General features: G+C 36.3%; 1 protein-coding gene across 1 annotated transcript; it reads right to left on the reverse strand.

Moving 5' to 3' along the window:
- Window positions 1-35,169: 35,169 nt before the first annotated feature.
- LOC131620094 (uncharacterized) lies at window positions 35,170-36,307 on the reverse strand. Its single transcript, XM_058891115.1, has 2 exons — window positions 35,906-36,307; window positions 35,170-35,835 (listed from the first exon to the last, which is right to left on the reverse strand). Exons 1-2 carry the CDS (start codon window positions 36,305-36,307, stop codon window positions 35,170-35,172), a joined length of 1,068 nt encoding a protein of 355 aa, XP_058747098.1.
- Between the last annotated feature and the right edge of the window lie 35,782 nt (window positions 36,308-72,089).

The following is a 72,089-nucleotide window of genomic DNA, read 5'->3' on the forward strand; positions in this document are numbered from 1 at the left end:
ACCTATGCACGCGGCGCGATGCGAGAAAACAAGTACGCCTTCGCGGCGCGCACCTATCTTCGCGGCGCGAACTGGCAAAGTCAGAGCTTTCATCGCATTTGACAGCATTACGGGATTTACCCCAAAATCCCCAAAACCAAACCAAGTTATGTTATGAACCTCAAATACCACCATATCAGCCACATACATGTTATAACACAAATATAACACACAAAGAGGATCATTTAATCATCATAACAATCATATAATCATACAATTCATCAAATCATACAACTCCCCTCAAAATCATCCCAAAACCCCAATCCATCATATAACCAATTGACACAAACAATGCATCTAAATCAGTCCTATTATCTATGATACGATAAAAGATATTAACCGGAAGAGTCCCCCCTTACCTTAGCCAAAGATCTTGATTAGCCCTCTTCCTCTTCTGTTCCTCTTTCACATATCAGCTTTCCAATCTCTCATCTCCTCTGCTCTGCTTTTCACGTTCCTTTTTCCTTTTTCCCAATTTCCTTATTTCCTTTATTTTATGAAAACATAAAATAATTAGTAATGGGCTTACTCCCTTAGCACCCCCATACTACTAATCTCACCATTCTAGCCCAATGGCCCTTAATCCATAATTTTCCAATAATTCAACAAAATACCAAATAATTCTAAATAATAATTTAATTTCCGATTAAATTAAAATTAGAAAATATGGGGTGTTACAACTCTCCCCCACTAAAAGAGTTTTCGTCCTCGAAAACATACCTCAAGTAACCAGCTCGTATAAGAGTCCTCCACCTGACTCTCCAGCTCCCAATTAACATTACCATCATTCAATCCTAAAAATCCATCCGACATAACCAACAGGAAACATGTTTCATACATTCAAATCTCAGTTCTTACGTCGCATTTTGCTATCCAAAAATATATCACTCGCTATATCTCCAAAAGGTTAACAACAACAGAACATTGAGGTACAACCTATACAATACGCTCAACAGCCGAGCAATACAATTACACAATCTATAGTATGATCACACTGATCAACACTGCAGTAATGCATACCATCTACCAACATACCAACCGTAGACATACTCTTCCATCTGAGCGATAAAATAATACTTACACTTTTCACCAACCGCTTCCTTCAAGAAACTCAATACTCATATTCCTATATCATCGGATTTCAACTTTCTGACTCCTCTTAAGTCACACCAGTAATTATCCAACACGTTACATTCCGCTTTTTCCGCACTACTCTGACTACTCATCACAATCATCTATACCAAATAGATTTTGAGTTTTACCCGATTCTGACCCTCTTTACTTATTCGTTCAAGAATCATTCTTCATCATTCATGGTACCAATTTACCACTCAGTAATACTTACTCGCACTCAAAAACAACTTCCTGAGTTACTACCTCTATTAAAACACCTTAACCATCAGAACAAGTATACACACAAGTAGTTATAGTCATACTCATCAGCTTCAATATATCGTTGCTTACAAAATAACTCAAACTGAGTTTCGCTCTTTTCTAAGAATCAAATCAACTTCGTCCTTCATAGAGTGTAATTCCTCATTATATCTGGAATCTACAACATCACCTCAATAACAGCGCAAAATTATTACAACATCATATAGCATCAACTCTTCGCTTTAATTTCGCCGAATACATACTCGTTAACTACGTACAACCGTAATGACATATTCATCATCTCGGAAATTATTCAAAAGAGTTATAATTCTTCGTCACGACATCCTTACATCCACTGGATTCTAAATCCAACATATAGATCAATACATATCCTCTATGTAGGCTTCCGACATATTAATTCCTTACTTCCCGCGAGTAGTACTCATAACACTACTCCACATCACACTTTCGCTGCGCGACTCTGATTACCCATCTTAAGTCATCATCCACCATGTTGCACTCTTTCATATTCACTTCTTCATAAGTTCACACAACATAGTGAGTGATTATTCTCACGGCTTAGTATTCATCACATCTTAAACCATTAAGGTAACAAAACAAGCTTATCTCTTCTATATGATTCCATCTACTACCAACAAGAGATTTAGGGTGATCAAGTCCTAAATTTGTCAATATTAGTTGAAAATCATATTTAAGCATAAACCGTCGTTACTACATAATAGTGTCCATTTCCGAGTTTGCACCCAAACTCATTAACATCGTCATAGTTCAATAATCCACTACGGTGTCCTTCTTCTAGAATATTCTTCCGAAGCTCAAAACATCAGTTACACAAATCCAATCACTCAACCTCATTATATTATTCCCGTCGATTCTGAATTCACCGCCTTTACCTTGGTAATTCAAAGTCAACCTATCGATCAACTCAACATCATCTTTCTGACCTTCTCTAATCTCGTTAAGAATACCACTAGTCATCTTCTAGCATACTCAATCTAACACTATTAGGATCACCTTCACATACCAACTCAAGTCTCTAAAGTGTCTAATTAAATCCAACTCATTCATCCTTAGCACCGACATATTTAAAAACTTCCTACGCAACACAATAGCACAACATTCATAACTCGTGGTTTTAATCCAAATTCTATTACATCCTTCACGTCCAATTATCATCCCACTCGGAATCTCAACAAAGTCTCCCTCACGTCAACAATGTTAGAAATTCCCTACAATCCTTCTTTTATACTTATCGTTACCTTGCCATCACAAATACGATTCCAAGGGTTCTAAAGTTTGTCCGATCTTTACTACTAATTTACTCATTCACTAAAATCCATCGGTATTCAAATCGTCTTTGTGACCGAACATCTCATCGACTTATTCATCAACAACATGTTCTACTCCACGTCGTTTCAAACAATCGCGGTAGTAGGCATTCTTATTCAACAAGTTTCACGCTTCTATAACCGACTTCAGAACCTCTTCTCATAGGGTCACTCTACCGTATTTATAACTCTTCCATAAATTAGAACACAATCCCTCCTCCTCGTAGGTTCAAACGGCACATTAATCCGACACTCGGAACCCAAGATATGAATTTTCCAATCATTGTCCGAAAATGCAACACTGACATCATGCAGCGACACTCTATACGATATATCCAAAACTCCTCAATTGGTAAATTCAATTCTTAAAATTACTTCTCAAAAAAACCTTCCAAGTATTCCTTCGATCCATTCAACACTGACACTGACATCCCGTGCAGTACCAATAAACAAGTCTAGTTATAAGAGCAAGAGTAACCGTAACTTCGCCTCCTTCCAACGTCATTCTGTCACAATTAATTATGTTACAGCTGCTGCAACCATTTTTATAACAAAGTTCATCTCGTTAGCTTTCCGACGCTTCAAACGGAACTCAATTCGGATGTCCAGAACTCCAGTTATGAATTTTCGGAGTTCCGCAGCTATTCAGCAATTTTCCTGCGTTTTGCTTACGAAAATCTCTCTCCAAAACTCATTCTCTTCAACTCTATCACATTCCAAACAGCCCCTTATCATATCTCTTTACTTCCAAACATCATTATAACTTGAGCAACACTTCCCATCGCCGAAGCGCAAATTCTGGAACATTACTACATCAATCCTCTTCGCAAACTTGCAGCTGAACCTCTTCTGAGTCGTAAGGCTACTCAACTGACAGCTTCGCAGCACACCAGCACAGCTGACACATTGCAACTTTCCAATTTCCTTCTCTTACAATAACTGTCAATTACCTCTAATCATCTTCCTTCAAGATGTTCCAACTCAATTCCCAGTGAAGTCTTAATTCCAAGTCACCTTCAATTCGGAAAACAACAAACTCCGACAACACTCGCACTGTTGCCAACAACAGCCTACTGAATCAATCTTCTTGCAACTGAAACATAACCGAGAAGCGAAGCTTCTCCCCCACTTGTTTCAATCCAACACCTGCAACAAAACAGCCAAGTACCGACAGTGATTCCCTCACATGTCGTGTACCAAGGGATAAAACGCCGACAGTGTACAACTGTCGCGCCACTCAACTGACTCGACAATTGGCCGGACGGACCGACCTGCTCTGATACCACTATTGTAACACCCTTCTAAACCCCGCGGAAATTAATAAAATAATTCAGAGTAAAACATGAAAACAAGGGTGCCACAATTCAATTTAAAACAAATTATCATAAATCAATTGTCATGCTTCACTTAGGGGAAAATCATCCATTTAACAAAATCATGTTTCTATACAGCGGAATATTAATCAACAGATAAGCATAACATCATCTATGCAATATCTCACAAAATTACTCCAATAACAACAAAATAGAGTATCATCATAAACTCTAAACTAACGTTCCCCAGTGTTTCAATATCAGAGTATGACACCGACGCTATACCAAATAAACTGACTCATGAGCTAATCCTCACCGAGCCAAAAGCCGCTACTTGCCAATCTGAAATCATCAAAGTAAGGGTGAGTCTCATTCACAATTAACAAATGTTATCGAATCATAAACAATAACACATCATAGTCACATTATTCATCCAATTTCGTTATATTCAGATTGTCAGGAAGTACTCATCAACACACAACACAAATAGAATACATTACCAAGAGGCAACACCATAATTCATCCAAACAAATCATAACCATTACACAATCATCACATATTATAACATTGGACAATCTTCCATTCATGTTATAATAACACAAGTAACCTAATGCAAATGCAACTATATGCATGTGGTACCAAAATCTGGGATAACCCAACTCACCGATCCACCATCGTCAAGGATACGGCAACACCCACTCACTAATTCCACACAATGGGAATTAGCTACCACTGATCCACCATCGTCAAGGATCAGCCACATAATGATTATGAATGCATGTATCAACCATAACATGCTTATCACCCACATAAATCAACCAAATGTCATAATCATCAACCACCACAATAACCAATAGCCATACACAGTTATGCTATTTCTCAACCACAATAAAATACATATTTTACATCAACAATATATGTATAACAAACACCAATTACACCCACAACATCATAACAGGTAAATCATTCATTATACAGTGCAACAACTATAACACCCCTCACAATCGTGTACCAAGTACAACAAAGCAACTCATCAACGACAGAGTATTTACCTCATCATTCCTCAAAACACATGATAACCATATTTACCATGAACAACACCCATTTGCACAATTAACAGAAGCAACCACATTATCACAACATACATCATTGCACATATTCAATTAGGTACACAACAACCATTGCACCTCATCAGCTATGCAAAACCAGAATAAACCACATTTGAAGAAAACGATACTTTTTAAAATAAAATCAAGTTGTTATTGTTTTATTCATTTCATATGGTAGAACATTCAATTTAAGGAACAACGTCCAAAACGGCGTCTAAAACGGACTTACGGTTTGAAAGTTACACATATTTAACTTTTTACAAGAAAACAGTTATCGCTACAGCACGCGGCGCAACCAAAGTTCGCGGCGCGACCTGAAGCACGCAAACACGTTCGCGGCGCCAACCTATGCACGCGGCGCGATGCGAGAAAACAAGTACGCCTTCGCGGCGCGCACCTATCTTCGCGGCGCGAACTGGCAAAGTCAGAGCTTTCATCGCATTTGACAGCATTACGGGATTTACCCCAAAATCCCCAAAACCAAACCAAGTTATGTTATGAACCTCAAATACCACCATATCAGCCACATACATGTTATAACACAAATATAACACACAAAGAGGATCATTTAATCATCATAACAATCATATAATCATACAATTCATCAAATCATACAACTCCCCTCAAAATCATCCCAAAACCCCAATCCATCATATAACCAATTGACACAAACAATGCATCTAAATCAGTCCTATTATCTATGATACGATAAAAGATATTAACCGGAAGAGTCCCCCCTTACCTTAGCCAAAGATCTTGATTAGCCCTCTTCCTCTTCTGTTCCTCTTTCACATATCAGCTTTCCAATCTCTCATCTCCTCTGCTCTGCTTTTCACGTTCCTTTTTCCTTTTTCCCAATTTCCTTATTTCCTTTATTTTATGAAAACATAAAATAATTAGTAATGGGCTTACTCCCTTAGCACCCCCATACTACTAATCTCACCATTCTAGCCCAATGGCCCTTAATCCATAATTTTCCAATAATTCAACAAAATACCAAATAATTCTAAATAATAATTTAATTTCCGATTAAATTAAAATTAGAAAATATGGGGTGTTACAACTCTCCCCCACTAAAAGAGTTTTCGTCCTCGAAAACATACCTCAAGTAACCAGCTCGTATAAGAGTCCTCCACCTGACTCTCCAGCTCCCAATTAACATTACCATCATTCAATCCTAAAAATCCATCCGACATAACCAACAGGAAACATGTTTCATACATTCAAATCTCAGTTCTTACGTCGCATTTTGCTATCCAAAAATATATCACTCGCTATATCTCCAAAAGGTTAACAACAACAGAACATTGAGGTACAACCTATACAATACGCTCAACAGCCGAGCAATACAATTACACAATCTATAGTATGATCACACTGATCAACACTGCAGTAATGCATACCATCTACCAACATACCAACCGTAGACATACTCTTCCATCTGAGCGATAAAATAATACTTACACTTTTCACCAACCGCTTCCTTCAAGAAACTCAATACTCATATTCCTATATCATCGGATTTCAACTTTCTGACTCCTCTTAAGTCACACCAGTAATTATCCAACACGTTACATTCCGCTTTTTCCGCACTACTCTGACTACTCATCACAATCATCTATACCAAATAGATTTTGAGTTTTACCCGATTCTGACCCTCTTTACTTATTCGTTCAAGAATCATTCTTCATCATTCATGGTACCAATTTACCACTCAGTAATACTTACTCGCACTCAAAAACAACTTCCTGAGTTACTACCTCTATTAAAACACCTTAACCATCAGAACAAGTATACACACAAGTAGTTATAGTCATACTCATCAGCTTCAATATATCGTTGCTTACAAAATAACTCAAACTGAGTTTCGCTCTTTTCTAAGAATCAAATCAACTTCGTCCTTCATAGAGTGTAATTCCTCATTATATCTGGAATCTACAACATCACCTCAATAACAGCGCAAAATTATTACAACATCATATAGCATCAACTCTTCGCTTTAATTTCGCCGAATACATACTCGTTAACTACGTACAACCGTAATGACATATTCATCATCTCGGAAATTATTCAAAAGAGTTATAATTCTTCGTCACGACATCCTTACATCCACTGGATTCTAAATCCAACATATAGATCAATACATATCCTCTATGTAGGCTTCCGACATATTAATTCCTTACTTCCCGCGAGTAGTACTCATAACACTACTCCACATCACACTTTCGCTGCGCGACTCTGATTACCCATCTTAAGTCATCATCCACCATGTTGCACTCTTTCATATTCACTTCTTCATAAGTTCACACAACATAGTGAGTGATTATTCTCACGGCTTAGTATTCATCACATCTTAAACCATTAAGGTAACAAAACAAGCTTATCTCTTCTATATGATTCCATCTACTACCAACAAGAGATTTAGGGTGATCAAGTCCTAAATTTGTCAATATTAGTTGAAAATCATATTTAAGCATAAACCGTCGTTACTACATAATAGTGTCCATTTCCGAGTTTGCACCCAAACTCATTAACATCGTCATAGTTCAATAATCCACTACGGTGTCCTTCTTCTAGAATATTCTTCCGAAGCTCAAAACATCAGTTACACAAATCCAATCACTCAACCTCATTATATTATTCCCGTCGATTCTGAATTCACCGCCTTTACCTTGGTAATTCAAAGTCAACCTATCGATCAACTCAACATCATCTTTCTGACCTTCTCTAATCTCGTTAAGAATACCACTAGTCATCTTCTAGCATACTCAATCTAACACTATTAGGATCACCTTCACATACCAACTCAAGTCTCTAAAGTGTCTAATTAAATCCAACTCATTCATCCTTAGCACCGACATATTTAAAAACTTCCTACGCAACACAATAGCACAACATTCATAACTCGTGGTTTTAATCCAAATTCTATTACATCCTTCACGTCCAATTATCATCCCACTCGGAATCTCAACAAAGTCTCCCTCACGTCAACAATGTTAGAAATTCCCTACAATCCTTCTTTTATACTTATCGTTACCTTGCCATCACAAATACGATTCCAAGGGTTCTAAAGTTTGTCCGATCTTTACTACTAATTTACTCATTCACTAAAATCCATCGGTATTCAAATCGTCTTTGTGACCGAACATCTCATCGACTTATTCATCAACAACATGTTCTACTCCACGTCGTTTCAAACAATCGCGGTAGTAGGCATTCTTATTCAACAAGTTTCACGCTTCTATAACCGACTTCAGAACCTCTTCTCATAGGGTCACTCTACCGTATTTATAACTCTTCCATAAATTAGAACACAATCCCTCCTCCTCGTAGGTTCAAACGGCACATTAATCCGACACTCGGAACCCAAGATATGAATTTTCCAATCATTGTCCGAAAATGCAACACTGACATCATGCAGCGACACTCTATACGATATATCCAAAACTCCTCAATTGGTAAATTCAATTCTTAAAATTACTTCTCAAAAAAACCTTCCAAGTATTCCTTCGATCCATTCAACACTGACACTGACATCCCGTGCAGTACCAATAAACAAGTCTAGTTATAAGAGCAAGAGTAACCGTAACTTCGCCTCCTTCCAACGTCATTCTGTCACAATTAATTATGTTACAGCTGCTGCAACCATTTTTATAACAAAGTTCATCTCGTTAGCTTTCCGACGCTTCAAACGGAACTCAATTCGGATGTCCAGAACTCCAGTTATGAATTTTCGGAGTTCCGCAGCTATTCAGCAATTTTCCTGCGTTTTGCTTACGAAAATCTCTCTCCAAAACTCATTCTCTTCAACTCTATCACATTCCAAACAGCCCCTTATCATATCTCTTTACTTCCAAACATCATTATAACTTGAGCAACACTTCCCATCGCCGAAGCGCAAATTCTGGAACATTACTACATCAATCCTCTTCGCAAACTTGCAGCTGAACCTCTTCTGAGTCGTAAGGCTACTCAACTGACAGCTTCGCAGCACACCAGCACAGCTGACACATTGCAACTTTCCAATTTCCTTCTCTTACAATAACTGTCAATTACCTCTAATCATCTTCCTTCAAGATGTTCCAACTCAATTCCCAGTGAAGTCTTAATTCCAAGTCACCTTCAATTCGGAAAACAACAAACTCCGACAACACTCGCACTGTTGCCAACAACAGCCTACTGAATCAATCTTCTTGCAACTGAAACATAACCGAGAAGCGAAGCTTCTCCCCCACTTGTTTCAATCCAACACCTGCAACAAAACAGCCAAGTACCGACAGTGATTCCCTCACATGTCGTGTACCAAGGGATAAAACGCCGACAGTGTACAACTGTCGCGCCACTCAACTGACTCGACAATTGGCCGGACGGACCGACCTGCTCTGATACCACTATTGTAACACCCTTCTAAACCCCGCGGAAATTAATAAAATAATTCAGAGTAAAACATGAAAACAAGGGTGCCACAATTCAATTTAAAACAAATTATCATAAATCAATTGTCATGCTTCACTTAGGGGAAAATCATCCATTTAACAAAATCATGTTTCTATACAGCGGAATATTAATCAACAGATAAGCATAACATCATCTATGCAATATCTCACAAAATTACTCCAATAACAACAAAATAGAGTATCATCATAAACTCTAAACTAACGTTCCCCAGTGTTTCAATATCAGAGTATGACACCGACGCTATACCAAATAAACTGACTCATGAGCTAATCCTCACCGAGCCAAAAGCCGCTACTTGCCAATCTGAAATCATCAAAGTAAGGGTGAGTCTCATTCACAATTAACAAATGTTATCGAATCATAAACAATAACACATCATAGTCACATTATTCATCCAATTTCGTTATATTCAGATTGTCAGGAAGTACTCATCAACACACAACACAAATAGAATACATTACCAAGAGGCAACACCATAATTCATCCAAACAAATCATAACCATTACACAATCATCACATATTATAACATTGGACAATCTTCCATTCATGTTATAATAACACAAGTAACCTAATGCAAATGCAACTATATGCATGTGGTACCAAAATCTGGGATAACCCAACTCACCGATCCACCATCGTCAAGGATACGGCAACACCCACTCACTAATTCCACACAATGGGAATTAGCTACCACTGATCCACCATCGTCAAGGATCAGCCACATAATGATTATGAATGCATGTATCAACCATAACATGCTTATCACCCACATAAATCAACCAAATGTCATAATCATCAACCACCACAATAACCAATAGCCATACACAGTTATGCTATTTCTCAACCACAATAAAATACATATTTTACATCAACAATATATGTATAACAAACACCAATTACACCCACAACATCATAACAGGTAAATCATTCATTATACAGTGCAACAACTATAACACCCCTCACAATCGTGTACCAAGTACAACAAAGCAACTCATCAACGACAGAGTATTTACCTCATCATTCCTCAAAACACATGATAACCATATTTACCATGAACAACACCCATTTGCACAATTAACAGAAGCAACCACATTATCACAACATACATCATTGCACATATTCAATTAGGTACACAACAACCATTGCACCTCATCAGCTATGCAAAACCAGAATAAACCACATTTGAAGAAAACGATACTTTTTAAAATAAAATCAAGTTGTTATTGTTTTATTCATTTCATATGGTAGAACATTCAATTTAAGGAACAACGTCCAAAACGGCGTCTAAAACGGACTTACGGTTTGAAAGTTACACATATTTAACTTTTTACAAGAAAACAGTTATCGCTACAGCACGCGGCGCAACCAAAGTTCGCGGCGCGACCTGAAGCACGCAAACACGTTCGCGGCGCCAACCTATGCACGCGGCGCGATGCGAGAAAACAAGTACGCCTTCGCGGCGCGCACCTATCTTCGCGGCGCGAACTGGCAAAGTCAGAGCTTTCATCGCATTTGACAGCATTACGGGATTTACCCCAAAATCCCCAAAACCAAACCAAGTTATGTTATGAACCTCAAATACCACCATATCAGCCACATACATGTTATAACACAAATATAACACACAAAGAGGATCATTTAATCATCATAACAATCATATAATCATACAATTCATCAAATCATACAACTCCCCTCAAAATCATCCCAAAACCCCAATCCATCATATAACCAATTGACACAAACAATGCATCTAAATCAGTCCTATTATCTATGATACGATAAAAGATATTAACCGGAAGAGTCCCCCCTTACCTTAGCCAAAGATCTTGATTAGCCCTCTTCCTCTTCTGTTCCTCTTTCACATATCAGCTTTCCAATCTCTCATCTCCTCTGCTCTGCTTTTCACGTTCCTTTTTCCTTTTTCCCAATTTCCTTATTTCCTTTATTTTATGAAAACATAAAATAATTAGTAATGGGCTTACTCCCTTAGCACCCCCATACTACTAATCTCACCATTCTAGCCCAATGGCCCTTAATCCATAATTTTCCAATAATTCAACAAAATACCAAATAATTCTAAATAATAATTTAATTTCCGATTAAATTAAAATTAGAAAATATGGGGTGTTACAAAGAAGGATTCCAAGTGTTAAAAAAGAGGTTGACTAGCGCTCCTATCTTGATTTTTCCGAATCCGACAGAATCGTTTGTGGTATATTGTGACGCATCACTAATGGGTTTAGGTGGTGTAGTGATGCAAAATCAACAAGTGGTCGCTTATGCGTCGAGGCAACTCAAAGTGCATGAGAGGAATTATCCAACTCATGATTTAGAGTTAGCAGCTGTGGTTTTTGTGTTAAAGTTGTGGCGACATTATTTGTATGGCTTGAGATTCGAAGTGTTCAGTGATCATAAGAGTCTGAAGTATCTCTTTGATCAGAAAGAGCTTAATATGAGGCAGAGGAGGTGGCTAGAATTCCTTAAAGTAGGGATGGCAACGGGTGCCCACGGGTGCGGGTTTTATACTACCCAAACCCGCACCCGAAATTACCACCCGAACCCGAACCCAAACCCAAAAGCTATTCGGGTGACAAAATAACACCCACGCCCACACCCGTTGGGTTCGGGTTTTTTCACCCAAACCCAAACCCGCAACAAAAATACATAAAATATATTTTTCCTTCAATTTTCTTACAACTTTCCATAATATATATATATATATATATATATATATATATATGGATATATATATATATTATAATATATATTATATAATAATATATATTATATAATAATATATATTATATATATATATATATATATATATATTCGGGTGTGATTTCGGGTTTCGGGCGCGGGTTTCACACTACCCAAACCCGCACCCGAAATATCGGATGGCACCCGAACCCGAACCCAAACCCAGTCAACTCGGGTTTTCACCCGTTGACTCGGGTTCGGGTGCGGGTGGGCCCCGCGGGTTTGGGTCTGTTTGCCATCCCTACCTTAAAGATTATGATTTTGGTTTGAATTACCATCCTGGTAAGGCAAACGTGGTTGCTGACGCGTTAAGCAGGAAGTCCTTGCACATGTCTATGCTAATGGTGAAAGAATTAGACTTAATTGAACAATTTAGAGATTTGAGTTTGGTATGTGAAGGCCCTCCTAATAGTGTTAAATTGGGTATGCTAAAGCTGACAAGCAGTATTCTTGAAGAGATCATAGAGGGTCAGAAAGTTGATGTTGAATTGATCGATAAGTTGACTTTGATTAATCAAGGAAAAAGCGACGAATTCAAAATTGACGAGAATGGTATACTGAGGTTTGGTGATAGAGTCTGTGTTCCTGATGTTGCTAAACTCCGAAAGGATGTTTTGGAAGAAGGACACCGTAGTGGATTGAGCATTCATACTGGTGCTACCAAGATATATCATGATTTGAAAAGGTTGTTCTGGTGGCCTGGAATGAAGAAGGAAATTGCAAAATTTGTTTATTCTTGTTTGACATGCCAGAAGTCAAAAATTGAACATCTGAAGCCATTTGAGTTTATGCAACTGCTGTTTATTCCTGAATGGAAGTGGGATAGCATATAAATGGATTTTGTTTTGGGTTTGCCGAGGACTGTTAAGATTTGCGAGGCTATCTGGGTTATTGTGGACAGGTTGACGAAGTCTGCACATTTCATACCGGTAAGAATGGATTATCCGATGGAGAAGTTGGCTCAATTGTATATTGAAAAGATAGTTAGTCTGCATGGTATTCCTTTGAGTATCGTATCTGACAGAGATCCGAGGTTTACGTCTAAGTTGTGGGAAGGTTTGCAGAAGGCTTTGGGTACTAAGCTGAGATTGAGTTATGCTTATCATCCGCAGACTGATGGGCAAACTGAAAGGACGATCCAATCATTAGAAGATTTGTTGCGTGCTTGTGTGTTAGAAAAGGGAGGTGCTTGGGATAGTTATATGCCTTTGATTGAGTTTACCTACAACAATAGTTATCATTCGAGCATTGGTATGGCGCCGTTTGAGGCTTTGTATGGTAGGAGATGTAGGAAGTCGTTGTGTTGGTACAAATCTGGTGAGAGTGCTGTGGTCGGGCCAAAAACTATGCAACAGACTACGGAAAAGATTAAGATGATTCAGGAGAAAATGAAAGCTTCTCATAGTCATCAGAAGAGTTATCACGACTGGAGAAGTAAGACACTTGAGTTTCAAGAGGGAGATCATGTATTTATGAGGGTTACTCCTATGACGGACATTAGTCGAGCGTTGAAGTCAAAGAAGTTAACACCGCGTTTCATTGGTCTGTTTCAGAATTCTAAAAAAGTATGAGAAGTAGCCTATTGTATTGCATGATGTATTTCATGTGTCTCAGTTGAGGAAATACATTGCGCATCCGTCCCATGTGATCCAAGTAGACGATGTACAGGTGAAAGACAACTTGACGGTTGAGGCTTTACCTGTGAGGATTGAAGATCGAAAGCTGAAACAATTATGTGACAAAGAGATAGCTTTGGTAAGAGTAGCTTGGGGAGGACCGGCTGATGAGAATGTTACCCGGGAGCTAGAAAGCCAGATGAAGGACTCCTATCCAGAACTCTTTACTTAAGATATGTGTTTGAGGACGAAAACTCTTTTAGTGGGGGAGAGTTGTAACACCCGTATATTTTAATTTTTAATTTAATCGGAAATTGAATTAATAATTAGACTTATTTTGGTTTTCTAAAAATAAATTGGAAAAGAAGGATTTATAGTATTGGGCCATGGATGATGTTAGTAAGAAGGAGGTGTTAAGTTAGTAAAGCCCATTACTAATTTAGTTTTATTTTCATAAAATAATACGGGAATTGGAGAGAAGGGATAGAACGTGAAAAGACTGAAGAATTGGAAACTCAAGAACGTGAAATGTAACACCCTTCTAAAACCCCCACGGAAAATATAATAAAAATTCAGAGTAAACATGAAATACAAGGATGTCACAACTTCTTTAACATAAAATACTATAGTCATTTGTCATGCCACACGAGGAACCATTTAACATAAATACAATTCATGTTCAACACAGCGGATTATAATTCATAACATTGCATAATCATCATCATTCATGCAGGTTCTCTAATACAATTATAAACAACAAAGACCGACATAATAATTCGTCTCTAAACTAGCGTTCCCCAGTGTTACAATCAGAGCATGACTCGACACGAACTAAGGGCTAGCCTATAAGCTATCTTCACCCAATCAAGACGCCGCTACATCCTTAATCTGAAATCATCAAAGTAAGGGTGAGTTTCATTCGAATTAATAAGCATTATGCAATCATAAGCAATAAAATCTCATAGTAATTATCATCCACTCAATCATACATATAATCAGAATTATTACAACAAGTAAACATCAATCCAACAATATTGGCCATCGGCCCACAACTCATCAATTATACCAATGATCAAGTTATATTAACAACATATTCTTAATACATCAATCATATAAACACACCAAGGCATAACACTGAATTCCATCCAATCATGTTATAACCAATGCATATGATTAAACTGACACTATGCATGTGGTACCATACATGGGATATACCCATCCAACTGATATCCTCATCACTGAGATACAGTTTAACCAGCACCGATTCCACACACAGGGAATCATGCTCACCAAATATCCAGCACCGATTCCACACACTGGGAATCATGCTCACCAAAATATCCAGCACCGATTCCACACACTGGGAATCATGCTCACCAAAATATCCAGCACCGATTCCACACACTGGGAATCATGCTCACCAAAATATCCAGCACCGATTCCCCACACTGGGAATCATGCCCACCGTTTTGATCCACTTTCATCACCGGGATCCATCACCAAAAATGTATGCCAATGAATGCAACATATAACATGCTTACAACATCACCAATCCGATGTAACACATCGTCTCATTATCATCACCAAATCATCACCAATAAGCATGTATATATTCTTAGCATTCATACAAACATATCACACATACATTCACCACAGTTCACATGTTAATATTAACAGTATATTAACATTCATAATTCATCAATCATCACCACGTTCATACATCGTTACATCTAACATCATTGCACACAATGTAACCAATTATCAAAACAACCCAACAACATAATCACAAAATATGTATTCATTTACGACATGTTATAAACCAACATCACCCAATAAATATCACAATCTCATCACCAATACAGAACATGCATCAATAGTCATATATATAAGCACATATACATATACTATCTTTCAATTCATTAATAATTAAATCGAGTTTAAAAAGTAAAGTTGGCTATTGCCCATTTTATCAATTCATCAGATAAAGCATCTCATTAGCTTCGCAACGCCCAAAACGGCACATAAATCGGATACCCGGATCAAAAGTTATGAGTTTTCAAAGATAAAACATTTTTAGAAAAAGTGCTGCAGGAACGGGGTTGTCCCTACGTGGGAACCGGTTCCTGGCAGCTTCAAAGTCTCGTCTCTGGTTTTTACTATGGGGAACCGGGTTGTCCCTACATGGGAACCGGTTCCCAGCTACCCAGAACCCATATTTCTCTGTTTTTACAAGGGGGAACCGGTTCGTCCCACATGGGAACCGGTTCCTACGTACCTGCACAGCAAAAATCACTATTTTGACAGCTTTTACCATATCCCAATACCCCAATTTCAGGTACATACGAACATACACACAAATATCATTGTTTTTCACACAATTACACATTTCAAACAAGTTATTGACATGTATTAACATCATATATCACAAGTATCAACAAAATCATGCCAATTCATACAGGATTATCAAAACCTAACAAAATTCCCAAACCCGACACGTACGATTGAACTAGACAACAATCCTAATCAATCATACTACCTACAATCACATAAGGAATACTAACCCGAAGAATCCCCCCTTACCTCAGAGTCGAACTTCGAAGGTTCTCTTCCCCTTTGGCTCTTCTCACTTTCACGTGTTCTCCTTTCTTCAGACTCAGTTTCTGCTTCTGCTTCCTCTTTTCCCCAAATTCCTTATTTTATGAAAAATAAAATAAATATTATAATGGGCTTGCTTAGTCAACACCCCCTCTTCTGCTAATCACCACTCTAGGCCCAAATGTCAATATTTCACCATTTTCCAAATAATTCCAAATAAAAATACTAAAATTCCAATTATTTAATTTAAATCCAAATTAAATTAATAAACTGAAATTATAGGGTGTTACAACTCTCCCCCACTAAAAGAGTTTTCGTCCTCGAAAACATACCTTAGACGAAAAGTCTCGGGATAGGAGTACTTCATTTGACTCTCCCATTCTCCGTTAACACTTTCTTAGTCGAATCTCCAAGTTCATCTGACATAACCAACATAAGCATGTCTCATGCATTCAATCTCAGCTCTTACGTCGCATTTGACCATCCCCAGGTGTACCACTTGCTATAACTCCAACGGTTACAACAATGAAACTTCGAGGTGCGATCCATACAATACGCTCAACAACTGAATAATACAATTACACAATCCATGGTACGATCGCAACTGATCAACACTGTAGTAATAGATTCCATTTACCCACGTACCAACCTTAGACACACTCTTTAAAGTAATACTTACACTTACTCAGAGCAAATTCCCGAGTTACTACATCTATTAAAAACATTCCCACCATCGGAACAAGCACACATCAGTAATTATAATTACATAGCTCATTATCCTCAATATACCATTGCTTACAAGATATCTCAATTGAGTCCCACTCTCCACTAAGAGTCAAATTAACTTCGTCCTTCGCAGAGTATAATTCTTCATTATATTCATAAATTTACATAACACCTTACAACAGTACAAAATTATTATGGCATTACATAGTATCAACTCGTTGTCTTAACTTCTCCAAACACATACTCATTAACTACGTACAACCATAACCCCATATCCATCGTCTCGGCAATTATTCAAAAGGTCCTAATCCTTTGGCACGACATCCTTATGTCTACGAGATTCTAAACCCAACATATAAATAAACACATATTCTCCATGTAGGATTTCCGACATATTCATTCCTCACTGCTCACGAGTAGCACTCATAACACCACTCTACATCATACTTTCACTGTACGACTACGACTACTCGTCTTAAGTCACCGTCCAATGCTTTGCACCCCCTTCATATTCACTTCCTCATAAGTTCCCACAATATGGTGAGTGGTTATTCTCACATCTCAGCATTCATCACATCTTATACCATTAAGGTAACAAGCAACCTTATACCATCTATATGATTCCGCCTATTATCAACAAGAGATTAAGGGTGATCAAGTCCTCAATTTGTCAATAGGTAGCCGACAATCATATTTAAGCATAAACCGTTGTTACTACATAATAGTGTCTTTTCCGAGTTTGCACCCAAACTCATTAACATTGTCATAGTCTAATAATTCTCTATGGTGTCCTTCTTCTAGAATATTCTTTCTCAACCCAGTAACACGCGGAACACAACAGCGACCACCAACCTCATTATACCATCCTCGTCAATTCTGAGTCCGTCATCTTTACCTTGGTAATCCAAAGTCGACTTATCGATCAACTCAACATCAACTTTCTGACTTTCTCTATTCTCGTCAGGAATACCATTAGTCAGTTTCAGTATACCCAATCTAACATTATTAGGAGCACTTTCACATACCAAACTTAATTCTCTGAATTGTTCAATTCAATCCAACTCTTTCTCCATCGCATCGATCTTTTTAGAGGTTCCCTACTCAGTGCATGGACACAACCTCTTCCTCACCAAGATGATAATCCAAGAAAAAATCTAACCATGTCTATTGCTTCACATTAAGCCCTTGCTGATCAAACGGGTACTCCAGACTCTTATGATCACTAAACACTTCCAATCTCAACCATACAAATAATGTTGCCACAAACAAAACCACAGTCGTCAACTCTAAGTCATGGGTCGGATAATTCCCTTCCTGCGCTTTCAATCATCCCGACGCATAAGTTACTACTTACTGATTTTACATCAATACACCATTCAAACCCATCAACGACGCATCACAATATACCACAAATGGTTCCAAAGTCTATTTCACTTTTTCTACTGATTCCTTCATCACTCAAATCCATCAATATTTAAATCATCTTTATCCGCTTATTTATTAAGGACATATTCTACTCGACTTCGTTCCGAACAACCGCGGTAATAAGCATTCCTATTTCAACACTGGTCTAGGCCTCTTTATCCAACATCATAATATCTCCTCATAGGACCACTCTATGGTATTTATAACTCTTCCATAAGGTATAACATAATCTCTCCTCTTCATGGGTTCAAACGGTACATTAATCCGACACTCGGAGCTCAAAACATGTATGTTCCCAATCGTTACTCAAGATACAATACCGACACCATGCAACAAAACTCTATACCACGTCTCTAAGAATTCTCAATTGGCACATTTAATCTCTAAGATTGCTTATCAAAAAGCCTCCTCATTATTCTTTCAATTCGTTCAACTCCGACGCTGAAGTCTCGTGCGGTACCAACGAACAAGTCTAGTTCTAAGGACAAGTGTAACCGTAACTTCACCTCTTTCCAACAACACCCGGTCACAATTAAATATGTTACAGCTGCTGCAACCATTTTTATAACAAACTCCATCTCGTTAGCTTTCCGGCGCTTCAAACGGAACTCACATCGGAGGTCCAGAACTCCAGTTATGAATTTTCGAAGTTCCATAACTATTCAGCAATCTTCCTGCGATTTGTTTACGGAAATTCTGCTCCAAAACTCATCCTTTCCAAATTAATTTCATTATTAACATTATCTTATCACATCTCTTCGCTTCCAAACTTCTTACAACTTAAACAACACATTTCATCGCTGAAGCTCGATTTCTGCAACATCCTGAAACCAAATTCATGTACGCCATCGTCAACCTTCTTATCCTTGGGATCATATTCGTCTCTTTGCAATACTCGCACTTCGAAACTTTCTCAACGACATTGATAACCTCTACTATCATCTCAATTACTTACTAGTAATCCTACGACAAGATCTACGAAAATACTTCCTTTAATCACTGCTTCAACGACGACCTTTCACATAGGCTACTCACATCACAACATCACAGTTCATCAGTAGCACTTGAAGCATCACAACTTCGAAATTCCATTTCTCAGAAATAACCATTATCTACTCCGAGACACTCCGACTGGACAACAACTACAGTCTTCAGCCCATGTCACCTTCGCTTCAGAAAACAATAACTCCATACTCTTGTATTGCTGCCATACGTATCACTCTAACATCTTGCATCTGAGACATATCCGAGAAGCATGACTTCTCCCCCACTAGTTTCAATCCCACTTCTGCAGACAAACAGTTAGAACACACTGAGTACCAACAGTGTTTCACACACATGTCGCGTACCGAAAGGAAATTAACAACAAGACTCTGGTCACAAGGACCAACCAGGCTCTGATACCACTATTGTAACACCCTTCTAAAACCCCCACGGAAAATATAATAAAAATTCAGAGTAAACATGAAATACAAGGATGTCACAACTTCTTTAACATAAAATACTATAGTCATTTGTCATGCCACACGAGGAACCATTTAACATAAATACAATTCATGTTCAACACAGCGGATTATAATTCATAACATTGCATAATCATCATCATTCATGCAGGTTCTCTAATACAATTATAAACAACAAAGACCGACATAATAATTCGTCTCTAAACTAGCGTTCCCCAGTGTTACAATCAGAGCATGACTCGACACGAACTAAGGGCTAGCCTATAAGCTATCTTCACCCAATCAAGACGCCGCTACATCCTTAATCTGAAATCATCAAAGTAAGGGTGAGTTTCATTCGAATTAATAAGCATTATGCAATCATAAGCAATAAAATCTCATAGTAATTATCATCCACTCAATCATACATATAATCAGAATTATTACAACAAGTAAACATCAATCCAACAATATTGGCCATCGGCCCACAACTCATCAATTATACCAATGATCAAGTTATATTAACAACATATTCTTAATACATCAATCATATAAACACACCAAGGCATAACACTGAATTCCATCCAATCATGTTATAACCAATGCATATGATTAAACTGACACTATGCATGTGGTACCATACATGGGATATACCCATCCAACTGATATCCTCATCACTGAGATACAGTTTAACCAGCACCGATTCCACACACAGGGAATCATGCTCACCAAATATCCAGCACCGATTCCACACACTGGGAATCATGCTCACCAAAATATCCAGCACCGATTCCACACACTGGGAATCATGCTCACCAAAATATCCAGCACCGATTCCACACACTGGGAATCATGCTCACCAAAATATCCAGCACCGATTCCCCACACTGGGAATCATGCCCACCGTTTTGATCCACTTTCATCACCGGGATCCATCACCAAAAATGTATGCCAATGAATGCAACATATAACATGCTTACAACATCACCAATCCGATGTAACACATCGTCTCATTATCATCACCAAATCATCACCAATAAGCATGTATATATTCTTAGCATTCATACAAACATATCACACATACATTCACCACAGTTCACATGTTAATATTAACAGTATATTAACATTCATAATTCATCAATCATCACCACGTTCATACATCGTTACATCTAACATCATTGCACACAATGTAACCAATTATCAAAACAACCCAACAACATAATCACAAAATATGTATTCATTTACGACATGTTATAAACCAACATCACCCAATAAATATCACAATCTCATCACCAATACAGAACATGCATCAATAGTCATATATATAAGCACATATACATATACTATCTTTCAATTCATTAATAATTAAATCGAGTTTAAAAAGTAAAGTTGGCTATTGCCCATTTTATCAATTCATCAGATAAAGCATCTCATTAGCTTCGCAACGCCCAAAACGGCACATAAATCGGATACCCGGATCAAAAGTTATGAGTTTTCAAAGATAAAACATTTTTAGAAAAAGTGCTGCAGGAACGGGGTTGTCCCTACGTGGGAACCGGTTCCTGGCAGCTTCAAAGTCTCGTCTCTGGTTTTTACTATGGGGAACCGGGTTGTCCCTACATGGGAACCGGTTCCCAGCTACCCAGAACCCATATTTCTCTGTTTTTACAAGGGGGAACCGGTTCGTCCCACATGGGAACCGGTTCCTACGTACCTGCACAGCAAAAATCACTATTTTGACAGCTTTTACCATATCCCAATACCCCAATTTCAGGTACATACGAACATACACACAAATATCATTGTTTTTCACACAATTACACATTTCAAACAAGTTATTGACATGTATTAACATCATATATCACAAGTATCAACAAAATCATGCCAATTCATACAGGATTATCAAAACCTAACAAAATTCCCAAACCCGACACGTACGATTGAACTAGACAACAATCCTAATCAATCATACTACCTACAATCACATAAGGAATACTAACCCGAAGAATCCCCCCTTACCTCAGAGTCGAACTTCGAAGGTTCTCTTCCCCTTTGGCTCTTCTCACTTTCACGTGTTCTCCTTTCTTCAGACTCAGTTTCTGCTTCTGCTTCCTCTTTTCCCCAAATTCCTTATTTTATGAAAAATAAAATAAATATTATAATGGGCTTGCTTAGTCAACACCCCCTCTTCTGCTAATCACCACTCTAGGCCCAAATGTCAATATTTCACCATTTTCCAAATAATTCCAAATAAAAATACTAAAATTCCAATTATTTAATTTAAATCCAAATTAAATTAATAAACTGAAATTATAGGGTGTTACATGAAAGAGGAGCAGTAGAGGGAGAGACCAATCAAAAACTTTTGACTAAGGTAAGGGGGGACTCTCCGATTAACTTCTCTTATCGTATCTTCAGTGATGATATTGATTAGGCATATTAGTTAGATCAATTGGATTGTATGTTTAGGTTTTGGGGTTTTGGGAGACTTAGGTTGTTTTGTTGAATTGATATGATTGATGAATTGATGAATGATTTTAGTGTTAGATGACCTCTAAAATATGTTATAATTGTAGTATGTTATGTTATTTGATGATGTTTTGGTGTGTGAACTGTTATGGTGCGATTGGATTAAGATTGGGAGAGGAAAGATGTCAAAATCGCAGAAAAAAATTCTGTATCAGCGTAGCGTGCGTCGACCTATGAGATCTATGTGTCGACCTATAGGTTCCCAAAAGACCAGCATGAGTCGACTCATGGGTCGGTCTGAGCAAACCCGAGGGGGGAAGAAAATTCTATGCGTCGACCTATGGATCTTGTGCGTCGACCTACAGCATATAAATTTTTTTTACAAGTTTTCCGAAGGCCATAACTTTTAAACCGTATGTCCGTTTTAAGTGCCGTTTCGAGCACGATGAACCTTATGAGATAACCTATGTGTTTAAATGATGGAATGAGGTGTAACTTCAATTATTTTGAAACATGATTTTATTTCTTGATGAATGACGTATTATACATATATGTGATGAGATGTGTTAATACATGCTATGTTTGAAGTAATAATCATGTGATGATTTATGAGTTGTATGACGATGATAGTTGGATGATATTTGAATGATGATAATATATATATTTAAACATACTTAATGATGATGATGATGATGATGATGGTATGAGTATGTTATATATGTTGCATTCATTCATAATCATTTGTTGAGGGCTGAATCCTGATGATGTAGGGATTCAGTGAAGGGCATAATTCCCATTGTATGGAATTTGTGCTGGCAGGGCCGTATCTTGAAGATGTTGGATCGTTCGGTGGGTTATTCCCATTGATGATGTTTGGTACCACATGCATAGTGTCGTTTCATTCATATGCATGATTTTCATAACATGATTGGATGTGTTTCATGTTATGAATTGATGATGTGTGGTTGTGTATTTGTTGAATTTTCTGAATATAATACAATTGAGTGATTAATATAACTATGATGTGTTATTATTTATGATGCTATAATATTTGTTAATTACGATGAGACTCACCCTTACATGTTGTCATTTTCAGATTGAGGGTAGCGGCTTTTACGACTTGGTGGGGTTTAGCTCATGAGTCAGTGTGTTTAGTTTAGCGTCAAGTGTCATGCTCTGATATTGTAACAATGGGGAACTCGGTGTTTTGAGTTTAAGTTTATGACTCTATTGTTTTATTTTGATGTTTTGAGGGATATAGTTTCTAAAGACGTTGAACTATTCCGTATGACTGATTTTCCGCTGTGTGAACATGAACAATTATGAATTGTGTTGAATTTATTCAGTGAATGCATGACATAGACGTATGATGTTTGTTTTAAAATTTGAATTGTGGCACCCTTGTTTTCATGTACTCTGAATAATTTACTTAAATTGTCGCGAGATTTAGAAGGGTGTTACAGCCACCAAAGAGGTTCTCGTGAGTGTTTCTAGATATTTTGTGACTTCCACAAATAATTTTATTGCAAGGTTTAAGTGTATTTCTTAAAGAAAAAAATCTGAATTTTACCAAATTCAAGTCGTGGAAGACAGAGGTAGAGAATCAAATAGGCAGAAAAATCAAGTATTTGCGGTTAGATAATGGAGCAGAGTGCACTAATTCGAATTTCAAGATATTTAGTTATGAACACAATTTTCAAATACATTTCTATGTTCCTAAGACACCACAGTAAAATGGTATGGTAGAGAGAATAAATATGTCTCTAACTGAAAGAGAAAGATCCATCTTGTTAAATGTTGGACTATCAAAAGGTTTTTGAGAAGAAGTATATAATATGGGGTGTTATCTTATCAATAGGTCACCACTGGCTTCATTTGATGGGAAGGTTATAGAGGAAGTATGAACATGTTCCCTTATTGATCTTGACAATTTAATGATTTTGAGGTGTTCAACTTATGAGCATATATTTAATCAAGATCGATCCAGTTTTAATCCTAAGTCGAAGAAATGTGTCTTCGTTAGTTACGTAAAAACCATGAAAGGGTTCAAGTTATGGAATCCATTGAAAAGAAGACCATAGTAAAAAAGATTTTGTTTTAGATGAGCAATTATTGATAAAGTAATTAGTTGCAACAGTTGTGTTAGCATGTGAAGGAGAAACTTCTGGAAAATAGGTGATTCAGGTTAATGTCGATCGGTCACTAGTAAATAATATGCAGGTAATGCTTGAACCACAAGAGGAACCAGACTCTCATACTAAAATTAACCATAAAATTGAAGTTTCAGGTGGATTAGACAATTATATTCTTGTACGTGACAAAGAGAATCGCACAACCAAGCAACCACAAAAATATGACTATGAAGACTTGGCAGCCTAGGCACTTCTCACTCGTTCTAGAGACCCTTACACCTTTTGAGAGGCTATAGCTAGCCAGGAGAAATATAAGTGGATGGATGCAATAGTGAAGGATATCGAGTCCTAAAATAAAAAATAGACATGGGTGTAGGATCAAGCGCTTACCACTGCGCTAAAAGCAATTGCTGTTAGTGAGGGCACAACTTTATTTCCTTATAGTATGAGCCCTCAGGGGCTGCACCTAAAGCGAGGTTTGTAAGCTCTCTCTAGGCGCCATGGGTTGGGATGTTAAGCCCATTTGAATCCCTAAGGTTGACGCTGGATTTATTTATCCAACAATCTCCCCCCCAGTGTCAGCCGGGGGGATTCGAACCCATGACCATGCTCTGATACCACTTGTAGGATCAAGCGCTTACCACTGCGCTAAAAGCAATTGCTGTTAGTGAGGGCGCAACTTTATTTCCTTATAGTATGAGCCCTCAGGGGCTGCACCTAAAGCGAGGTTTGTAAGCTCTCTCTAGGCGACATGGGTTGGGATGTTAAGCCCATTCGAATCCCTAAGGTTGACGCTGGATTTATTTATCCAACAATGGGAGCTAGATCAACTTCCTAAGGAGAAACTGGCAATTGGTTGTTCAAGAAAAAACTAGCAATAACAAAATAATAAAGGGAAAATTCCAAGGCTTGTCTTGTAGAAAATGGGTACTCATAGTGGAAGAGGATTGACTATGATGAGATTTTATATCTAGTTATTAGACATGTTTATATTAAGGTCGTATTACCCTTGGTAGCCTTCTGAGACATGCACTTAGTGCAGATGGATGTGAAGACAACATTTCTTCATAGTAATCTAGATGAGAAAATGTACATGGAGAAGCCAGTGGGGTTCAGTAACACTAGAAATTACACACTAGTTTTTAATTTGAAGAGATGTTTGTATGGTTTAAAGCAATCTATAAGGCAATTGTGCAGGCGTTTTGTTTCATACATGCTTATGATTGACTATAGAAGGTGTGGGTATGAGTCTTCTATTTATGTTAGGAGTCTTGATGATGGATCTTATTTTCCTTTTCCTGTATGTTAATGATATATTGATTGCTCTTAATAATTAACATGATGTAAATGAAATGAAAATCATGTTGAGAAAGGAGTGTGGCATGAAAGACTTAGATGCTGGTAAGAATGTTCTTGGTATGGAAATTCACAGGAATATGAGTGCTAAAATGTTATGACTCTCTTAAGAAAGTTATGTTAAAATGGTGTTTGACACGTTTGACATGAGTAATTCGAAGTTTGTAATTACTCCATTGGAGAATCACTTTAAACTCCCATTAGATCACTATCCAAAGTTAGATTTATAAGTTTAGTATATGTCAAAGGTTCCTTATGCCAATGTTGTTGGTTGTTTAATGTATGCTATTGTATGCACTAAACCTCATACTATTGTAAGATTTTATTTCATTAAAAAGAATCTACACATGCATTTTATTGAAGATTAGTGCTGGTTTCTGAATGAAGGAGTAGAGTTTGAAGATGATAAGAAGATAATGTAATCAGAAGCTCTAAAACAGCTTCTGATGGACATTAGACTCTGAAGCATCTCAGTCCCTGAAACTTAAAACTTGATTAATTGGTACTAATAGCAAGTAAGGGGAATATTTTTAATTGAAATATCTTCTTACCACTTATGTGTCACTCGTCTGGATGGTCCTTTGAACTATTTTTTGTGTGCTATTTGTTGGATCCTATATTTTCTCCATATTATAATGTATTTAGATAAAATAATTGGGATTTATTTTTTTATTTAGATAAAATAAAAGCATGTCTTTTGTATCCTTAGTCTTAAGTTAGTTCTCGTTTTTTTTGCTAAAATTGTGTTAAAATGCTCTGAAAACTCAAAGATCACTAGTCAAACCAAGGGTATTCACAGTCAAGAGGATTACATGCATACAAATGAGAAAGATCTCTTTTTCATTCATATGCAAATGATTACATAACTCAGATTTCAAATAAGATCAGTGGACCCTAAATCAACAATGAAATAAACACTGTCTTCATCTGCATCTAAATCTCTTGCAAAATCATAAGCAAACTCTTTTTATCCTTGAGATTCTTCTTTGATGTCTCTAAAGATCTTCATATCTTGGAGGCTTCCGTTGACATGCTTAAACCTTTACTTTCTATATCATTCTGAGCTTTTGCAGCATCAGCAGATCAAATCTTCTCTTCCTTATCCTACTTCTTCATTATTTTGCTGACTTTCTTAGCTAAATCTCTTCTCTCACCTCTCCTATTTATGCTTAATAATTAAGATTATATTTTTTATTGTTCTTCAATGAAAAATTTAATTAACTTGGTTAGGACTTTGGGGAGCTTACAAACCTAACCCTTATGAATTTCTGACTTAGGGGGTGCTTACTGTAACATCCCAATTTTTATATTTTATATATATTATAGCTATTTTATTATTAGTTTAATTATTTAATTATTATTTGGTGCGATAATTATTGAATTATGTGTTATTATGCTAATTGGGTTAATTGAGCTATTAGTAGAATAATGAGTAATACTAGCTATTGGGCATAAAATTGAGAATAGAAGTAAATGAGGAGTAATAGATATTAAGCCCAATAACTTAAGAGAAAGATAGTAAGGAAATTAGGTTATTCCATAAGACTATCATTTAGTAAAAGAGAAGAGAGAAGTAGAGAAATAAGAGGAATTGGAGGAATCTTGAAGAAGAGGGGTTTTTGATTAAAAATAAGGGGGAGAATCCTTTTTATTATGAGTTTGTATAACATGTTGTGGGTATTAGTATAATATGTGTTTAATCTTTCATTTCTACCAATTTCATATGTTAGGGTTTGATGGAAATTCACGGAATTTGTGGAATTAATCATGTTTAATATTGTGATAATGATAACCCATGGTTAAGAACCCTTTACATGTGATTAATTGCTTTTTGGATGAGTTTTGGTTGGTTAAAATCGTATTTGGATTGGTGTTGGCGGTGCTGAAAACGCACAGACTATTCTGGGTCTGGTGTGAGTCGTCGGGCGAATGTTTTGCTTCGTCGGACGAGAGGGTCAATTTTGTGACCAAGTTTCCGGAGTGGAGCACCGGGCGAGTCACTTCTTTCGCCGGGCGAAAATGCCATGTTTTGCCAAAATTCTAAAATGCATAACTTTTGATCCATAACTCCATTTTGTGTGTCGTTCGAAGCATTAGGAAGCTAATATAATTATCTATATGATAGAAGTAGAATGGTTGGAACTTGATGAATTAATTATGATGTTGTTGTGTAAATAACATGTAATTATGTATATGTGCATTATGGATTGATGATTTATGAATAACATTGTTAATATGTTATGTGATATAATATTCATGATGTATGTGAATGAATATATGTGATTTGGATGTATTTGTTGAGAAGGATTACTTGATGCATGTTGTACAACTTTTGGTGAATAATTCATATGAGTTGGATTATTGTGATATGCATGGATAATTAAGGTGGTGTGATAATCTTAATTGCATATGTTGTGTAATGTTGTACATGCATTTATGGGGAGATTGTGCTTCGAGTTGGCTTTGATCCTTGTGTGGAACCAGAGGCGGCTCTGTTCCTTTTGTGGATTCGGAAGCGGTGAACTATATGTTCATATTTAAGGGCTTTAATCTTGTCCGGATTGGAAGCGTGGCTCTGGTTTTAAATTGAGAGCGGTGAGCTTGATACTCTCAAAGGAAGCACATGCATGAGTCGCATTAATTGCATTTTGAGTTGCATTTTGTGTTATGTGACTACTTGAATTGATGTGAATTTCTTGTATGATAATTGGAAATTGTATTGTGTGCAATATTTGTGGAACTTATTCAAATTATGAAGTGTAATTAATGATTATACTATTGTATGCTATATTCATTGTCATGTTATATTTATTCATAATGAATTGAATTCTCACCCTTCTGTTTGAATGATGTTCATTGTGAAATCACGCAAGTTCCAACGAGTAGCGTGCTTGCACGAGGATTTAGCCGATGAGCTTATCGGTATTTCGTTCTGTTTAGGTAGTGAGTCAGATGCTCTGATCACGTAGCACTGGGGGATTTTGAACTCATGTTTTGAATGCTTTGGATATTGTTGTATTTATAGTATTTTAACATGATACTTTGGATATATTATGTTTGAAGGCTATGTTGCTTAGTTGTTGGATTCATATGACATATATATGTGAGTTGATTATGTTATTAAGATTTGGTAGATGAATATAGTATAGGATATATTCATTGAAATTGTTTGAGTAATATGATTCCGTTGCGATATACATAATTTATGAAACATGAAGTTTTCAAACTGTGTTATAAATATGATCAGTTGCATATTTTTAGGTATGATTTGGGTCTTCATTGATATGGAAACAACATGTGATGCTCTTTTGTTTATGCATTTTATTTTACTATGTGAATAATTATATATATATATTTGGGGTTAGAAAGGGGGTGTTATACTTACAAACCTCACCCTTAGGACTATCAGAATCACGGGGAGCTTACAAATCTCAGACCCTAAAGTGGGAATTTTAATTGAACCAACAACCATTGTTCTTAAATACTTATGTTTGTCATCATCAAAAGGGGGAGATTGTTGGAACAAAATTGGTTTATACCATATCCCTTGAGTTTTTTATGATAACAAAGTATTTAAAGAACAATTAGGAAGACTAATGTGTGTTCAGGTGTGCAGGTACAAAGATCAATATATTACTAATTGAAAGCCAGTTCTAAAACTGCACTGAACACTGAAAGAGAATTTTTTAAGAGACGGATTGTAAAGTATCAACTTCTTATCAAGATGGTCAGAATCTGTTGTCTCCAGACTTTGAATAAGCCAGCCTTTGAAGAGTCAAAGTATGAAGGATCAAATGCCAAGACTCAAACTCTGAAGGTCCAACACCTGAACCTAGTCGAAGCTCAAGATTCAAGGAAGTCCTAACACGTGATAACTCGCTATCCGAATCTAAAGTCAATTTGTTACGTGTTGTCACGTGATAACTCAGCATAAAGGTGTAGAAGCTTGAACGTTTGCAACTGATAATTCCTTTTGTAGAAAAGGAAGTTCAAATGAGCTTGCAACATCATTATCCATTTGAGAAAGCTTTGCAACAGATCTGTTGATTCCTCTCTACAACGTCTCTCTTGTGCTTGAAGATCTCTCAAACAACTCTTTGATGAAAGTCTATAAAAGGAGTTGAAGATTTGGAGAAAGACACAATACTGAGCCTTGACATGAAAAGAGAAGTTACTCTGTCAAAACAAAGAGCACAAGCTAACTTAGAACTTCTTATCATTGTACATTCTTAGAAATTCTTAAGTCGTAAATTTTTCTGTGTTGTAATCTATTTAGATATCTAATTGCATATCAAGTGTAACTATCACTCTATCACTCTCATTTATTTGTTAGATATATTGTTGGAACTTGGAAGTCTCTTGCATGCGTTCTTGAGCATTTCTGGAGATTCTTGCTTGTGTGCTTAAGCATTTGTGAAGTCTCTTTCTTGTGTGCTTGAGCATTTGTGAAGTCTCTTGCTTGTGTGCTTGAGCATTTATAAAAGTATCTTTCTTGTATGCTTGAACAATTAGAAAGTCTCTTGCTTGTGTGCTTGAGTATTAAAGTCCCTTTCTTGTGTGTTTGAGCAATGGAAGTCTCTTGCTTGTATGCTTGAGTAACTTATAACCAGATTCAATTATAGTGGAAATCTCTTGGAAGTGCAAGGGGACTGGACTACTCCTAATTTGTAGGAGAAACAACGATAAATTGCTTGTGTTGTTTTGCACAATTCAACCCCTTTTCTCGTGTTTTTCTCACCTTTAGAGAAAGCTCGTAAAACATTGATTAATGTAAGTTCCTTTCTAACATAACTTAATTTTTTATATTATTATTTTCTAATTCGGATCGAAAAGTTATATATTAAATAAAGGGTTGGTGAATCACTGGTATAATAAACTCATCTTCTTAGAACATGTTGGATGAACAAAATGATAGTTGCAATGTACAAATAATAACATTAACAATATCGTAAACATTAAATAACTATACAAACACACCATACAATAACACAAACAACAACACTTATCAAACATAGATCAACAACAACAATTATCAACATACCTTAACAAAAACATCAACATACTTCAACAAAAAATATGTAAACAAAGTAATATCATTTAAGAATACACAAGACAAACAACAACATTTATGCACAAAATCATAAAATAATCTCAGCATAAATATCAACTTACTTTAACAAAACAACCACATACCTCAACAATAACTTAAACATTTTACTTATCTCAACAATTTAAACTTATAATCTCATCTTAACAACAACAAAAGAATAAACCATGTGTTTGACGTAGCTTTTGAACAATAAAAACAAAATAAATAAGGCTAATATTTTGAACAACAACATGATATCATAACTCATAAAATATTTCATGTACATATATACCTTTATTTGAAAAAATTCGTGGAAAATGAAAATAAAGATATGAGTTAGCTATTTGTTTCGTAACCCCTTCTCTTGATTCATACTTGTTTGAAAAATTAAGTTGGAGGTTTGTAAAGTTAGAATGTAATTTTGAGAGATTGGGATAAGGCGAGAGAAGTTAAATTTCACACTTACAGTACAATTTGTTTTGAAATGAATTAAGTTAGATTATATATGTAATATATTTCACAATGGTTGTTAAAAAACCATGGTGATTTGTCTTGATATTTCACCATGGTTGTTAATTTAGACCGTGGTGACAAATTTTGAATTTTTATTTAAAATTAGAAATTAAGAAAACACACCTTTTTACTAAGAGAATTTCTTTATCCACCTCCCTATCTTCTTGGTGAACTTCGAAAACACCTCCCTTACCAGTTTCGGAAATGAACTTCCGAAATGTGTCCAGAATTGTTTTTTTTTTGAATTGTTCCGCATTCTTATGGCTTTCAATTGTTTCAAGAATATGGCAGGAAACCCAGCACGTATCAGACAGGGCAGAGAGACACAGACAACGTCGGCTAGACGCGAGCGTGCGGCGCAGATTGCATCGATGCGGAGACGGGGTGGAGTACGAGCACCTGTACAGACAGATGAGCATGGTTCCTCGTCCGGATCGAGGAGTCGGCTGGCTCGGGTATCTTCTTCCCGTCAGGAGGAGGTACGGGAGGAGGAGGCAGTTAGATACCAGGAGGCGGAGGAGGAGGTACCAGATGTTGACCCTCTGCACGGGGAGGAGGAATAGGGCTACCCGGGAGGGCCCAGTAACACGTCCGTGCTGATTTCCTACCACGAGCACGTCGCTCGACGTGTCTAGGAGGGAGAGGTATTTTTTATATTTTGTCCGATTTTATTTTAATAGTTACAAAAAATGCATGTTTTAGTAGTGTAATGCCCTTAAATTGTACTATTTATTTTTGTCTTTTAATTAATGGTAAGATTGTCATGTACATGTTACATCATAAGTTTGAAGTGCCTACCTAGAGAGATATCATTTTTTTTTATCAATTGTACTCATTAAATTGGAAGTAAGACCGTGTTTTCAGGTTAGCTGCAGAAACACATGGGCGTCCACGTAATTCAATAAATATAGTTGATTTTCGGTTGAAATTTATGGTTTACCTAATGTTGAAATAACCTTATCTATCTTCCTTCAGAGTTTTTATTTTAACATGTTTTCATTTATGCATGGCTGCATATAATAAATGTTCATGTTTCTTGTTCAACAATGTGTCACTCTTTGAACACCAGATTATACAATTCTATATAAATTACTGATGTACAATTGATAGCAATATAGAATGTTATTGACATCCTTGAGAAGAGTTTCTAATAATTTTGTATAGATCCTCAATGATTTAATAACATGTTTTTTATATTTAATTACTTTAACATAAATTTGATTTTTAAATTAATTTTAGTTACACGGTATTAGTATCCAACAAAACTGTAAGGTGTCAAATATTTTTGGGTTAATGAACTTTTTGGTCCCTCTAAATATTTCAGATTTCGTTTTTAGTCCCTCCAAAATTTTCCTTTAAGAAATCGTCCCTTCAAAATTTTTCGTCTAAACTATTGGTCTCTAACGTCAAATTTGCTAGAGATTAGCTACGACTTTAGCCACCGATTAGCTACGAAATTTGACGTTAGGGACCAATAGTTCGGAAGAAAAATTTTGAAGGGACGATTTTTTGAAGGAAAATTTTGGAGGGACTAAAAACGAAATTTGAAATATTTAAAGGGACGAAAAAGTTCATTAACCCAATATTTTTTAATATTTTTATATAAGATTTTTGCGGATGATTAATTTAGGGTATATTTATTATAGACTTAAATTTTTTTTAAATAAATCATTATTATGTTGAATAACTTATACTAAAACATTACATTTTACAATAATAATAATAATAATAATAATTATTATTATTATAATAATAATAATAATAATTATTATTATTATTATTATTATTATTATTATTATTATTATTATAAAATTCATGCATTATTAAAATTCCACCTTTGGAATTATTTAATTCCATGTCCGACAAATTCCTTAATTTGTTTCTATAGTCATTCTTCCTCCAATATTGAAGTTTCTCCATTATTAGTTATAGGGGAAATGTCATCCTACATTATATATAATTAGTGCAGGCAATTTTATCCACCTCTAATGGGTACTTTAAAAAAAAATATTCACTTAAAATCCGTAAAAAATATATAAAATACATATAATAATCCACTAAAATAAGCGGATATGAGCACGGGTACAGATACTTTAGTATCCACCCCGTCCCATACCAGCATACTATATTATTATTATTATTATTATTATTATTATTATTATTATTATTATTATTATTATTATTATTATTATTATTATTATTTTGTACACATGTTAATTTATCATTTTTATTAGATAAATTGTTATTAAATTTATACTCATTTTAATATAAATGTTTGTTTGTTTCTGTACTGAATAATAACGTTCTTAAATCTCTTTTAATGTTGTTAAAAAGATTTAAATAACATGATAAATTATAATTGATCGATTACTTTTTATTAGAAATGTGGCTAAACAGGTATGGGTATGAGTACTTAAGTACGCAAACGATACATGTGCAGATACAAACGATGCCCACGCGGGTATGAATTTAGGAGTGAATTTTTTTTTCAAACTGCGAATATGGGAGTGAGTATTATAAAATTAACAAGTAGCTATATTCGGGTTTGTCAATCATTAGGTAGCTATATGAAAGTAATTCAGCGAAAAAACAATTGAATGTGAATTATATTAGTACTTTTATCGATTCATTTATGTTTACAAAGTTCATTGGAGTATCTCAATTTGTCAAAGGCAAGTAGAAATTGATTTTTTTTCCAGAATTTGATGCTTTTTGATTTTTTTTTTAATTTTAAATTTATCTATTCCTTTGCAAAATTGTGTTTCTTGAGGGACAAATGTTGGATCAAAAGTCTGGGACAACGTGTTCAATTTTTAAAACTAGTTTTAATAAAATATGACAACAACAATAATTCAAAGTAAAAACAGTAAAATACACAAGAGAATTGGTATTCCAGTTCAACGCAACCTCACCTACGTCTGGGGGACTTTCAACCTAAGAAAGAGAATTTATTCTTCAATAGAATTAGTACAAAGTGTCTTAGATGAACAAGCCCTTTGTTCAATGCCCCTCTTCTTAATGCTACCCCCTAACATATTCTTATCTAGACTCCTCGAAATATGAGAACCCCCTCACTTTCTTTCAATCACCAACCCTATTGATCAACAACAATAATCAAAACCTTAACACCTATGGCTACCTTACACGTTCGTATTCTCCAAACTTATGCAGCGATTCCATTTATGTTTCAAAATCTTTTTATCTATTATTGTTTAGGTTTTAATAGGTTGTTTCATAATGTTTCGACTTGTTTATGTTTCTTTTTATGTTTCTCCTTGTTTTGAGGTATAGGTATCGATGGGTGAATGAAAAAAATTAACGAGGATGAAGCTAAAGTTTTTTTTAATAAGCAATAGATTAATGGGGAGTATAAGGGTTACTCCGTCCATAGTACAAAAGGAAAGCTCCTAAGCCTCAAAACAAGAGAGCGGAAGGATATTCCACCAATAAAAATTACAATAATCCACCCGTTTATAAAACGAGTTAAGCCACCTCCAGGAGTTGAAAACTATCTCCGTCATACAATCGGTGAAGCTAAAAGATTCACTTTTGAAAACCAACGCGTTACGCTTGAGCCACAAGTTCCACACCATGGATAGCCAAATCACCGCCCCTATAGACCTTTTGTTTGCACACTTTATCTTGCTACAATTGTGGAAAAAAAAATCACGAAATCCTCCCAAAGACATTGTGGAACCAAGATCCGTCCACCCAAAGACTTTCCGCCAAATTCCTTTAGTAATCGAGCAACCCGCAAATAAGTGAACTAAGGTTTCCTCCTCCGATTGGAAAAACACACATATGGTCTCAATACCCTCTACTAAAATGCCTCTTCTTGCCAATTGATCTTTTGTGGCCAATTTTTCAAGAATCAAACGCCACCCGAAAAACAAAATTTTCGAGGGAGATTTTGTTTTCCAAAGGTAATCCAGAGCTGAAACCGTCGCTTGATTTAAAGGAGGCCCGGATAGCTTCTCCTTGAACCGGTCATAGCAGGAGCTAACAGTGAAGGCTCCATCCGCGCATAGGTTCCACACAAATCCGTCCTCACTACTGCCACGATAATCCAGAACCTGCATGAGAGAATACAGTTCAACCCAACAACGAAAAATGTTGCTGCAAAACGCTGCCTGCACTACTCACAGACACCAAATTATCCACACTCCATTCCCACTTGCCATCACGCACACTACCAGCACAACTAACAACAGCCAAATGATTTTCTGCATAACGGAACAACTCTGGAAAAGCCTCCAATAACGTTTGCGGACCTAACCAACAAGCGTACCAAAGAGGGATATTTTCTCCATTCCCAACCGTACAGTCAATAGCTCTCGCGAAATGATTGTTTTGAAGATTCTCATAATTATCCGATAAAATTAAATCTCTCCACCAAATTGAATCTTTCTTTTCCAACACCGAATTATCCCCAACTAGAACCTTTAGCTTCACGTTACCATATACTGGTACTATAATATCCCTCCAAATCGCTTCCTTTTCCACAAGCGATCTCCACTCCCATTTTCTAATCAAGGCCACATTCATAATTTCGACATTCTTGACTCCGAGGCCACCCTCCTTGCGGGATTTGCAAACCGTATCCCAAGACACCTAATTGATTGAATTTTTAAGATCCGACCTGTTCCAAAGGAATTTGCTTTGAATAGATCTAATCTCATTTAAGACCTTTTTAGGGGCCTTATAGAAAGAAAGAGAATAGATAGGAATTGCATTAAGAACGACATTGATCAACACAACTCTACCCGCCATATTGAGATGTTTCCCTTTCCAAACGGCCAATATACATTTTAACATCTTCAATAAAACTTTCCACAAAGTAATCTTCCTCGGATCTCCGCCCACCCTAACACCAAGAAACTTGAAAGGTAAAAGTCCCACTTTACACGAGAGGAAAGAGGACGCGGCTTCCATGTACCAATCACCCACATTTACTCCGTAAACATTACTTTTATGAAAATTAATCCTAGAACCGGACATTAGCTCAAATCCCCTAAGGATAGATTTCATACACCACAAGTTTGTGGTGTTTCCATCGGCTAAAATTATCGTGTCATCCTCAAATTGCAAAATGTCCACCTCCTTATTATCTTTGATCTTGAACCCACAGAACTCTCCATTTTGCTTTGACTTCTTCACTAGAGCGGTGAACGCCTCCATGATTAGGACAAACACAAAAGGGGATAACGGATCTCCATGCCTAAGGCCTTTTTCTACAAAAAAATCCTTCGTAGCACTACCGTTGACTAGGATGGATAACGAATTGGTAAAAATACACCCCTCCATCCATCTCATCCAATGATCACCAAAACCCATCTTCCATAATACATATCTCACAAAGTTCCAACTTACTCTATCATATGCTTTTTCAAAATCGACCTTCAACACTACACAACCTCTATTTTCTCTTTTCGCTAGATCCAACGCTTCATTCACCACAAGGACCCCATCCAAAATGAATCTCCCCGAAATGAAATCCGTTTGATTTCTCAAAACTAAATTCCCAATCACCCGTCTCAACCTTGCCGCCATCATTTTTGCTAAAATCTTGTATAAACTACCGACTAGACATATGGGCCTATAGTCACTCAAGGATTGTGGACTTGAAACTTTTGGAATTAGCGTTATAAAAGAATATGTGCAAGCTTTAGTGAGAGTAGCCTTTTCATGAAAATCCCTCACGAACCACAAAACATCATCCTTAATCACATTCCAACATACTTTGAAAAATTCCAAAGAAAAACCATCTGGCTCGGGACTTTTGTTGCCATCACAAGACCAAACGACCTCTTTCACCTCCTCTTCCGAAAAGCTTCTTTCCAACCACCCCACTTCCTCCTCGGTCAAACTATTAAAATCTAAACCCTCCGGCACCGGTCTAGAGAAATCTTCTTCCTTGAAAAAAGACTGAAAGAAATTTTTGACCTCCTCTTTAATATTTTCCACTCCTTCCACTATTCCATCCTTTCCCTCCAACTTGGTAATCGCATTGCACCTATGTCCTTCCTTGAAAGCGTTATGATAAAACCTAGAATTTTTATCTCCTTCTTTCAACCAAAGATTGCGAGATTTTTGACGGAACATAGATTCTTTTATGTTCAAGTGCTTCCATAACTCTTTAGAAGCTTCTCTTCTATCATGGACTAAAGGATCAATGAAACCTCCGAGATTTTCCACCATTAATCTATCCAAATCGTTAATTGTGTCCACCTCCTCCTCCATCTTTAAATCAATCCACACAAAAACCTTTCTATTCCAAACCCGAAGCCTTTCCCGCAAAGATCCCCAACTAATTGAAACTAGATATCTTTGTTTCTTGGATGAAGCATACATCTATATTATTGGAATCGATCAAGAAACTAACTCTCTTCCTCTTAGAAGATAAACCACCCCCTCTAATGTTGTAAGACATTAGATTCATGGTAACTTCCTATTTTTCTCCTTCAGAACAGACGAACCCTCCTTATCCTTCAACTCAATCTACTCAATTTGCAACTCAATTAAATTGTCCTCTTTCTCACTCACCACTCCCATCTTCGCAATTGAGGACCAAATCTTACTCCCCACATACGATTTTCCTAACAGCCTAGAGTTACAGCGAGCAATGTCTGATTCAGCAATAGAACAACAAAAGGAAGCCTACTCACCTGATGTATCTGGATCTTCTATCGATTCAGAATAGGACCGATGAACATCTCTTTTCTTCAAGGTTGTATCGCTTCTCGGTCCAATGCACGTGAAATAGGAAGAGGATATGTTTAAGTTATCCCCCAAACCACACACCGACTTTTTATTTTTTTCTGTCTCAGGGTTGCTGGGCGGACTAAGCTACAAGCCTAGTCAAAAGAAAATGGTCCAGCCTTATGGGCCTCTATCGCTTTAGGCCCATTAGAATTTAAGTTCATATCCATACCACCACTATTCCCACTATCCAACAGATTATTAACCACAAGATTATCAATAGAGTCCCCCACTTTACTCATATCAAAACTATTCACGTCTGATACAACTTCAATAAATGCTCCATGCTTTTCTGCCTCGAGATCCTCCATACCTTTAGTAACATGTAATTCAAAAGCCACCTTTTTCCTTTTGTCCACAAGATCCTCCTTTGTTACGTGTAACATTCTGTCCTTTGACTAAATCCTCTGCCACTGTGTCTTTGCTTTTTCCTATTGTCACATCAGCAACCTCTTTCTCTTTCCTGCCCCTAACCTCCATAGATGAAGCCAAAACTTCCATATTTTCAGAGGTTTCGTCATCCGAGGAGCATGAAAGGCCTGACTCTTCTATATCCCATGATCTTCCTCCTCTCAACCGTTCGATCTGAACCCCAGAGTCTTCTATCATACCAATGGTAAAGGATTTTCCTGCAATGACTAGCTTGAAGGAACCATCCATAGATAACTTCCGCTCTGTTTCAATTAAAATTCTAGCCTCATCCATTCTGGTTTTCGCCATAGTTTCTTCATCATATTTAATAAAAGACCCGCGCCAATCAGCTATGCGTCTGAAAAGGCTTTCGCTCCAAGCATGACAAGGTATCCCTGATAACCTCAGCCATGTAAGTGTTAGAACAAGATTTGTTCTGATCAATATTCTTAGTTTTGATGATAACAAGGATATGAATTTTGTGTGAGATAATGTGGTACTCTAATACACTGCAATTTCCCTTTCAGGAAATATATAAAGAGTATGCACAAATCAGCGCTCAGAAGCTTTGACTCAGAAGGTTCAGCATGCAACATCAGAACATGGCCTGGCAAAGACATCAGAAGATGGTCAAAGCAGAATCAGAACATGGGTCTATGGAAGCATCAGAAGAACTTGAGTTCAGAAGCAGAAGCACTGAAGTTCTCATGGTATCACGCTCAGAAGCACTTCAAGGTCAGAAGACAAGAAGATGCTCTACACCAAGCTGTTTGACTCTGATGATATTCAAACGTTGTATACACAAACATCAGATCAGAAGCAAGTACAAGATGGCAGGCTACGCTGACTGACAAAAGGAACGTTAGAAGCTATTAAAGGCAACGTCAGTAGACACAGCGTAAACAAGGCTCGAGGTAGTTGACAAAAGAGTGAAACATTAAATGCAATGCTGTACGGAATACGCAACGCATTAAATGCTCCCAAAGGTCATCTTCTCAAGTGCCTATAAATATGAAGTTCTGATGAGAAGCAAGGTTAACAACTCCGCTGATACAAACTTGCTGAAACGCTGATCAAATCAAAGCTCACAAACTTCATCTTCATCAAAGCTCACTACATTGCTGTTGTAATATATTAGTGAGATTAAGCTTAAACTTTAAGAGAAATATCACTGTTGTGATTATAGCTTTTCAGAAGCATTACAATACTCTTAGAACTGATTACATTAATTTGTAAGTAACTAGAGTGATCAAGTGTGATCAGGATACTCTAGGAAGTCTTAGCTTGTGTCTAAGCAGTTGTAACTAGAGTGATCACGTGGTGGTCAGGATACTCTAGAAAGTCTTAGCTTGTGTCTAAGCAATTGTTCCAGGATTGATCAGGTTGTGATCAGGATACTCTAGAAGACTTAGTCGTGGGCTAAGTGGAAAACCATTGTAATCTGTTGAGATTAGTGGATTAAATCCTCAGGTGAGGTAAATCACTCCAAGGGGGTGGACTGGAGTAGTTTAGTTAACAACGAACCAGGATAAAAATAACTGTGCAATTTGTTTTTATTGTTCAAGTTTTTAGACTATACATATTCAAACCCCCCCCCTTTCTAAGTGTTTTTCTATCCTTCAATTGGCATCAGAGCGCCGGTTCTAAGGTGCAAGCACTTAATCGTGTTTAGAAAAGATTCAGGAAAAGAAAAACGCTTCAGTAAAAGATGGATGGTGAAGAACTCACATCTACATCTGGCTCTACTGAGCAATACAATGGAAATGGTAACAATGGTTACACTAGACCACCAGTATTTGATGGTGAAAACTTTGAATACTGGAAAGACAAACTAGAAATTTACTTTCTTGGTCTAGATGGTGATCTTTGGGATCTTCTGATGGATGGTTACAAACATCCAGTAAAAGCCTCAGGCGTAAGGCTTACCAGGCAAGAAATGAATGATGATCAAAAGAAGTTTTTCAGAAATCATCATAAATGTAGGACTGTTTTGCTGAATGCTATCTCTCATGCTGAGTATGAGAAGATATCTAACAGGGAAACTTCCCACGATATATATGAGTCATTGAAAATGACCCATGAGGGAAATGCTCAAGTCAAGGAGACTAAAGCTCTTGCTCTAATCCAGAAATATGAAGCCTTCAAGATGGAGGATGATGAAGATATTGAGAAGATGTTCTCAAGATTTCAAACTCTAACTGCTGGATTGAGAGTTCTGGATAAAGGCTACACCAAGGCTGATCATGTAAAGAAGATTATCAGAAGCTTACCCAGAAGATGGGGTCCAATGGTAACAACATTCAAGATTGCAAAGAATCTGAATGAAGTTTCTTTGGAAGAGCTTATCAGTGCCTTGAGAAGCCATGAAATAGAGCTGGATGCAAACGAGCCCAAGAAGAAAGGTAAGTATATTGCATTAAAATCTAATGTTAAAAAATGCACTAACGTTTTTCAGGCTAAAGAAGAAGATTCTGAAGAATCAGAATCTGAAGAAGAAGATGAACTGTCCATGATCTCCAGAAGGGTAAACCAACTCTGGAAAAGCAAGCAAAGGAAGTTCAGAGACTTCAGAAGTTCAAAGATATTTGAACGAGGAGAATCTTCTGGTGACAGAAGATCTGACAAGAAGAAGGTTGTCTGCTATGAGTGCAATGAGCCTGGACACTACAAGAACGAGTGTCCAAAACTTCAGAAGGAGAATCCCAAGAAGAAGTTTCATAAGAAGAAAGGTCTTAGGACAACATGGGATGATTCAGAATCAGAATCAGAATCAGACTCTGAAGGAGAGCAAGCCAACATTGCGCTGATGGCTACAGAAGATGATGGATCAGAATCTACATCAGAATCAGATTCTGAAGAGGTATTTTCTGAACTATCTAGAGAAGAGTTAGTTTCCAGTTTAACAGAACTTCTGGAACTCAAGGCTCATCTTAGTATCAAATACAAAAAGCTGAAGAAGCAGTTTGAATTTGAAACTAAGAAGTTGGAAGTGGAAAATTCTGAACTGAAGGAAAAAGTTTTAAATCTATCCAAAGATAGTGGATCTCCTTCTGAAACAGAAAAATCCATTCCAAGTCTCAATCATATTCTGAAAGAATATGACTCGAGCTTCAGAAAGTTCTTATCTAGAAGTATTGGCAGAAGTCATCTTGCTTCTATGATATATGGTGTTTCTAGAAACAGAAGGTTTGGTTTTGGCTATGAGGGTGATACCTCACATAAATTTGAACCTATTGATGATCTGAAGATCACATACAAGCCATTGTATGATCAGTTCAAATATGGCCATGCACATGATATTAGGCTCACTTCACATGCACAGAGCTTTAACACTATTCACACCAAGAAGCATGTGACACATCCTAAGAAATATCATGCTGACAAACCTAAAGAATACCATGTTGTTCCTCCTGTTAAATATTATGCAAAACCCAAGTTCAATCAGAACTTGAGGAGAACTAACAAGAAAGGACCCAAGAAATTGTGGGTACCTAAGGAGAAGATAATTTCTGTTGCAGATATCCTTGGCTGCAAAGAGGACAAAAAGCAAAATGTCATGGTACTTGGACTCTGGGTGCTCGCGACACATGACGGGAAGAAGGTCTACATTCCAAGACCTGGTGCTTAAACCAGGTGGAGAAGTCAAGTTTGGAGGAGATCAGAAGGGCAAAATCATTGGCTCTGGAACCATAAGTCTTGGTAACTCTCCTTCCATAACTAATGTACTTCTTGTAGAAGGATTAACGCATGACTTATTGTCCATAAGTCAATTAAGTGACAATGGTTATGATATAATCTTCAATCAAAAGTCTTGCAAGGCTGTAAGTCAGAAGGATGGCTCAATCCTATTTACAGGCAAGAGAAAGAACAACATTTATAAGATTGATCTTTCAGATCTTGAGAAGCAGAAGGTGACTTGCCTTATGTCTGTTTCTGAAGAGCAATGGGTCTGGCACAGAAGATTAGGACATGCTAGTTTGAGAAAGATTTCTCAGATTAACAAACTAAATCTGGTCAGAGGACTCCCTAATTTGAAATACAAATCAGATGCTCTTTGTGAAGCATGTCAGAAGGGCAAGTTCTCCAAACCTGCATTCAAGTCTAAGAATGTTGTTTCTTCCTCAAGGCCGTTAGAAATCTTGCACATTGATCTGTTTGGCCCAGTCAAAATAGCATCTGTCAGAGGGAAGAAATATGGATTAGTCATCGTAGATGATTATAGCCGCTGGACATGGGTAAAGTTCTTAAAACACAAGGATGAGTCTCATTCAGTGTTCTTTGAACTCTGCACTCAGATCCAATCTGAGAAGGAGTGCAAGATCATTAAGGTCAGAAGTGATCATGGTGGCGAATTTGAGAACAGATTCTTTGAGGAGTTCTTCAAAGAAAATGGTATTGCCCATGATTTCTCTTGCCCTAGAACTCCACAACAAAGTGGAGTTGTAGAGCGAAAGAATAGGACTCTACAAGAAATGGCCAGAACCATGATCAATGAGACCAATATGGTTAAGCACTTCTGGGCAGAAGCAATAAACACTGCGTGTTATATTCAGAATAGAATCTCTATAAGACCTATTCTAAATAAGACTCCTTATGAATTGTGGAAGAACAGAAAGCCCAACATTTCATATTTTCATCCTTTTGGATGTGTGTGTTTCATTCTGAATACTAAAGATCATCTTGGTAAGTTTGATTCTAAAGCACAAAAGTGTTTCCTTCTTGGGTATTCTGAACGCTCTAAAGGCTACAGAGTATACAATACTGAAACATTGATTGTAGAAGAATCAATCAATATCAGGTTTGATGATAAGCTTGGTCTTGAAAAACCAAAGCAGCTTGAGAATTTTGCAGATATAGATATTGTCATATCAGAAGCTGTAGAACCAAGAAGCAAAGCTGCAGAAGCTGGGAGTCTTAGAAGCAATGGATCAGAAGATCAAGTTGCTGCATCTTTAGAGAATCTCAGGATTTCTGAAGAGCCAACAGTCAGAAGATCATCTAGACTTGCTTCAGCTCATTCAGAAGATGTGATTCTTGGGAAGAAAGATGATCCTATCAGAACAAGATCATTTCTAAAGAATGACAATCAGAAGCAATGATCAGAATCAGAAGGCGTAAAGTCTACTTAGAAAAATACAGCTGTCATCTATTTTCTGATGGTGAACACGTGCCCGTACGGTCAGTACAAGCGTACAGTTGAAAAGACGCCGACCTAGGTAACTGTGTTAAATTATTTCATTTACCACGTTCTCTCTCCTAATGTCATTTCTCATTAAATGCATAATGATGTCTTTTTCTTGTAATCAATTTCTTTCAAAATAGTTTTTCTTTTCTCTTTATTTTAATTTCTTCTCTCTCTCTCTCTCTCTCTCTCTTTTGTGTATCTCTTTCGTTGCATTTGTTTTCAAACCCTAGTTTCTGATTTGATCTCAAAGCATAATCATCATGAACTCATCTTCAAGTTCATCAAACCCAGCAGAAAGACTCACTTCTACACAGATTCTTCTATGCAAATATGAGTATGCTCCTTTGAAAACATGCATGATTCCCACTGACGAACTGGAAGTTCTTTGTGAATCTGCTGTGGACTTCGACAATCTTAGAGCAAATGGTTTTCAGTGTGACGTCATAATTTTGGAGCAAGGATGGTCGAAATATCTTGATAGATTGGTTGGACCAATTTATCCTGAACTTGTGAAGGACTTCTGGGTACATGCAACGGTTACCCCAACTGCTATAATTTCCTTTGTGCTAGGGCATGAAGTGGTTATTACTGAAAAGCTCATCAGGAAGCTGTACAATCTTAATGATGAAGAAGGTTGGTCTGGTCTTCAACCTGGAACGGTTAGCTGGTATCAAGTTGAAAATCAAATCTCTACTGCCTTCGGAGCTGATTCTCATAGAATGGGCACCTTGAGGTCGTTTTATCAAGTATGGGCTGAGATTATTCTGGGTTCTCTTCACCACAGAAAGAAGATGTTCTCACCTTCCGCCTACATCAGTCCGGATCACAAGTACACTCTCTTCTGCATTGGCAGAAAGATAGAACTCAACATCTCTCACATTCTATTTGAGAATATGAAGACTTCTATTTTTGAATCAAGAGAAGATGAAAGGGCGAAGTACCCTCATATTCCTAGAAAGACTATTCCTTTCGGAAGAATGATTTCAGACATTTTGATTGAAAGCAAATTGCTGGACTCCATCAGAACACTTGATGCGTCCCATTATCTTGGAGTAGTTCAGGGTCCCATCTTCAATGGTGTGGATTTGTTCAGACTAGAGCTCATCCAGAATGTATCTTCTGTGTGCACAAGCTTTCTTGATATTCTGTCAAGAAGAGTGGCTGTTGAAGGTTTTGTCTCTTTGTTTCATAAAGAACTTCATCAGGCTGTCAAGCTTTACCTGGAAGATTGTGTTAGGAAGCAATCAGATATTGATCCTGCTTGGATCCGTGGCAGAGTACTTCTGTCCAAAGCTGATCTTCTGAAGAAGGATCAGAAGGAACAACAGGCAAGGCTAAAAAGAAAGGCCCGAGAAGATGAGGCTAAGAAAGCCAAGAAGTTGAGGGTCACCTATGATCCTGACAAGGTGGACTCTTCTGAATACAGGGAGAAAAGGATCAGAGACTCTTTTCACACAACCAGATCTTCACATGCTTCTTCTGAATATGTCACCAGGCAGGTTTTTACTCCACCTCCTTCTGTCCCTAAACCTTCTCCCCTTTCACCTCCTTCTGAACCAAAAGTCAACTTCACTATACCAAATCCTTCTCCATCATCTCTTTCCACTTCCATTCTAAACCCCACACCTCTAAGTATTCTTCCCCCAACTCCTTCTGATAAATCTTTCTCACCAAACCCCTTCATAAATTCTCCATCCTCTTCACAACTTATATTTTCTGATACTTCATCCACATCAATCGTTCCCTCAGATGTCCCTTCTTCCTCATCCACCGCACCTCCACCTTCTTTATCCCATCCCTTACCTATCAGAAAATCCAAACCCTACTGCCTTCTCTACCCTGACTACAAATTCACCTTCAATCCACCTGAACCTGAACCCTATGCCTACCTGGAACTGTTCATACATGAGGTGATTAGCAGTCTAGACCTTCTGAAGGATGCCTTCCTAAATGGTCTGGATGATGTTTCTACAAGAAATCTCTGGAGAAGCTTTCGTCAGGATTTTCAAGTAGGAGCAATGGGAGTACAGAAGAGACTAGTGGCTGCTGCCCCTGGTTACCCTGGTTACCTTCTGGAGGGTGATAATGGTATATACTACCATCCTCTCAGAAATTGTGTTGCTGCTGAGGAAAAGCCCTTTGTGGATGAATTGGAAGAAGCAAGACTGACTGCTGCATTAGAAGCAAATCCTTGCAGAGAAATTGTAGTTTGGAAACCTCATTTCTTTGTCTTGGTTGGAGACTTCAAGACTCTCTTTGACTCTCTGAGGGAAAACCCTTCTAAGAAAGACCCAAGCTTGGTCATTCCAGAAGTTGTTGACCCACCAGAAGTTGAAGGTTCTTCTGCCCCTAGGAATCTAGCTGCCATTCTTCAGGCACTTGAGAATGGAGATTCTGAGATTCAGGCTGCAGAATATGAAGATGCTTCTATGCAAGAAGCAGATGTAGAAGCTACAGATCACAATGCCATCCCTGTGGATAGAAGCTGTGAAGCTTCTTCTGATGAACCTTCCTGTCTTGCAAGAACTCTGGAAGTTATTCAGAAGAATCAGGATGAGCAAAGCTCAGTCAATGCTGAGTTTAGAGCTTTCATGGAGAGGCAGAATGAGCACAACAATGGGGTTCAAGATATGCTGGCCAAGATCTTGTCGAAGCTAGGGTCATCTTAGATTGAGTCTTAGTTGTTTTGTTTTTCGTTTTTGCTTTGCTACATCTGTTTTGTGCATCTTCTCTTGCTTATCTTCGTGTACTTCTGTACTTCTGTCTTTTTGAGCCTAAATGAAAATTATCTTTTTCTTCCATATGTTTCCTTTTGTTTTTCATCTGAATCTTTTATGTTTTTGATGTTATGACAAAAAGGGGGAGAAAAATGTGATAAATGATCTGATTAATATTATCAGTTACCGGGTAAAAAGGCCCCACATTTCTAACAGAACTTGCAAAGTTCTATGCTTTAAGTTTTGTTGTTGCAGGAATTGAAGATCATCTTTAAAAGCTCAACATAAGAAGTAACAAGATGAGGAAAAGCAATTCTATAAAGAATCAAGCTCTTGGATTCTTGAAGCAAGCTGAGTGCTATGAAGCTTCAGAATCAGAAGCAAGAAGCAAGAAGGAAGAATGTTCAGATATTCTGATGATAGAATATGCTCTGAAACATTATATCTATTTGTTCTAATACATATTATGTGGCTCCGATACATATTATATGTTCTGAAACATATTCTATGTTCTGACTCATTCATGCTGACTTTTGTCGTTTAGCTTTGTTCTGTAACATTTCAGGATGTAGAGATGCTCTGATGATGCTCTGGTACATTCAACAATGTTCTGATACAATCTAGCATAAAGTGATGTAAAAAGAAATTCAAGCTCTGAAGCTGTCCTAATGGAAGCACGAATCAGAAGCTGTGAATGTTCTGAAGATCAAAGAAATTCAAGTTCTAAAGTTGTCCGATGGAAGCAGGAATCAGAAGCTGTGGATGTTCTGAGGATCTAAAGAAATTCAAGTTCTGAAGCTGTCCTATGGAAGCAAGAATCAGAAGTCATGAATGTTCTGAAGATCAAGCATATGTGAACGTCTCTACTGAAATACTCAGGGAAGTATATTATTTTTAAAATTCTTCTAGTATTAATTTCAGGGGGAGATTATTCATCTCAGGGGGAGATTGTTAATCTCAGGCGGAGACATATTCACATGCTTATGTTTTAGCTGTGTAATTGTCTTTAGCCGTCTGCTCTTTCTGATCGCAAATTCATATCATTTATATATGTTTTTGTCATCATCAAAAAGGGGGAGATTGTTAGAACAAGATTTGTTCTGATCAATATTCTTAGTTTTGATGATAACAAGGATATGAATTTTGTGTGAGATAATGTGGTACTCTAATACACTGCAATTTCTCTTTCAGGAAATATATAAAGAGTATGCACAAATCAGCGCTCAGAAGCTTTGACTCAGAAGGTTCAGCATGCAACATCAGAACATGGTCTGGCAAAGACATCAGAAGATGGTCAAAGCAGAATCAGAACATGGGTCTATGGAAGCATCAGAAGAACTTGAGTTCAGAAGCAAAAGCACTGAAGTTCTCATGGTATCACGCTCAGAAGCACTTCAAGGTCAGAAGACAAGAAGATGCTCTGCACCAAGCTGTTTGACTCTGATGATATTCAAACGTTGTATACACAAACATCAGATCAGAAGCAAGTACAAGATGGCAGGCTACGCTGACTGACAAAAGGAACGTTAGAAGCTATTAAAGGCAACGTCAGTAGACACAGCGTAAACAAGGCTCGAGGTAGTTGACAAAAGAGTGAAACATTAAATGCAATGCTGTACGGAATACGCAACGCATTAAATGCTCCCAAAGGTCATCTTCTCAAGTGCCTATAAATATGAAGTTCTGATGAGAAGCAAGGTTAACAACTCCGCTGATACAAACTTGCTGAAATGCTGATCAAATCAAAGCTCACAAACTTCATATTCATCAAAGCTCACTACATTGCTGTTGTAATATATTAGTGAGATTAAGCTTAAACTTTAAGAGAAATATCACTGTTGTGATTATAGATTTTCAGAAGCATTGTAATACTCTTAGAACTGATTACATTAATTTGTAAGTAACTAGAGTGATCAAGTGTGATCAGGATACTCTAGGAAGTCTTAGCTTGTGTCTAAGCAGTTGTAACTAGAGTGATCACGTGGTGGTCAGGATACTCTAGAAAGTCTTAGCTTGTGTCTAAGCAATTGTTCCTGGAGTGATCAGGTTGTGATCAGGATACTCTAGAAGACTTAGTCGTGGGCTAAGTGGAAAACCATTGTAATCTGTTGAGATTAGTGGATTAAATCCTCAAGTGAGGTAAATCACTCCAAGGGGGTGGACTAGAGTAGTTTAGTTAACAACGAACCAGGATAAAAATAACTGTGCAATTTGTTTTTATCGTTCAAGTTTTTAGACTACACTTATTCAAACCCCCCTTTCTAAGTGTTTTTCTATCCTTCAGTAAGCCTCTCTTGGTCCACGTCTACCGTGTCCCACGGTTTGATGGAGCTAAACCATTGAAACCACCATTCCTTCTTTTTCAGCTACAAACAACTCAGTTTCGCCACGGACTAAGTCCTCCAACAAGCATAAGTTTTGACCCAAAGACGTTACTCTTATGCAGAAAAGGCCTTCTTCCAAAAACTTACTTTTGAAATCTACAGCCTCTTCTGGATGCTTAACCACAACAGTAAACGCTCTCTTATACCTTAGGATATCATCATTATCATGTACAAAGTGCATGGCCTTAAACGGTTCGTCCATCCCACCACTGCTCTTAGCTTTATTACTATTTTGTAAAACCTCCACGAAAGACCGTTTTCCAAACCATCCACCTGAACGGTTACTTTGATACGAACTGTCCTCAGCCCCGTCATTCATCCCACCATTTGTATTCTTACTCCATCCTCCCACCTTCCTCGCAGACCTCGCAATCTCCTTTGATCCTCTCTCAAACCTCTGTATGTTAGCGAACAACTTCCTCCCTTCTAACACCACATTGTCCATCTTAATGGCCAAGAGATTCACGTCCTTCACGTCAAGGAAGCGAACAAAACCATACCTTCTGCCATTTTTATCTCTTTTTGGTGGAATCACCACCTCATCAATCTCTCCTAGATCTTTGAATTCGAAGAACAAATCCTTCGCTTTCCATTTGTCGCCAAACTCCGTGATAAAGAAGGATGTGTAAGCCTTCTTTTCCCCTTCCTTCCTGGTGCCTCTTCCACCCCTTCTATATCCCACCTTCCATTTCTATTCCAACTGCTCCTGCTGCGCCTGACTTTGTTCCACGCCCTATCTCCTTCCAAAATCCTCGCGTCGTTTGAATTCATGAGGGAGCCATTGCCCTAGCTCCAAAGATAGAGAGAAGGGAGACTTCCTCTTTCTAAAATTAAGATCTTGTTTGTCTACAAGGTTATGAAGCTAAAGTGATTCCAACAAACTTGTGGATTAACACATTTTTACTGCTCTTACTTCAGCTTCATCCTCCTTTCCTTTCATTTTGGATTCCGTTATGGACATGTATATTTCTAACACGTTTTATGATTCGATGTTGTTATTGTTACACATAAAATTTGTATGTTGTTTAAGGTTTATCGTTGATGAATGTTGTTGTTAATATTTGTTTAAGATTAGTTTATTATATCTTATATGGTTTGAGTGTTTTACAAACACCTTACGAAATATATAACTTTTTGAATTGCATTAGAAAATTATAATATGATAGATAAAGTTATATTTGAAAACAAATTACACATTCAATTCTAGACAAGAATCCTTTAGCCCATTATCTGCATTTTGCTCTTAAATAGTGAGAACTTGGTTCAATACTTTTAATTTTTGTACCTCCCTTTTGTTTGCAAATTAAATAATATGTTGCAAAATAAACTTGAAGTAAAGGAAGGGGGTTGAAGAGGAGCATTAAAACAATTTCTAACAATTAAAGTACAAAATGCGGATAAGGAGCTAAAGAATTCTTGTCTAGAACTGAACATATAACTTGTTCTTCTAATATAACTTAATTTGTCATATTATAATGTTCTAGATCAGACAGAAAAGTTATATGTTTAGTGAGCATTTGCGAAATAAACAATCCATGTAATTTATAATAAATTTAGTGTATATATCACAATAGTTGTTCAGATGTTGTTAAACGTTTTTCTTTAAAGCATATCACAACACTTGTTTTACGTAACCGTTGTGATTGTTAGCATGCTTCTTGACATATAATCACGGTCGCAGGAAAGTAGGGGAAATCATCACACATACAATCTCTCTTTACCTCACAATGGTTGGTCAGACATTGTGGCATCCCTTTTCCAACCATTGTGATATCACTTTTACGTAGTAGTGAGACCGTCTTTCTAAAAAAGATGTTGAAACTCTAAGAGAAGTTGAAGAAGTTTCAGAAGGAGGCTAAAGGTTGGCAGAAGGAGGATGAGAAATTATCTAGTCTTAAAAAGGAAGTGGAGACTCATGGTGTCCCTTCTGACTTGACAACATAGAATTATTATTAACTTGCAGGGGAGGTTGGCTGAGAAAGAGAAATATCTTAAAAGGAGTTGTCCTCCTAAGTGACCACGTCTAAAGAGGCTTTAAAAGAGGAAAAGGAATTATGTCGGAAGTTGGAGAAGAAGTATGACATTGCTGCCAACGATGGCATCCAAAGTGCCCTTGATGTTTTGTATTGGGTCATCGAACAAATGAAGGTCTTTTTTCCCAAGCATTGAAATTCCTCTGGAAAGGATGGGTATGAGTAAGAAGATCGTTGATAGAGACATTGCTAGCGACAATAAAGAGGTGTAGCATATGGCGAAGAGGATGACAAGGAGGTTGTGAGAGGATGAAGGGTATGACGATGAGGCATGATATTTTTTATAATCTTTATTTAAGTAATATTTTGAGCCATCGAGACAATTGTATTTTATTTCAAATAGTGATTTCCTAATTAGTTTAGCAATTGAATCTCTTTTTGGTTTGTTGAATCTACTTTAATATTTTGTCGTTTATTTTTGTTGATCCGCCTACGATTTTGTTTTACTGCTTTATCCGCCTGCAATTTTATTTCATCACTTTATTCTTATGCGATTTTGCCAATTGATCTTTTGTGGCCAATTTTTCAAGAATCAAACGCCACCTAAAAATCAAAATTTTCGAGGGAGATTTTGTTTTCCAAAGGTAATCCAGAGATGAAACCGTCACTTGATTTAAAGGAGGCCCCGATAGCTTCTCCTTGAACTGGTCATAGTAGGAGCTAACAGTGAAGGCTCCATCCGCGCACAGGTTCCACACAAATCCGTCCTCACTGCTGCCACGATAATCCAGAACCTGCATGAGAGAATACAGTTCAGCCAACAACGAAAAATGCTGTTGCAAAACACTGCCTGCACTGCCCACAAACACCAAATTATCCACACTCCATTCCCACTTGCCATCACGCACACTACCAGCACAACTAACAGCAGCCAAATGGTTTTCTGCATAACGAAACAACTCCGGAAAAGCCTCCAATAACGTTTGCGGACCTAACCAACAAGCGTACCAAAGAGGTATATTTGCTCCATTCCCAATCGTACAGTCAATAGCTCCCGCGAAATGATTGTTTTGAAGATTCTCATAATTATCCGATAAAATTAAATCTCTCCACCAAATTGAATCTTTCTTTTCCAACACCGAATTATCCCCAACTAGAACCTTTAGCTTCACATTACCAAATCTTGCTACTATAATATCCCTCCAAATCGCTTCCTTTTCCACAAACAATCTCCACTCCCATTTGCTAATCAAGGCCACATTCATAATTTCGACATTCTTGACTCCGAGGCCACCCTCCTTGCGGGATTTGCAAATCGTATCCCAAGACACCTAATTGATTGACTTTTTAAGATCCGACCTGTTCCAAAGGAATTTGCTTTGAATAGATCTAATCTCATTTAAGACCTTTTTAGGGGCCTTATAGAAAGAAAGAGAATAGATAGGAATTGCATTAAGAACGACATTGATCAACACAACTCTACCCGCCATATTGAGATGTTTCCCTTTCCAAACGGCCAATATACATTTTAACATCTTCAATAAAACTTTCCACAAAGTAATCTTCCTCGGATCTCCGCCCACCCTAACACCAAGAAACTTGAAAGGTAAAAATCCCACTTTACACGAGAGGAAAGAGGACGCGGCTTCCATGTACCAATCACCCACATTTACTCCGTAAACATTACTTTTATGAAAATTAATCCTAGAACCGGACATTAGCTCAAATCCCCTAAGGATAGATTTCATACACCACAAGTTTGTGGTGTCTCCATCGGCTAAAATTATCGTGTCATCCGCAAATTGCAAAATGTCCACCTCCTTATCATCTTTGATCTTGAACCCACGGGACTCTCCATTTTGATCTAATCTCATTTTGGTTTGTTGAATCTACTTTAATATTTTGTCGTTTATTTTTGTTTATCCGCCTACGATTTTGTTTCACTGCTTTATCCGCCTGCAATTTTATTTCATCACTTTATTCTTATGCGATTTTGTTAGTTCTTACACATCCCTTCGCTTGGAATTGATTAAGCTTTGGCATCGGCGAGGACCGTGCCCGACTAAAAGTCGGGTCCTATTGTCTAAACTATATATATATATATATATATATATATATATATATATATATATATATATATATATATATATATATATATATATATGAATTAGAGGGTGCGAATTAGTTCCTAAACCAAAAGCACCCTACAAAAACTTGATGTTTTGAATAACTCAAAATTTTTTAGTTTTTGCACATAGAAAGATCTCACGTGCCTGAGTTGTGAATCACTTTGCTGTGACACTAATCTGGCGGCTAACCCAGGACTGACCGCCCAAAATATTTTACCAACAATAATACGGGCCCCACAAGCCTCCAGTACACCGCCTTCATCTTAACGTGAAACATAACCAGGCAGTACTTGTATCCAAAAGAAAACAGTGATGGATCACTGAAATCTGCTGCAAAACCTGCAGAAAACTCCTTGTATAGTAAAATGGGCAATATGTATTACACTCAAAGTGAGGTTGACAGTAGAAGAGCCATGCATGGAGATACAAACAATATCATGATTGGAACTCACTGTTTACATGCATATATAACGTCATAATAATATTGCTTGATTATATTCCATCTGCTGCTAGGGTTTATCTTTTGAGTATTTATTGGGGAGACACAATGATCGGTATCAGCGGGTTTCACTCTTTTCTTTTTGAATAAAGAGAGAATTAATAAACTTATTAAATTTGTCATAAAAAAGAAAAAGCTTAGATCCAATGTTTATGGTTATTTGTTTAATGTCAGAATGGACTAGATCAGATAATGTAATAAGGTCTGAATAGTGTATGTTCTTTAACTGAGATATCTGTTTCTAATTCCTACTAATAAATTGCACGTTTCATAGTGTATTATTCAGTTAATTTGAAAAATATATACACAAAAACACACATTATTAATGGTATAATTGATGGTGAAGCTTCAATATTTTTCTTGAGGGGGTGATATTGTATTTTTAGTTTTGGTTTGTTCTAAGGGCTTAATTTTATCATGAATTAAATTTGAAACCGGTAGATTTTGAGTTAGACGTCAAAATGGTTGGGGATAGTTTTTTTGTCATCCAAAAGAAACATCTACTCCCTCCGTCCCACAATGAGTGATCCATTTGGAATAAAATGATGTCCCAAAATGAATGACCCATTTCAATTTCCAATACATTTTTTCCAATTCTACCCTCTAATTAATAAAAATTTCACCAATTTCCAATACATAATAAGGGTAATATAGTAAAAATATTATTCTCTTACTTTTAACCACTTTTCTTAAATTGTGTGAAATGGTTGACTGGATCACTCATTGTAGGACGGATGGAGTATAATTTAGTGACGGTATCAAAACGGAGTGGACCAGATCTCTAAGTGTGTGTTTGAGTCTGTGTTTGACATTATTACAGCAAACTCCTATCATGACGGTTGGAAATGCGATACAATCACATCATTTTTTAAATATATATATATATATATATATATATATATATATATATATATATATATATAATGTTTTTAACCACAGGGCGTAGAACCATTGTGATAAACTATGTAGTGCGTCTTATATCACAACGGTCAAAATAAACAACCGTTATAATATAAAGTAAAATGTCATGGGTTAGATATCAAATAATTGTAATGTTATTTATTTTTCCGCTCTTTCTATAACAATGGTTAGTATAATAAACGTGATTAAATAATTTGTTTTGTAAACACAAGAGGGTTAAAAAAGGAAAAGAATGTTGTGTTTGGTTAGCAACAATATAATGTTTATGGATCCTTAGGAATGGGATTATTTTTAGAGAGGAAGATTGGAGCGTTTTGGATGTTGTTTGGAACATCAAAGCGTTGTTATGGAGGTGGTCTTTTATCGGAAATATTACACAAGCCTATTGTAATTTTTATGAGTTTGTAAAAACCTTTTGTTTTATATCTTTTAAGTTTCATTTGGTGTGTAGGTGAAGGATGGCATGGTGACCAAAATTTATTGTTTTATCATGGTGAACTAGTAAAATCACCATTGATTTAATAATAAATAAATTGAGTGGTCATGATTCATTAAGGGTTACCTACTATTCAAGTTATAGGTAAATACAAAAATATTTACATTAATTTTTACCCTAACAACTATTTATATTTATAGCCCAATATTTATAATAAATTGAAAATAAAATACACCACTTTTAAATAAAATATACGGAAGAGGTTGTTAATATTGGACCATTCCACTCCTTTAATGAAATTCTTTAGTTTTAATTAATGAATTTATATTTATTAATTAAAAAATAGAATAAATAAATAAATAAATTCCAAGATAGAAGACTTGTTTGCTAAAGTTACTTTCCTCACGCAACACCAATTCTTATTTTTTTTCTTTTTTATTTAATTATTTAATTATATATTGTTTATCTCATTTATAATAATAATAATAATAATAATAATAATAATAATAATAATAATAATAATAATAATAATAATAATAATAATAATAATAATAATAATAATAATAATAATAATCTATGATTGTAACTAGTACCACATTCTAATATTTTTTAATGTTTTACGTTGACACTGTATTTTAATTTATTTTATTTTATATTTTTTAGTTTTTATTTTACTTTATTTTATTAATTATTTTATAATTTATAAATAAAATATTTATTTAAACCAATAAATAATTATATTTTTTGGGTATTTATGTAAAAAAGTTATAAAATAATTAATGTAGTATGTTAGTCTTTTGCTTAAATTGAAAAAAACTTGTTTAACTTTCAATAGTAGGTAATTTTTAGTTCACCATGATGAACCCATAAATATGGTTCACCATGTTAACCTTTACCTGGTGTGTAATTTTCCCTCTTCCAAGTAGTTTTTCTTGGATCTTTTGTAACAGGGTTTGAGAACTTTTGTTCTCTATTAATGAAGCTTGCTTAAAAAAAAATATAGTTTTATTTTGCCATATATATTACAAACCTGTATTTTTTTATCTTCATAATTAACATGTATACAGATTATCAATATATTATAACCTATATACAAAATAAATAATTTGTATATTATACATATATTAGTTAAATATTCACAAAAATGTCATACACATAATAAGCAGCAAAAATAAATTTACAACCATTAAAGACAAAGTCATTATAAAATACGACCCCCTTTTCAACCAACGCATTGAACACAAACGACCAACATTTACAGACGTCTTCTAAGTCATCGGAACATAAAGGTGTTTTGTCGTTGAACATCTACATAAAAAAGTGGAACAAAATTGAATATCACGTCTTTTGAATTATAATAGCAAATTAATTTAACATTAATATGTTATTTGTAAACACATTTCACGCGTTATATATATATATATATATATATATATACGAAAAACATAAGAAAGGAGGTTTGAATTGGGTTTATAAAATTAAAAATAATGACAAGTTTGGTTATCCTCGTTCGTTTGAACTAAAACTAGTCCACCCTATCAAGGTGATTTCGCCTCTCTCTTATGAGGTCTTAATCCACTAATTAAAAAAATTTGATTATAACACACGAAGACAATCGTCAACGTCTTCTTGAGATCAAACCACAATTTGGTTTTCTCAAGGAACAACAATTACAAGATAATAACTTAGTGTGTTAACAAATTGCTTCTAAAATGCTATATCACAATTGTGATGTATACACAATATTTATGCATAATGTAAAAATAAGAGATAAACAGATTGAAGAGATTATTAGCGCTCTTAGAATTTTTCGTGCGTGAGAATGGTCGACTGATTCTTCATCATTTTCTCCTTTATATAGAGTGAACTTGGAGATCCGTTGAGAGACAATTTTGCTCGATTTGAAAGGTTAATAAAATGTGATTTAAATGCTCTTTCCAAACTTAGAGATTTTGTCTGCAAAGTTAAAGTTCCAGCCGTTACTTTGCTTGATCCTGAATTAATTTCTTTAACGTACAGTGGATCTTCTGATCATTATACTAGTCTAATTGTATATTTTATTCACCATTAGGATCCCTCAAGGTTAGACATTGGAAGAATACATGTTGTATATGATTATATTAGACTTGGTAAGGCCTTACAATTGCATCGATTGTATGACTTTGAGTAAAACTTCTTTCTTGACTTTGATTCTCTTAACTCCTTGTATGGAAAACGTGACATATTTGACTCGTTTGGTCTCAACTTATGGTTTTTCTGACCTCGTTATGAACAAATGGTTTTATAATGAGAGTAAGTTGTTGAGAGATATGATACATGATTTCATGAATCCTTTTGTCAAATTATTGTATAATAAAACATGTTCTTACTATTACTTGTTCTTCAGGTGGATAAACCAGTACACCTCCAAAATCAGCGGGAGGAGCCACAAATATTAATATTGCCAATTTTTGTGGAGGTCCGTAGTATCTTTTTTTTTTTTACCTAAATTCTCGTTGATGATTGTGATAGTCAATATATGTTCTAGTGTTCTTTCTAGACCGCAAGTGCATACGCCAAACGTAATCTTGACATGGTGAGTGAAATTTCCCAATGGTTATATTTTTAGTGTTCCGTCGGGAAATATGAAGAATTTTTTTCAACAAGAAAGCTATCTAATGGCTCAAGTAATAGTTTTGCACGATGATTCCCTTTTCATTAAGCAATTGCGTTGAAAGAGAAACTATGTCATTCATGTATGGTTTCCTCTAATGTGTTTTGATCAAGTCTAAAGTCTAGGAGACTGTTGAGAAAAACAAGTGTGAGTTGGAAGTGTTAAGAAACTAGTGTGGGGAAGTTCCACATTGATTAAAAAAGTGGAGATTAAGCACTTTATAAGTTAGAGAACCCAAACACATACCATCTTAAGATTTTTGGTGAATATATGGCGTGTCCCTCACAAGGTGTGTTGCTCATAAAGAAAGACCACAAAGTAATAATGATCCCTCATGTTGACCCCTGAAAATTTGATGACCTAACAGTGGTATAACGATCCATTGGTTCGAGTGAAAGACTAACTCACTTGTATCAAAAGTCCTCCCACATGGTTGTGGGAAGAAGGCATGTCTCGTTAAAAAAGTATCAACAGCGGTACAAGTGTATATGGATGAAAGAGCTTCCGCTAGAGTGTGAGCATTGTGGATAGACTCGCACTTGAGGGAGAGTGTTGAGAAAAACAAGTTTGAGTTGAAAGTGTTGAGAAACAAGTGTGGAAAAGTCTCACATTAATTTGAAAAGTGGAGATTTAACATTTTATAGCACTTTATAAGTGAGAGAACTCACACACCTATAACCTTAAAATTTTGAATGAATATATGGTGTGTCTCTCATAATGTGTTTCTCATAAAGAAAGATCCTAAGATAAAAATGTTTCTTTATGTTGACTCCTAAATTAATGACCTAACATTGATATGCCACAATAGATTAAAAAAATTAAGCTAACTCACATTTGATAGTGTTCATACTCGCCTAACTTGTGATTGGCTGAGGATAATTAGCGTGTGTTTGGTTCTGCGGTAAAAAAAATTGGTTTTGAGTAAATTGGTTATGTAAAATTGATTCTAGATAAAAGTGAGTTAAAAGTAAAGTGATTTATGTTTTGTGAAATTCTTGCAAAAGTGAGTTGGACAATAAATTTCAATTTAAAAATCATGTTTGATCAAAAGCTACAAATCCTAACTTCAAGTAGAATCAATTCTTGAAAGCATAACCAATTATGCTAGAGATCAACCAAACACGTCAAAATCAATTCTAGGCGTTCAAAATCAAAAATGGATACTTCAAACGTGAAACCAGACATAGACTTAGCGAGTGTTTGGTTCTGCGGTGAAAAAAAATTAATTTTGCGTGAATTGATTATGTAAAATTGATTCTGGATAAAAGTGAGTTAAAGATAAAGTGATTTTTGTTTGGAGAAATTTTTATAAAAGTGCGTTGAACAATAAATTTTAGTGTAAAAATCACGTTTAAAAATCACGTTTGATCAAAAGCTATAAATTTTAGCTTCAAGTAGAATCAATTCTAAAAAGCATAATCAATTCTGTTCAAGATCAGCCAAACACGTCAAAATCAATTTTAGACGTCCAGAATTAATTCTAAATGTCTTAAACGTGAAATCAAACATAGGCTTAATACTTCTATTATAACATGTAATTTATTTTTAAGGGTAAACATTTGTAAATATATTTTGCATGTACTATATGAAAGAAATGACTTATTAATTACCCGTGTGTTGAAAGATTAAATTTATCTACCTTATTTATCGGTTCATTTAACCTCTTTTTAAGGAGTTCTTTTAGAAATAATTCACTTTTGAAAACACAATTTCTAAGTGGATCATTTAAAAAAAAAAAAAAAAAAACCTCTTTTGATACTAAATTAGGTGAGAATGCAAGTTTTGTTTTGTGCAATAAAGAAGCAAGAAATGCTCAAAGATGGTCCCAAATGGGAAATACAGGAGACAGAGATCTGTTTCCCCTCATATATAGACAAACTTGCCATCACAACAATACACAGATAACTACCTATATTACTTTGAGCCCTACATCCATTATATTGATTATGAACTCTCTAGCAACTGTCAAATCATTCGCATTTTTCTCCAAAGTTTAGGTAAATTAGTGCATGGATTTCTTTGTTTGTACTTATGTATCTCATTATTTTATTTTACTTTTCGAAAATTGTATCAATATACTATACATACTTTTAAAATTAAATGATAAAGCATTTTGGTGTGTATATATTTTAAAGGTAGGGAGGGGTTCGAATTTTTCAATTAATTTTTTTTTAATTTTATTGTTTTATTTTAAAAATTTGTGTTGTTAAAATGCTTGCTATGTTTAAAATGATATATTTATATTAACAAAATTAAAATAAAAAAGAATGTTAAGTTTCATTTATTTTATGAAAATATTTTTATGTTTAAATTTTAAAATTTGAAAATTTAATTACAATTTTGATTTTTCTATTTTACTCAATTCACAAAATTAATTAATTAATTTTAAATTTAAATAATTTTAATTTATTCATATATTTTATTTAAAACTAATATTTTTAAGGCTAAGTTACAGTTTTGATCCTCTTATTTTGTCTGATTCACGAAATTAGGCCCCTTATTTTAAATTCAAATATTTTTGGTCCCCTATTTTAAATTTAAACAGTTTTAGTCCCCCTCTCATATTTTTTCAAAGAAAATCGATAAGATTTTTTAATTTTTAACTTATATTTTTATCAACAAAGTTCAATAATAGGTTTATATACGATGATTTGTCATGTTTTACAAGTAATTTGTCATTTAAAACAAATGAAAATATCGTTAGTTTTAAATGCAAAAGGTATGAAAGGGGACCAAAACTGTTTAAAAATAAAATAGGAGGACCAAAACTGTTAAAATTTAAAATAGAGGGACCGATTTCGTGAATCAGAGAAAGTAGGTGGACTAAAACTGTAAGTAAGCCTATTTTTAAATGACTTGCCATTTGTAAAACATTACAAATGATTATATAGTTTTTTTAAACGTTACAAACAGTCTTGTCAAGTTAGTTGATTATGCGTTTGGTAGCTTTGAGAAAGATAACTTGGGTCTTGATGGAGTTCATATTGAAAAAAAAGATGAAAAGATGAGCGATAATGTCAAACAATGCCTTTGTAAGGTTGTCGATGGCATTCTATAGTGGCTGTAAAAGTGTTGGGTCATCAGGAGTGACCTCATATGATGGACATACAACGAAGACTTTGGAGGCCAAGCACCAGTACATACAATCTCCCTCCATATCGACCACCTTGTTCTTCGAAGCTTCCCTAGTGGCTGATGCTGATACTATCTTCAAGAAAATTAAATCATTTCCCAAAGGGACGTCATATGATAGAGATGGTTTTCGTGCTCAACATATATTAGATGCGTTGAGTGGAAAGGTTTTGTTGTGGCACAAGATCTTTTATATGCAATTACTTTAGTTGTTAACTTATGGCTAGGAGGAAGATGTCTCATGAGTTTGGTAGAGTTTGTTGCCTCTGCACCCTTGATGTCGTTAATAAAGCCTGATGGTGGGATACGTCCAATTATTGTGGGTTCTATTTGGAGACAGTTGGTATTCAAGATTGCTATGAAAGGTGTAACACTCCTTTGTTAGACGCTGGCCTTAGGATCTAGAGGGGGGGTGAATAGATCGTACACAGTTTTACGGATTTAAACGACTTTTCAGCAGAAGTGATTCTGAATCGACTCGCGTCTATTCCAAACCACTATCGAAACGATTATATATGTGTTTAAAAAACCAGTCAAAGACTTGAGGTAAATGATAAGAGTATATTTTGCAGAATCAAAGCGTTTCTCTTATTGAAAATCAGATTAACTTTTTGTATGATGGACAATGTTTGCAATGCAGTAAGAGTGATAGAAACAAATATACAAACACTTGGTGATAATGATCAAATTGAAGGTAATTCAATGTGTGGTGGATTGTGATGTTTATGTAAGTTCTTAATTCACAATCTTAACACTCGAATCGTTGATCAATTTGCTATTATAACCAAATATGAACAAAATGTAAATGAAAAAGTAAAAGCGACAAGAACACGATATTTGTTTAGGCAGTTCGTCGATCGTCCTCGCTACGACTACGTCTGCCCCCCAATTCCAAATTGAAATTGGGTAATCTTTCATTAATGTTGAAAGTAGTATATACAAAGAAGATAACAAAGCGATAAACCATAAACCAATTATGTCGATCCTTTGAATCTTTTTCCCCCTTAATCTTGAGTCAGATCAAGGTTATCCAAGAGCTTCACTTTGATCCCTTTCTGCAGTGTCTTCAATTCCCTCGAACCCTTGTTCTTCAATCTTCAATTCCCTCGAACCCTTGTTCTTCAATCTTCACACTCAGCCGGATCCTCGATGAAGCCTCTTGATAAAAGCCCCCAAGAAACACCTATCTTGGAGGACAAAACCCGCAGATTTTATTCACCAAAAACCCCACAAATCTTCACCCACTAGGAATCTTCAATTCCGTTCCATGGACGTTATCGAACTCGATCACTAACCCTCAACGCAAGAATGATTATGTGTAATTGTGTTGGAGATGACGAAGAACGAAGATGAGAAGCCTTTGTGTATCTTTCAGTCGTTGGTGTTCTGTTGAATAATGAACCTTTGATAATATATAAGATAGCTTAGCAGTTGGAGATGAGAGAAACAGAATTTTTGGCATTCTTGATCAGTTAGGTCGACCTCTTGTAGAGCTTAGGTCGACCTAGCAGTGCTTGCAGAATTTTGCTCCCAGTTAGGTCGACCTGTTTAAGGAGTAGGTCGACCAGAATCCTCTCAAAATGCATTCTGGGGACATTTTCTCAGATTAGGTCGACCTAGTCGTTGTGTAGGTCGACCTAGCAGAGTGGTATGTAAATTTCATCAATTTAGGTCGACCTGGATGATGTGTGAGTCGACCTAGCAGAAGTATGTGGATTTTTCTCCATTTTAGGTCGACCTGGGTTGACAGTAGGTCGACCTAACTGCTGGTTTTCTGCATTCTTCTTGATCTGCTTGTGTTGAGTCGACCTAAAGTATAATAGATCAACCTGTACTGTCATGAGTGATCAATGCTTGCTTTTCTTTGAGTTTTCTGCTTCCGCCTTGTTGTTTGAATGCTCATTTGAGTTTGCCATAAATCAAAAACATCTTTGAGTGTAATCTTGTATTCACATGCTCCCCCTTTTTGATGATGGCAAACCATTAGTCGAAGCTTTGGTGGTAAGTGATAAAGACTCAACAAAGCTCCCCCGTACATCCAGCATCTATCTCTTGGTAAGTGATAAAGACTCAACAAAGCTCCCCCGTACATCCAGCATCTATCTCTCAACAAGTCAATCTCTCAACACAGCTCCCCCGTACACTCAGCATCTATCTCCCCCTTTGTCAACATCAAAAAGAGATACAACGAAAATAGAAGAGTAACGAGAGAACCATAGATAAAATGCTAGCATTCATAAAAAGGTAGTCAGTTATAGCATGAGAGTCAAATGAGCAAGAGCGATATATGTATGAAGTCACTATAAGCATGTTAATTGATAGCATATTATAGTATCAATAATATTTTTGGAAGTGAACAACAATAATGTTACCGCTTTCTCAACTTTAATGGCAGCCTTTAATCAATGTGGAATGACGCCTGGCTAGATGATGAACTACCTTTACGCTAAGAAAAATGTTAGCAAGAGAGAACATATATATATATATATATATATATATATATATATATATATATATATATATAAAGTAAAGGAATAATATTAAGAGAGAACAAACGTAATTAGCCCAAATTAGAGATATCGAGTATCCCTAATTCCCTACGAATGTTGAAGTATTGCTCCGTTGCTAGAGGTATGGTAAAGATATCAGCTAGTTGCTTCTTGCTCTTCAAGTTTATGGCACTTGTGTTGTCGCACATGATAGGTATACGATCAAGGTTAATACCAAAGTCAAGAAGTTGTTGCTTGAGCCATAATATCTGCGCACAGCAGCTTCCAGCAGCTACATATTCTGCCTCAGCAGTAAATAATGCAACTGATACTTGTTTCTTGCTATGCCAACTTATCAATGAATTTGAGAATAGATGACATGTTCCACTGGTTCTCTTTCTATCGGATTTGGAGCCAGCAAAATCTGAGTCGAAGAATCCTACCAAATAACACTCATTTCCCTTCGGATACCATAGGCCATATGTAGGAGTTCCACGTAGATATCGCAGAATTCTTTTGACAACTTTTAAGTGAGATTCCTTTGGACAAGATTGATATCTTTCTCATCTTTGTCTAGGTTAGTATTTGTTGCCATAGGTGTGTCAATCTCCTTCGCTTCACTCATTCCAAACTTTTGAGCAGCTCCATGAGACTCATCTCAAATTCACTCTGCATAAGCTTAGAAAATTCTTTGACAAGTTTTGCATTAGTCGACCCAAATATAATATCATCCATTTGGAATAGTTTGAAGTCTTTTGAACAAGCATAGGCAAGTAAGAGGCGAATAGCTTCGAGACATGCTACAGGAGCGTATGTCTCTTCATAATCAATACCTTCCTATTGATTGTAACCTTGAGCAACTAATCTAGCTTTGTTTCTAGTGATAACTTCGTTTTCATCAAGTTTGTTACGAAAAACCCATCTAGTACCGATTACTTGATGATCTCCCGGATGAGAGACAAAGTCCCAAACATCATTCCGTTTAAATTGGTTTAATTCTTCTTGCATGGCCATTAGCCAATGCTCATCAAGTAATGCGTCCTTCACGTTTTTCGGTTCAACTTGTGAAACAAAAGCAAAATGATGACAAAAGTTACTTATCTTGGAGCGTGTTGTCACGCCCTTTGAGATGTCCCCTATTATGTTGTCGATTGGATGATCTTTTACATTTGTCCTGGCCTTAGGAAGTTCTTCATTGTTTGAGATGCTTTCTATTTCAACACTGTCATGAGACTCAACTTTCTCTTTCTTAGCATCTTCCTTTGCAACACTTTCACTTTCGTCTTCCTTATCTTTGACAATGTCTTCAATAGATGGGCCTGCACTATCAAAAGATATACCTTTCTCGACACATTTTGCATAAGATTTATCAAAAGGACACATGAACTGACTCTTCAACAATAAGTAGTAACTGAATTGAGAGAACCTATATGCCTATATGCCTTACTAGATTGAGAGTAACCAAAAAAAAATATGCCTTCGTCCAAGTTTTAGCATATAAATGTGGTTTACTCATGTGCCATTAAACATGATATCTCTTTTCTTAATATGTTATATTGTGCAGCCAGAATTTGTAAAAGTTACTTTGAAGTCTTTGTCGCACAATTGACTAATACTTAGGAGATTATGTTTAAGACCTTCTACTAGTAACACATCAGTTATAGTTGTGGTAGACGGGTTACCTACACTTCCTTTACCAAGTATAGCTCCCCGATTGTTGTCTCCATAGGTGACATACCCCTTTTTCTTTGCGTGGAACTCAACAAAGAGTGATATGTCTCCCGTCATGTGTCTTGAACATCCGCTATCAAGGAACCACAACCTTTCGGCAATGTCAAGACACTTTTCCTGCAAAATTAATTTAGAGTGGAAGGTCCCCAATCTTCATTGGGTCCTAGGTGGTGAGTACATAAATTGTTGCACTTAGGCAACCATTGAAATACTCCTTTAGGAACTAAAATCCTCCTAAATTTGCATTTTTCAATGGTATGACCCTTTTTGCAACAATAGTGACAGGTAATATGATGAGAATATGCTGTTTTGCTAGTTGATACTTTTGGTACAAAAGTGTATTTACTATATAAAGGAGTATACGATCTTTTGAACTTATTTGGATCAACCGCAAAAGTCACTTTTGGTTGTAGAGCCTTATCTAACTTGGCCTTTAGATCTTTTACTTCTTTTTGCCAAATATGACATGTCTCACAACCAAACCATGATGTAGGATCTATCTCAACTTTTTCTTTTTGAATATCTAGAATAGATTGTTTTAAAGCTTCCATGTCCTTTTCGGTTTTCTCAACTTTTGATTCAAGATATGAAAAAATTTTCTTATTTGAGGCCAAAAGTTTGAAAGCTTCAATTGCATCTCTATGTAGTTCTTCAAAAGCTAATTTTAATTGAGCATGAGATACCTTATCTACAAGTTCAGGTTTAAGATGACTTACACGTTTCTTTTTCTTGTGTTGATGAGCCGTAAGACATAAGTTTGCTGATTCTTCTTCATCGCTTGATGAGTTTTCACTTGAGGAATCACTTTCCCATGCTATATAAGCTCTTCTAGACTTGTTGTGACTTTTGCTTTGATTCTTGTCTTTCTCCTTATTGAGATATGGACAATCCGGTTTATAATGACCATCTTTGCCGCAATTGAAACAAGGACCTTTAGATTTTCTTTTATTATCATCGTCTTGTTTGAACTTGTCGAATTGCTTCTTATGATTAATCAAGCTTTTGCCGGAGTGTTTTGCTCTATTTTTCTTGATGTACTTGTTGTATCTTCGCACAAACAGTCTCATTTCCTCATCATCGGAGTCTTCATCATCACTTGTATCACTATCCTCTAGCTCTTGTCTTGAGGTCTTGGAGCTTGAAGCTTTTAGAGCTATTGACTTCTTCTCTACCTCTTTCTCCATGTTCTTCTCTTTCTTTGCCCTTTTCTCATGCATGTCAAGGCATTTAAGATGTTGTTCATGTTCCTCTAGTTTACCAAAAAGAGTGGTAATGTCTAAGGTGTTTAGATCATTTGCTTCCTTTATTGCTGTAACCTTGGGTTGCCATTCCCTGTTCAAGCATTTTAAGATTTTGTTAGTAGCAACTGCATTGGAAACAGGTCTATCAAGAGAATTTAACCGATTTTTCAGGTGAACGAATCTCTTCTGCATGTTTTCGATGGATTCACCATCTTCCATGTGGAAGAGTTCGAACTCTTGAGTTAACGTATTGATCCTAGCTAGTTTGACATCATCCTTTCCCTCGTGGGCAACTTGCAATGTGTCCCACATAGCTTTAGCGGATCTACAATGGGAAACGCGATAGTATTCATCAACTCCTAGAGCTGAGATTAGAATGTTTCTCGCTTTCCAATCGTATGCATATCTCTTTTCATCTTCAGCATCCCAAGTATTTTCTGGTTTTGGAACAACTGCACCAGCTGCATTTGTCATGGTGATCTGAAAGGGACCATTGACAATAGTTGTCCAGATGTTCCTATCAATTGCATTGATGTGGACACACATACAATCCTTCCAATAGCCATTGTTTTTACCGTTGAAAACTGGAGCTCTATTGTGAGCCCCTTTAGGTCCGGAAGCCATCTTTCCAATAAGTGTTTCACGTAGCACGGAATAAACCAGAGCTCTTGATGCCACTTGTTAGACGCTGGCCTTAGGATCTAGAGGGGGGGTGAATAGATCGTACACAGTTTTACGGATTTAAACGACTTTTCAGCGGAAGTGATTCTGAATCGACTCGCGTCTATTCCGAACCACTATCGAAACGATTATATATGTGTTTAAAAAACCAGTCAAAGACTTGAGGTAAATGATAAGAGTATATGTTGCAGAATCAAAGCGTTTCTCTTATTGAAAATCAGATTAACTTTTTGTATGATGGACAATGTTTGCAATGCAGTAAGAGTGATAGAAACAAATATACAAACACTTGGTGGTAATGATCAAATTGAAGGTAATTCAATGTGTGGTGGATTGTGATGTTTATGTAAGTTCTTAATTCACAATCTTAACACTCGAATCGTTGATCAATTTGCTATTATAACCAAATATGAACAGAATGTAAATGAAAAAGTAAAAGCGACAAGAACACGATATTTGTTTAGGCAGTTCGTCGATCGTCCTCGCTACGACTACGTCTGCCCCCAATTCCAAATTGAAATTGGGTAATCTTTCATTAATGTTGAAAGTAGTATATACAAAGAAGATAACAAAGCGATAAACCATAAACCAATTATGTCGATCCTTTGAATCTTCTTCCCCCTTAATCTTGAGTCAGATCAAGGTTATCCAAGAGCTTCACTTTGATCCCTTTCTGCAGTGTCTTCAATTCCCTCGAACCCTTGTTCTTCAATCTTCAATTCCCTCGAACCCTTGTTCTTCAATCTTCACACTCAGCCGGATCCTCGATGAAGCCTCTTGATAAAAGCCCCCAAGAAACACCTATCTTGGAGGACAAAACCCGCAGATTTTATTCACCAAAAACCCCACAAATCTTCACCCACTAGGAATCTTCAATTCCGTTCCATGGACGTTATCGAACTCGATCACTAACCCTCAACGCAAGAATGATTATGTGTAATTGTGTTGGAGATGACGAAGAACGAAGATGAGAAGCCTTTGTGTATCTTTCAGTCGTTGGTGTTCTGTTGAATAATGAACCTTTGATAATATATAAGATAGCTTAGCAGTTGGAGATGAGAGAAACAGAATTTTTGGCATTCTTGATCAGTTAGGTCGACCTCTTGTAGAGCTTAGGTCGACCTAGCAGTGCTTGCAGAATTTTGCTCCCAGTTAGGTCGACCTGTTTAAGGAGTAGGTCGACCAGAATCCTCTCAAAATGCATTCTAGAGACATTTTCTCAGATTAGGTCGACCTAGTCGTTGTGTAGGTCGACCTAGCAGACTGGTATGTAAATTTCATCAATTTAGGTCGACCTGGATGATGTGTGAGTCGACCTAGCAGAAGTATGTGGATTTTTCTCCATTTTAGGTCGACCTGGGTTGACAGTAGGTCGACCTAACTGCTGGTTTTCTGCATTCTTCTTGATCTGCTTGTGTTGAGTCGACCTAAAGTATAATAGATCAACCTGTACTGTCATGAGTGATCAATGCTTGCTTTTCTTTGAGTTTTCTGCTTCCGCCTTGTTGTTTGAATGCTCATTTGAGTTTGCCATAAATCAAAAACATCTTTGAGTGTAATCTTGTATTCACATCCTTTTCTAACCCCAAATAATTCAATACAAAAACAGAGTAGTATAACATGCATATAATAAAAAGGGTGTCACGTGTCATTTCCATAACAATAAAAACCAACAATACATACATAAACATACACCTGGTCATATTTATAACACATATTAAACTTCATGTTTTCTTCAAATATGCATATCGCAATAGAATACTTCTTTCTCAAATCAATTTCAATGATTACATCCCATACTATAATCATCTACCAACATAATAACAATATTATCCCATCAATAAATCATATGAATTCAAACATTGGGAACTAATGTCACTTAACATAATATATCCAAATACAATTGCCAAATAAGAGAACATATAACAATATCTCATAGCAATAAAACATGAGTTCAAATACCCCCCATGTTACATGATCAGAGCATCGACTAACTACCTAAAATAAGTGAAATAACCGAACAAGCTCCTCGGCTAATCCTCGTGCAAGCACAACTATTCTTTGGAACCTGTGTGATGTCACATAGAACATCATTACAACATAAGGGTGAGAATTCACATCATTATGAACATATATAATATCAACAATGAACATAGCATACAAACATCCAACAATTATTCACACTTCATAATCATAACGAGTTTCACAATTATCGCACATATCACAATAATCCTTACTATTCCACCAAGATACCATTTACCAGTTATCACATAAGCACACATCAAATTCAAACACATCACAAAGCAATCAATGTGACTCCAATGCAATTTAATGCGACTTATGCATGTGATACCAATGTGAACATCAAGCTCACCTCGCTTTCGACTCCTTTTAAATCAAAGCCACGCTTCGTATTCGGACTAGGATCCAAGCCACAATATGAACATATAGTCCACCACTTCCGTTTCCACACTAGGATCAAAGCCACGATCGAAGTACAATCTCCCCATGAATTCATGTGCAACAAGACTCACAATATATGCAATTAAGATTATCACAAAACCTTAATTATCCAAGCATATCACAATAATTCGCACACATTGAATTATCCACCAAAACGTTGCACAACATACATACATTATCAATAAAGCATTCACATAACATTTTCGATTACACATAGCATACAAGCCAATCAATGTTATCTTCCACAATTCACCAAAGTCAGGTATAAAAACACAAGAATTCACAAAGTCAAGTTTCATACAAAAGGCCTTCTAAACCTACCCAAACGTGCACAATAAATTCCAGAAATTTCTTAGAAATTATAATAAAATATAAGCTTCTCTATTCTGAAATCATTTTTCAAAAATATTAATTTTCGATTCAAGAACCCGCGCTAAGTGCACCCTGTGCCGCGCTAAGCGTGATACCTTTTGTAATGTGGCTTGCGTTATTTTCAAGAACGCGTTGAACGGCCTCTACCGTGCTGAGCTTCCTCTCCAATTTTTGGAAAAAAACCATTTTTGACAGTACTTTCAAAAACTCGTTTTGAACCAAATAAACCCATCAAAACAGCCAACCCTCATACATGTATAGGTTCCTAATCATGGTTATACCATGGGTTATCAACATAACAACACAAACATGATTATTCATTTATTTCCATGGATTTCTACATAAACCCTAACATACAAAGTTATGAGAAATTGAAATTAAGAACACCTAATCTTGATTCTACCCATTTCATATCATACACACCAATAACAACATAGATTCTCCCCCTTACCTCTTGAAGATTCTTCTTCTTCTTGGTTTTCCTTCTCTTTTCTCTATTCTCCTCTTCTCTTGTTCTCTCTTCTCTTTCAGCAAATGAGAGTTATGAGACTAACCTAATCTCTACTCTTACTATCTTTATTAGTTAAATGGGCTTAGTCACTCTCACCCCCTTATTACTACTACTCCTAATAATTAGGCCCAATAGCTATTCATTCATTATTCTACTAATAATTCAAATAGCCCAATTAACACAATAACGCACAATAACTAATTATCACACCAAATAATAATTAAATAAATAACAATTACTAAAATAATTATTTAATATAAAAATCGATATGTTACAAAAGGGGTCAGTAAAGATGTGGCACGTTATCTCAATGACTTATAGTTTAGGGTTTGGGTATTAGGTGGTGCTAATGTCATTTTGCACAGTGCCAACAGGGTGTTAAGCGAGTGACACAGAGATGGGTCTTTGGATATGCTAAAGGTAGATTTCTCGAATGCTCTAAACATGGTAGATAGATCAGCCCTATTACGTGAGATGCGAGTGAGATGTCCATCCATTTCTTTATGGGTTGAGTTTCTTTATGGCCAAGTAGGGATGTTCTATCTTCGGGATGGACATATTTGGTCACTCACCGGAGTGCAATAAGATGACCAATATGGATGCTCCTTTTTACTCTTGTGTTACATCCACTCATTCATCAGGTTTGAGACAATTGTAAGCTTCTTCTTCATACTTGGTATCTTGATGATGGGACTATTATAGGGGATTCACAGGAGGTGTCTAAATCCCTTGAAATCATTTGGGAAACAGGTCCAAGATTAGGTCTCGAATTGAATATTGATAAGACTGAGATCTTTTGGCCTTCATGTGATGGTGGTAAACTTCGTCAAGATCCGTTCTCGTCGGATATTGGGAGGCCGATGTTAGGGATGAATTTGTTTGGAGGGTTTGTTAGTCGAGATGACGAATTTAACAAAGGGTTGTCCATGAAGGGATCTTCTAGAACTATTGAGCTGATGCATCTTCTACCACAACTAAGGGATCCACAGAGTGAGCTTCTTCTACTTCGATTCTGCATGGGTATTACCAAATTGTTTTTGGCCTAAAAATGTGTCAACCTAATCATGTGCAGGAATTAGTTATTTGGTTTGATAAAGAGTTGGAATTGGTGGAGGTATTTTCTCCGGGGACCTTCAATGGAGGGTGACCTTTTTATGCATTTGTTTTGGGGGATTGAGTTTGTACTCGGCAGTAGAGGCTGCCTCATACGCTTTTGTGGCTTCTACGACTCAATCTTAGGTGTTACAAGACCATATATTGAGAGACAGTGGGTTATATGGTATGAACCCATATTTTGACAGAGCTTTGGATTGTCTTAGGTTTGTCATTCCAGATTTTAACCTTAGTAGTTTGACTAGTAAAGACTCCGTCCCTCCTAAAGCACAACATGTTTTGGCGAGTGCACTTTTTAGTAAAACTATTAAGGACATGGATACAAAGTTTGACATGAGCACAAGACAAAAAGCAATTCTTGATTGTTTTCACGCCGCACGTGTTTAGGACTTTCTCCTTGCTATTCTTATTGATGAGCTAGTGCAACATATGACACCGATGGAGTACCGTACTATCCTAAGATACCGCCTTATGGTTCCTTTATTTTCTATTGATGAGGTTTGTCACGTTTGTCGTAAAGTGTGTTT

The sequence above is a fragment of the Vicia villosa genome, linkage group LG7, assembly GCF_029867415.1.
Source record: "Vicia villosa cultivar HV-30 ecotype Madison, WI linkage group LG7, Vvil1.0, whole genome shotgun sequence".
NCBI classification, from domain to species: domain Eukaryota; kingdom Viridiplantae; phylum Streptophyta; class Magnoliopsida; order Fabales; family Fabaceae; genus Vicia; species Vicia villosa.

Coding starts and splice junctions, on each gene's coding strand:
- LOC131620094 (XM_058891115.1), bottom strand. CDS start 36,307: ATGAATGTGGCCTTGATTAGAAAATGGGAGTGGAGATCGCTTGTGGAA. Junction 35,836..35,905: donor GTGTGGATAATTTGGTGTCT/GTGAGTAGTGCA, acceptor TCTCTCATGCAG/GTTCTGGATTATCGTGGCAG.